General features: G+C 37.5%; 3 protein-coding genes and 1 long non-coding RNA gene across 7 annotated transcripts in view; 1 reads left to right on the top strand and 3 right to left on the bottom strand.

Moving 5' to 3' along the window:
- Positions 1-1,859: 1,859 nt before the first annotated feature.
- On the bottom strand, positions 1,860-22,890 carry PLA2G4F (phospholipase A2 group IVF). Of its 3 annotated transcripts, XM_019615518.3 has the most exons (20): positions 22,627-22,881; positions 19,119-19,191; positions 17,217-17,353; positions 16,322-16,450; positions 15,012-15,052; positions 14,380-14,422; positions 13,123-13,189; positions 12,694-12,863; positions 12,324-12,437; positions 11,819-11,856; positions 10,898-11,033; positions 10,062-10,198; positions 8,821-9,043; positions 8,154-8,268; positions 7,215-7,352; positions 5,441-5,548; positions 4,356-4,550; positions 3,865-4,031; positions 3,114-3,300; positions 1,860-2,926 (listed from the first exon to the last, which is right to left on the bottom strand). In XM_019615518.3, the coding sequence occupies exons 1-20, from the start codon at positions 22,735-22,737 to the stop codon at positions 2,697-2,699; spliced, it is 2,559 nt and encodes an 852-aa protein (XP_019471063.2). In that variant the 5' UTR covers positions 22,738-22,881; the 3' UTR covers positions 1,860-2,696. The 3 variants fall into 3 exon arrangements, with proteins under 3 accessions (XP_019471063.2, XP_085080962.1, XP_085080963.1); XM_085224836.1 differs by lacking the exon at positions 12,324-12,437 and having other exon boundaries at positions 22,627-22,882; XM_085224837.1 differs by lacking the exon at positions 1,860-2,926 and having other exon boundaries at positions 3,162-3,300; positions 3,865-4,041; positions 22,627-22,890.
- Positions 22,891-24,792: 1,902 nt separating this feature from the next.
- On the bottom strand, positions 24,793-48,765 carry VPS39 (VPS39 subunit of HOPS complex). Its single transcript, XM_010711297.3, has 25 exons — positions 48,529-48,765; positions 47,079-47,144; positions 45,748-45,812; positions 44,598-44,640; positions 43,461-43,555; positions 42,348-42,446; positions 41,590-41,682; positions 39,519-39,702; positions 38,920-39,040; positions 38,443-38,563; positions 37,482-37,611; positions 36,144-36,286; positions 35,223-35,366; positions 34,537-34,678; positions 34,258-34,344; positions 33,464-33,537; positions 32,835-32,933; positions 32,474-32,591; positions 31,884-32,012; positions 31,333-31,435; positions 30,421-30,466; positions 29,487-29,636; positions 29,200-29,334; positions 28,517-28,608; positions 24,793-27,287 (listed from the first exon to the last, which is right to left on the bottom strand). Exons 1-25 carry the CDS (start codon positions 48,599-48,601, stop codon positions 27,212-27,214), a joined length of 2,628 nt encoding a protein of 875 aa, XP_010709599.1. The 5' UTR covers positions 48,602-48,765; the 3' UTR covers positions 24,793-27,211.
- A 15-nt stretch (positions 48,766-48,780) lies between these two features.
- Positions 48,781-51,513, top strand: LOC146544290 (uncharacterized). The gene is made up of 2 exons (XR_014883512.1): positions 48,781-49,072; positions 49,154-51,513. It is a non-coding gene; the product is annotated as an uncharacterized LOC146544290 (long non-coding RNA).
- Positions 51,514-52,675: 1,162 nt separating this feature from the next.
- TMEM87A (transmembrane protein 87A) overlaps positions 52,676-71,522 on the bottom strand; it is a 21,463-nt gene continuing 2,616 nt past the window's right edge. The window contains exons 3-20 of one of the 2 annotated variants that reach the window (XM_085224846.1): positions 69,693-69,790; positions 68,745-68,861; positions 67,111-67,164; positions 66,968-67,024; positions 65,138-65,288; positions 64,337-64,398; positions 63,124-63,307; positions 62,199-62,298; positions 61,466-61,559; positions 60,164-60,236; positions 59,818-59,922; positions 57,970-58,028; positions 57,613-57,716; positions 57,186-57,259; positions 55,819-55,880; positions 55,195-55,250; positions 53,856-53,886; positions 52,676-53,020 (exon numbers count right to left, since the gene is read on the bottom strand). In XM_085224846.1, the coding sequence (XP_085080972.1) occupies positions 52,979-53,020; positions 53,856-53,886; positions 55,195-55,250; positions 55,819-55,880; positions 57,186-57,259; positions 57,613-57,716; positions 57,970-58,028; positions 59,818-59,922; positions 60,164-60,236; positions 61,466-61,559; positions 62,199-62,298; positions 63,124-63,307; positions 64,337-64,398; positions 65,138-65,288; positions 66,968-67,024; positions 67,111-67,164; positions 68,745-68,861; positions 69,693-69,790 (1,523 nt within the window). In that variant the 3' untranslated portion in view covers positions 52,676-52,978. Of the gene's footprint in view, positions 53,021-53,855; positions 53,887-55,194; positions 55,251-55,818; positions 55,881-57,185; positions 57,260-57,612; positions 57,717-57,969; positions 58,029-59,817; positions 59,923-60,163; positions 60,237-60,798; positions 60,875-61,465; positions 61,560-62,198; positions 62,299-63,123; positions 63,308-64,336; positions 64,399-65,137; positions 65,289-66,967; positions 67,025-67,110; positions 67,165-68,744; positions 68,862-69,692; positions 69,791-71,522 lie in introns of both variants that reach the window. The other variant, XM_085224845.1, reaches the window with a different exon arrangement.

Here is a 71,522-nt window from a genome sequence, read left to right on the forward strand (position 1 = left end):
AGGCCTTGCCTTATGATATTTTGTTATTATAAATACAGCAGGTTGGAGAGTGGGTGGAGAGTCATTGCAGTGTCATGTAAAAGGCACTGTCTCCCTTTAATGCATTAAAAAATGTGCTGCATATGAAAAAGCATGTAGATATCTGCAAGTGCTGTAGCTCAGACTGTATAAGCCAATCACTTTCAGGATGCAAAGAATTCCTTACCACCAAAACACCAGTGGTCATTGTCTCAACTAGGGGACTGGTGCTATGAAAAGGAACAATAAATAGAAGCAAAGTTTGATACCATTGCCGATGCTCCCCTCCCAGATGCCATATTTAGGAAATCTAGCTAGAAACTAGTCTCAGAAAAAAAAAAAAAAGAAGTTGTTGATATATCTTCATGCAATAAAGAGTGTTAGAATAACAAACATTTTTATGCAACTTTGCTGAGCTCTGCCACTGTTTCATCAGAATAGTCAGGTTAGAAGTGAAGGAAGATTTTGGATATAATCCATATAAATACTGGAATGGGTAAATAGACATTTTCAAGTGCACTAATCTGCTCCTTAGACCACAAGAACTTTGCCTCCTCACCGCAGTGCTTTAATTGTATCTTCAGGCTAAGGAGGGAGCAGCACAGGGCTACACATGATCACATTCCGTAGAGCAGGAAGTAAGCTTAACAACACAACCAAGAATTGCAAAAGACTGGGGCAAAGATATTCACATATAAGTAGTATGTTAATTCACTCAGTTCAAATCAAAGCCCAAAAACTTTTAAACCAGTTCTAAAAAAAAAAAAAAAAAAAATTATAGAAATTTTGCTGTGGGGACAACAAAATGAAGCGATTGTGATCTAAGTGTGAGTCAGTTCAGCTCACTAGCACAACTTCCAGTGATTCTTCACCTTCCCAATTCTGTCACCTCCAATTTCTCAGTGGAAGTTTCTGGCATTTTTAAGACTGAAGAATGCATGTAGTGCTGCGAGTGTACTGACCTGTCCGTGGACAATTCTACCACAACACACAGTTGCAAAAGAGGTGGCTATTTACACATCAAGGTAGCAAATTAAAATGAACTGTCAAGACCTCACATCTTTTCAAAACAGAAGCACTGCTACTTATTGAACTTACTGAGAAGCTGTACCTTAAAAGACTCTTTTGTACATGGCTAGCAAATTTGAGCAGATCCAGTTTTGCAGATGACATTCCATCTTCCCACCTATATCCTTCTATAGAAATACTCACATCCCCACAGCATCAAATCCTCTCCTATTAGGAAAGAACCTCAAAAGCAAGGAAGTGCAAGTAATCAAGCCATGAATTCAGATTCACATCAGAACAAAAACCAGCTCAGGAAACTCCAATCCCACTACAAATTCAAAGGTATGGCATGAGGTTTAAAAGCAGCTGAGACAAGAACACTTGAAAATCCTGTGTGGAAAGATATATAAAACATCACCAAACGTATATTGAAAATGTCCAAGTCCTACAAAGCAGATAGGTTACTGGCATCAATAATTTTTTAAAAAGAGCAATTTCAACTGCTGTTTCTTTTAGTTCAGCTTAAGGAAGCAAGTTTTAAGGACTTTTCCTTCCAGATATCAATCAAGTTTGACTGCCCAAATGAAGTCACTGCTCAAAACATCTAAAAATTAAGACCTAAAGAGAAGACGTACAAGAGAAGCTTTATAATGAACTGATGTCTTTTACTGCTGTGCAGCACCACAGCCAGAAATGGACTGGTGCTTTCCAACTCCATCAGTTCTAATGAAGTAATAAAAGAAACTCTGCAATATGTCATTATTTTGACATTCTGCTTACTCTTTAAAATAAATATTTATCAAGTACTAATAAGAATAATTGTGAAAAGCATGTTATAAAAAGTGAACTTTATTAAAAGAGGAACACATATAAAAAAGAAATCAAGAATCATATCTGTTCATAAGCCTTGATATCATTTTGCTTTCTGCAAAGGGAATTCCACTCTTCAGCATAGCACCACCTGATGTTATTTTATTTATTAACATTTATAAAGCAGTCCTACCTTGACCAACAATATTTCTATAGAATGAAAACACGAATTGTTTCCCTGAGCAAAGGTATATCTGAATTGCAAGCACAAGTATGAAAGCATAAAGAAAAAAAAAGTCTAATTCAGACTCTTCCTAAGAGCCTTCCTTCCTATGTTTTCAAATACATAGGCATCAGTCAGTAGCAAGTTGAAACAAGTTGAAAGCAAAAGGACACTTTTTCTCCCTTAGTGCATGGTTACAATGAGAGAAATTCAAGGCCAGATGATGTAAATGATTACACTACGGAGGTTCAAAAAGCAAGAAACGTATGGAAGAAATCTGTGTTTCTTCATACAGCTTTGACAAAAAAAAAAAAATCCTTCATCCACAAAACAGTGGAATTTTGAAGATTATTTCCAGATGCTTGCACTATTTGCCTAGATTTCTCTAGTCATCAGCCACTGTTAGATGAGGAACTGGGCTAAGTAACTACTCTTCACCACATAAACATATCTCTATTTCCTGTTTAACATAGCAACATGCTCTGTTGCTCTGTACTACAACATTCTCTCTCAGGTTTTTCCAAGAGCATGGCACCTGGAATGAAATTTCAATGTTGCATTCTCTACTCTCTTCTCAGAAAGAGAGTTTCTAGTTTGAACACCACAGCCCGTCTTTCTTCTCAGTGATGGAAGCTGTTCATGTGTTGGCTGTATTGATGACATTCTTCAGTTTTCTCCTTTGCAGAGCCAAGTTCAGGGTTTTGAAGAGAGTGTCGCTACTGTTTAGAACATTGTAGCGATTCACTTCCACTAACCTGCTGAAATCATACGGCTCAAAGGTGAAATTTAGCGTACGGTAAGGAGAATCTTTTGTCTCAATTACAAAGTCACCAAAGGATTTCTCATCTTCTGACTCACGTTTAACTCCTGCAGCAAGAAAAAAAAACAATGTCAGCCGTAATAGGCTTGTGTTTTTATGTGAGGAGAATATCACAGTTTATTTCTCACAGTTGAACCACAATTCTTTCCCTAAAGAAAGAAACACTTTCTTCCTCAGGGATTTCAGCTCCTTCATGATCCAAAGTCTTTGGAAGCTGAAGTCAAAGCTCCTTACCTGGACTTTTGTATTTCTGGAAGGTGTCATTCACCAATGGGAAGTGGAGCACAATGGGAGCCTTTGGATTATCATCATCCACAAACACATAGCATTCTTTGGGCTTCTTCTCATCTTCCTCACTCACTTTGATTTTTGGAAAAGGTATTTCCCGCTCCTCACAATATTGCTGAGTCAGCTCTAAAACCTGTTGTCAAAAACAAGTGTCATTCTGATAGAATACCAGCCAACCACTGTATCTGTAACTAGAATCTTCAAAGAGAGAGGCTCTTTCACAAAACAAGTGACAGAAATCCACCTTAAGACTGCACAAATCAACTTCTCTGGCTGGTGATACAGAAGTACAGAACTAAAAAGTGTTACCAAACATCAACAGTTTGCTGAAACTTTTTATGTTCTACTACTCTAAGTGTACATAACTTCTCTGCACTTAAAAATTAAACACCTGTATGTACAGGAAAACTCACTTGCATGAAGAAAGTCACCAACTGCAACAAGGATCTTATGAAGTAAACAAATACTCTTATTCTAGGTAACATGATAAGCTTCTGAATGGAATCATTCAGTTGTCATTTCCAATCTCCTCGTGATATTGAGAGTAAAAAGCATGGTACAACAATGTTTTAAAGTGGTGAGGATTCATTTTAATGCAGTCTTTCATCAGTGTTTGCATTCAACATCAACTGGTCTGCTATCATCCTGAACATGATTCTGCACTCTCATCTTCCTGTAATAGTGCTGTGTCTCTTACCTCAAATGGAGCTTCCCAGGAAAAATTGAATGACAAAATAACATCCACATCCCTCTCTGGTTGAAGTACCAGTGGAAAGGGAGAGTTGATAGAAAAGCCACCATCCACTAAATACAAGTTCTCCTCCATGGGGCTCAGCTGGTTGGGAAACGCATCCAGATGAGTGCCTGTAAGACACTCCAAGTAACAAAAGTAACTATAATGCTTTGTTACACACTGCTGACTACAAGCAACATAAATCATGCTAGGGTTGTAAGAAAAAAAAAAAAACAAAACATTATAACATGTACTGAGATTGGTCATAAAAATCTGATAATGAGCTTGCTTCGTCAGAGTATACACAGTGGATCAAATCTCTGCTTTGACATAAAAAGGGGTAAATTCCTTGACTGCAGTGGGACAAAGTCAATCTTTCTTACATTCTGTAACATTGCCTGTTACAGAACATTAACATAATATTTTACATTCCAGACATATACAGGTTCATTTACCTCTCCAAACCACAAATTCCTTGATTTTAACATAATCTTTATGAAGATATAATCCATGCATGAAGTTGAAGGTCTCTCCACATGTGACCCGGGACTTGAAGAAATCCTGGAAGATTTGCAACAGCGGGCCCCCAGGTACAATCAAGCGAGTCTTCAGCCGTGTTGGATCTCGGAAATGAAATCTTCTGCAGTCATCTACAGAAGTCACAAAGAATACAGAATACATAGCAAATCTCACACAGCTCCATCATTTCAATCAGACCTCTTTTCTACAAAGTTTAACCAATTGTCCTAAGGCTGACTTTGTCCTTTAATTAAAAAGCATTGTAATTAAATTTCAATCAGCTGTATTTTCTATAGTTGGATGTTTACTCACCGTATTTAAAGGGAATTACACAAATCATTGTCCATTTTAATTTCAAATCCACACAAAAACTCTTGTTGCAAGTGACAACCACTTCTGTCTCGTAAGACAACAACAGTCATCACTTCAGTCACATTTATAGTTACAGAAGCAAAACAATTGCAAAGAGGAAAAAAATCTCTCCTGCCACTATTCAGTATGGAGTTATAAAAACACACCTGAACATCTCTCAGCTTTTAATAAGTTTCCTTCACACTACTAGGGAGTTATTGTACAAACGGAGAACAAAAATGTACAACCAGCTTACTCAATGTTAGTAAATATATACATATATAAATAAATCAAGCTAAGAAGTGAACTGAAAACTTATTTTTCACCTCTTCACCTCTGTTGTATCTGTATAGCTTTTGTCTTTCTCTTCTCATGATTAAGACCCCCTGAATTGCAAAACATGCTCAAGATATCTCCCAGAACTAGAGAAAGTTTATAGTTAAGGTCATGTTAAAAAAAAAATTAAAATTAAAAATAGAAAAAAAAAATACAAAATAAAAAAACTACCATTAATCTCCATATGTGATAGTACAGATTAATACACAGAACAAAAGGAAATGCTAGTCTTCAAAACAACATGTAGTACATTTTTGAGTCACATTACTTTTTAAAGTCACTCCAAAACCAGGAATCTTCAGAAAAATCCAACAATTTTAAAGAGTGTTCTTACCTATGACTTTGATAACATCTTTGAACGGATCTAGAAAGCTCAGTCCTATACCAACCACTTTCAAGCAGATATCATCTAAGCTTGCAGCAAAGGCACTGCCCCACATTCCTGCATGAGAAATGAATAATACTTCAATAATTAAACGTTTTTTTTTTTTTTTTTTTCTGGTGCAAAAAGGCTTGTACCTCAACTGCTACCTGTCATGCAGAGGGCTGCCATTTGACCCCCACTATTCTGTAAATACAGAAACTTCCATGAAAGAGAAGCTCTTATATGAGAAAAGATGCAAAGAGAATGAAAAGATCTAAAGAAGTTTTTGATATTAGGATCAACAGCAGATTGGGTAGAGAGATTGTGGGGAGCTATAAGAGACTTAGTGCATAGTTTCCTATGCAAAACTACTGAGAGAGATCACCAATATATCCAGAGCAGACACCAAGCAAGACTGAATTGGCAAAGAAGTTCTGTGTATCAGCAACATGAGAATGTCTGATTGAAGCAGCAGCTTTAAGAAAGCTTTAAAAGCTTTCCAGGGCCTAAAGATCTTTTGAACCAAAAGAAGAATTCCATCTTCAAGCTACTACTATTGTGTTCCAAAGTTATGGAAAGAAAATACTTCTGGCACATTAGCTTTACTTCTTTTATTTCTTTTTTTTTTTTCAGATGTTTTTTTTTTCCCAACTCAGACAAAAACACGATATAAAAAATTCACAATCTTCATGTTCCTGACTGATTCCAATAAAATAATATCTTTGTGTATAGATTGTCACTGCCTGCCTGTAGACATTTTCAAGGAGGATGCTTCAAACAGGGTATAGTCTTTCAATGCAAAGCCTGTAAGGACATCTATGATCACAAAGGGGAGTTGGAGAGCCCAGCCTAACACCAAGACCTATAGAATCAAATTCACTAACAGCAGCATTTCTGATTCTGATTTTGCCTCATCTCCTGCACTGAACTTTTAAAGGGCATGTCATGATTGAATTGATTTGTTACTCAGGCACACCCAGGCACTAGTTTTAGGAAGATAGCACCACAACACTCACAGGCAAGTATGCAGTAAGTGTCAAGAAACTCTGAGTGTTTTTCCAAGGGCAACATTGGAAAAGAGCATCATGTCAAATGAAGATACTTGGAAGCACAGGATAATTCACTTCAACTTTGAGGAAAGCAGTAGCCCTCCATGACATGACCAACCACACCATGCCCTGCCTCGATTTTCATCTACAGTAGTTTATTCCCACAATAATTTCATTTTATCTGTGGGAAAGGATCTCTACTTACCACGTACATCCTGTTTAGCAACATGTTTGTTCTCAGTTTATCACCAAACATTAAACTAACACTCTGAATACTTCATCCTGTTCAGGTTCTGAAAAGTATTCTACCCAAGCAAACTTAAGACGTATTTTTAATAACACGGAATATAAAGTTGACAGAATGCAAACAATTTTCTGTCAAACAGGTATCAGCCATTAAAAAAAGTAGGTAAGGAATAGAAATGAAGTTAATGGAATGAAGTAGCATATTACAGCAGAGAACAGTAGCTCCTACAAGTATGACTATAAAAGCAATGAGATACCATTGGCTTTTTAAAGAATCTGTTTACACACGTAGGAATGTATATGACTATAATACTATAAAACAGTGCCTAAACCTGTGGAGCAGAACTTGACATTTTTTTCCCCTCTTCAGATTCTGGGATCTGAAGAGATCAAAATTTAAAAGTTGATGAGTCCTAAAAGTTGTTTTATTCACTGCTGTAAGTTCATACCTTGTAGAAAACAAATTCTAGGCTCTGGATGTTTCTGGATGAGCCTTCCCATGAAGAACTCACTGTCAAAGTCTTCCGTTCGGACAAAAGCCCCATATTTGCGAAATCCAACTTCATAGGGAGTAAACTCACACCATTCTAAGAACGAGCCAACAGATCAATGAGGACTTGCTCACCTCAGAGTAAGCTTACATGTAAACACTTTACTGCTGAAGTTAACATTCACACGAGGAGGGGGAGGGGGCAGAAGGGAATCTACGTCTTTTACCATCACTGTGGATTTCCCTGTCACTCTTTCCAGGGAGCCTCTATTTTAGATAAATATCATTAATATAAACTCTTGTCCAGGCTTTCATTGATTAAATACAACCTCCTTTCTTCCTGGCTTCCAGGAAAAAAAAAAAAAAAGAAAAAAAAAATATTTCACTCTATCCTGACTTTGTTACTGCAGAAGTATCCTGCCTATTTCGACTCTTAAACCTTTTTCATCACATCTAAGGGAAGATAGTTCACTTTTCTCAGCTCTGCTGCTGCTAGTGAGCTCTGCTCACTACTTACCGTCAACTTTTAAAGTACTAATTTCACATTTCTGATGACTCTGTGTTAGGCTTCCTGAGTTGTCTGCACATTGAAATGACCCTCATGCTTGAAAGCCTTCCATAAATATTTACCAGTGAAATTTACTGTCCTTCAAGTTCTGCTTTAAAATTTTTCTTCATGGTATATACATTTCTCTCCAGAACAAAAGAATAACAATGGAGAAATAAAAGATCAATAGTGGTATGCAGGTGTACACAGGCACTGGTGTCTTTGTCTCTTTACATCTACACATGCTTGCTGCCTCATATTTAAAAGTTGTAAGTGACTAGGACTGGAGCTGCACAGCTGAATTGAATTTATGGACTTCAGCAAGCCAAAATAAAGCTGCCACGTTCATACCTGCAAAGTCACCACTGCTAATATTCGGTCTCACATTGACAGCTGCATAGATAGGGTAAGGGTTCTGGGCCCATTTCACTGCTTCTTGCTGATCAGACAGCTTTGATGGATCTTCCTGGTTACAAGCAAGGAAGAAGAAACATGCTAAGTAAGATAAATTCTGTCCTCACACTTAAATAATTTGAAGCTGTTTCTTAGCATCAAACAATACTGCGAATTCAAAGTCCCCTTTCCTCCTTCCATCTGTGCACATGGTTAGGTTTTGACAGAATAATTAGAACGTCACGTGTTATTAACAAGCTAATTACTCCTCTGATTTCAGTTAGTATAATAAATATTGCATAGTGATACAGAACCAACATCAACATTCTTTCAGGCTTACCGTGTCGAATACAAAAGCTATTAATTTAACAAGTTATTCCAAACACATACTCCATTTTTCTATAGTGCTAATCTTTAAAGCTACAAAATCCTTTACCAAGAAAAGTGCTAGAAAAACTAAGGCAGACAGAAGCAAGAACTCCTTATGTTTATTCTACAGTACTGCCTATTCCAGATCAGCCTACAAAGCTGGAGAGTATCTAGTTTCTTGACACTTAATATACAGGTCTGCAAAGGTCCCAACTAGAAGACAAGCAGTAGTGCACATCCAAACAAACTCTTTTACCTTCTGTTGTAAGAAATACTCCACAATAAGGCCCCACAAGTCTGTGAAGGAAGCTTTCCGTCCACTACTCTCCATTGCACTCAACTCCTGGAAATAGTATTTCAGTCGTTCTGGGGAAAATGCCCCTCCTTTGCTGCTGGACACAGCCCTCTGAGCTCTGCTAATTGCATCTTGAAGGTCCTTCTGTGACCAATTAGGGTCTTGATATAATGTTGATAAACACCTGAAAATATTTACATTAAATATCATTGGTAAAAATGGCCATTACGTAAACAAATAATTTTAGCTAGATATTATATTACTGCTGTGAGTAATACTTACTCCTGGGCTTGAGAAGTTAAGCTAAAAGATAAAAGATCATCAAGAGACAGAAATAATGGATCTTCATGCTTTAAAACATGCTGAAAACCCTGACAGCTAGCAGACAGCAACTGAGGCCATAAACTTTATCAGATTTAGTTATCTGCTAATCAAGCACACAAACCAGTTTCTCATTTTAATGGGACCTATGTTCTGTTTCACAGTCTGGCTTTGAATCAAAAGGCACAGACCAGATCACGAGTGCAAGGATATCATATAAATCAGAGTTAATGCACAAAGCTCTAAAGGGAATATTTTATTGTCAGGTTGCACAAAGCACTGTAAGGGAGGATTATATTGTCAGGTTGCACAACTCCTCAGCGAAATCATTTCATGAAAACAAAGTGTACTGATACAAAGGATTATTTCACTCTGTACTCTAAGAACTGAATTACTGAAACATTCTAACCATCTCTGACACCTCAGCATACTGCTCCAGACTACTACAGCCAGCACTATTCCAGGACTCAGATGCATATACCATTTTGGAAAATAGCAACATAGCTGTCTGCACAAATGTGTTTCCAGACTTGAAACATCTTTGTTATCTTGCTGGCGACAGCAAACAAATAGAGAAATCTTTTGAAATCAAGCTTCTGAGAGACTACCAGCAGCTTTATCAAGGTAAAAAGTTCAAATATTCAATTGTCATGCTTGCAAAAGCAGTAGATTTATAAATATAGCCAATATCCAGATGGGTCAAAAGCAGTAATAGATTTTAGAATGACTTTAAGATTGATATTAAAACTCTCAGGTGAGATCTGATGAAATATTTAACTTCATTGTATACAGATGGCAAAGATACAGTTCTGGACTCATTTATTGCATGAACACTAACATATTCAACTAACTTTCTGGAATCAGCACTGCACACAACTTACCAAGTAGAGCCAGAAATCCCACTCAGATACATCGCAGCATCCAGAAGGCCCAGCTGCTGAAGGCCAGCTAGGCTGCCATAGAATGATGTCAGTGCTCTCATCCCACCTCCAGACCCCAGTACTGCTACAACTGGAACCTGCAGCCACCAAACACAGGAGTCAATCACAGGCTTTTGAATTGCCAGCAAATCACCAGTTAAACAGAACTAACCCTGTGTAAGAAACATAATATCTACTTACATTAATTTCAGGTTTGATTTCAATCAGCACTTTCTCTATTTTGTAATTTAAATATATTGTTTACTATAAAAGACAGCAGCAATTCCAGCCAACAGTGACTTACTGAAGTTGTTATGTATATTACTGCACATTCACTTGCATGCCACAGAATACACACATTAGAATAATAATTTTAAAAAAAGGGCACTGTTTCTCATAGGAGCACCTAAAGTTCACAGGACAATGCATCAGGTTATCTAGAAATAGCACCATCATTAAATAAGCAATTTGGAAGCGGCTCTGCTGTGCCAAGATTAAATTATGCCACTCTGAAACTGACTTTCCCATGAGAATCCAGAGCTCAAAGTCCAAGACACAAGAGCTCAGCTAAAGGAAGTACACACACTCAGAAATTTCAAGTTTTTGTTTGTCAAAAGCAGAGACGTCCTTCAGAATTTCAGAAATAAAAGATTTGAGACTTCACAACTGAAATGTTGCAGGGATCTCTCATGGTAAGTGTAAGCCACACGTTGTTTACAGGCGAAGAATCCTACATGCCTTACTAACTACCAGCCAAACACAAAGGATTTTTATTAGTTTCCCACTGTGCTCAATACCTCATCTCTCTGGGGGGACTGCTTTAAGTTAAGAGTCTTCTTCAGTGCTTCAGAAACTCTTTTTTTTCTTTTGTCCACAAATTCTCTTTCCTCTTTACAGAGGTCAAAACCCAGTCGTACATCTAGATCCCAAGAGCTAAAATAGAAATTAAAAAAAAACAAACAAAAAAACACAAAGTTTTCAAAGGTTTGTAATTTCCAAGGAAAAGTGATTTCTGAAAGTATATTCTAAGTGATGATCTGAATCACTGGCTTAAACTATTAGATGACTATCACATGAAATGTTTCTGTAATATGTAAGACTAGCTATTTTTAACAAGATTATTTGGAATTAAAAATGAAACGTCTCTCTGGTGCACTTCTTCCTTAATGTCCAATTACAGTATTTGTGTCAAGCAATCACAGCCTAAGCTTTGGGAATTTCACAGAAAGGAAGAAAAAATTCTCAGTGTTTGAATGAAGATTATATAAGGGGCAACTGAGATCATGGCATTAACATGAAGGAAGACAGAGATTGTAATTTTAAAACAAATGTCTGGACACCCTGCACCCATCCAAGCTCTTCACACTCTGAGCTATCCTCTCCTATTTGTCAGTAGAGCACCATGTATATTCTGGGAATTATCTGCAGCTATCAAAGTTAAATAATATTTAAAACATCAGCTAACCATGTTTCATGTGTTTAAGTTAGAAAACAGAAAAGTTTGCCCCAGTTTCAGCAGGGTTGAAGCCAGTGTCTGAGAAAGTACCTTCAAAAAGAATAATCACAGATTGCAAAAGAAAAACAACCAAGATTTTTTCTTTAATCTGTCCCAGGAGACACATTGAGACAGTGGCACTTCCCAGAGCAGCAGGCACAGTCCTTCTCCGCAAGAATAAAGCTCTTTCCTCATTTTAGATATCACTGAAGTTCCCACTCACCTCTCTACAGCTTTCAAACTTATATCCAAATTTTCTTCCTGTAAAAACGGAACAAATTTTCTGCAATTGATAACAACTTCATAGGTGGTACTACTAACTATAAGTTATTACATCAGCATTGCCACCAGATACTAGCAGGAACATCACTCTCACCCACAAAACTACATGTGGAACATTTTTATCTTCAGTCCATTTCAGACATTTTCAGTAATCTCCACAGCAAACAAACATTTTCACTCTGCTCTTTGAGCAGATTCATTTCTTCTACGAGCTTCTTGCTTTTCTCCTCCTCTGATATTTCAGTCATTTCCATTGACTTGTTTTTGCGAGACCCCATCATGAAAATATATTTTTAAAAGAGCTTCACTGAGCTTGCTATATCATTCTTGAGCTACAAGAAAACAGCAATCCTAAGAATCACATTCAATTAACTTTCAAAACGCCTATAGGATAAAGGCAACATCTGAAATAAGTTAAATATATATAAATAAATCATTCACATTACCTCTCCCAGAGGAACAACTTTATCAACTTTTTTTCCAATAGGGAGGGAATTAAGTGGCACAGTCCCCTGTCCTAGAATCGTAGAGTGCTTTTCAACATCAGGGTTCATTCCATCCTAATAAAAAACAAAATGCCTTTTGAGCTCCATAAAAATTGTTAACAGTATGACTGCTTTTGACATCTGCACATACCCAAAAAATACATCTAAAACTGACATCCCTTGACACCTGAAGATCCCTGGCCTTCTTATGATGAAATTGAGGATATTGAATCTGTATTTAAAGGCTTTTTCATGGACTGGAGATGCTGTTTCAGGGTGAATTTACTTAAAAGCGTGTATAAACTTTGTAGCAGTCAGCACAGCTGCTTACCTGTAGGAAAGATATGGTTTGTTCCAGTTCCACTTGTAGTTCTGGATGCATTTCTTTGTCCACGTGAAAGACAAAGGAGGTTCCACATTCCTCCTCATCGTCCAAACTCCAAGGAATACACAACTGCTTCTGATATGCCCCTGGAACAGACAGCTTGACCTCACAGTTACCTGTGTGTTAAAATAACAAGTTTAGATTGCAGAATCTATTTATTTAAATCTTCCAAATTAAACGTAGTTGAGACTCAAGTCTCCCTCACAAGACACCCAATGGAAGCAACACAATATTACTCAGCTTTTATTTTCAATACTAAATTAACTTAAAAAGTCAATTTTGTAATCAGTAAGTAAGAACGCACTATACAGACAGTATCAAGAGTTCTCTCTCTCCCATAGAAGAAACATCTTTAAATCCTGCAGGCAATCATACCTTGCTGTTTCTCTTTCGTTTTTCCCTCTTTGTTGAGGGTGCCTTGGAGCGACAAACAAGGATGAACCTACAAAAAGAAGAAACCAGCCCTGATTACAAGGTCTGAGTTCACTTTCTAGTTGAAGCTTAATCCATCTACTATAGGTAGGAACCAGATTTACAAATGCAATATATCAAAAAAAGACATTAGGGATTACACTAGTTTTCCAAAGAAAAAGCAAGTATAGTTTCAACAGAAACAGATTATTTGTTCATTTCAGAACCAAAAGCATTCTTCCTCTTCCAGTTTTTTTGTTTCCTTATTATTATGTTGTACTATTGTTTTTGTTTTCCGCAACCTGCACTTCATATGTACAAGTTCACTTTTTCTTTCTCCTCCTCTTTTTTTTTTTTAAATGCACATGTGAGTATGTACTCAGAATCTGTTCAGGTCCTAGAAATAAATTCATAAATTCAGCCATGACTTTCTGTACTAGATGATCCACATCCTCAAGAAACTTAGTCTCTCACACCAATCAGTCATCAGCTTCCCTTCTACAACAACCAATGAGATATTTAGTATCTCATGGGCATAGCTGCTCACAAAGACAGGAAGTTCCTCCACAGCTTGAACAAAGGACTGATTTGCTGAGGTAAGTATGAATATAAGGGGCTCCTTACCGTGAACTGTTCTGCAGAATTTTACTACTACAAACCAGCATTTTTTTTTCCTGAAAAATGGTTAAAAACTCTTTATTTTAAAAATAACAAAATATTCCTTTTTTTTCTTTATTAAAAAAAAAGAAAAATCATCATTTGAGTCTCTTTCCTTTGGGGAAAAGAGAAGTATTTTTAATGTATAATATACTTTTTTTTTTTTTAAGCTTATTTTCCCCAAGAGAACAGAAAAATATCACAAAGCTTATCACCTACTTAAAAATGGCACTGAAAAAAAATCCTAGAAATGTTAAGGAGGAAGACTATATCCAGCCAGCATCTAGAAAACTCAGGATTATCCACAAGATTCAACAGCCTTCCAAAAACACCTTTACATATTTTAAATAGTCTCACTGGGGAGGAAAACAAAACAAAAAAGCCCCACGAATTGGTTTGAAGTTTCAAAAACTGAAACATGAAACTCAAAACCAGAGGGAAGTGCTGGAGAGAACATGAGTTAGTTGAATGCAAGGTTTCAATTCTAAACAATTCTTTTACTACTAAATACTTACCATCAGGTATAAGTCTCAGTACATATATAACTGACTTCTGTGTACTCACCACAAGTACTCCATTGGTCAATACCTCTGTAGGAGCATCTGAGCTGTGAAAGGAAGAGATTTAATGCAAATAAGTTTCGGTTTTAGTTTGCATTATCTTACGTTTCAAATTACCTGTCTAAATAAAAAGTAGGAAAAGAAGGTCCTTGGATGCAAGAGATCTAAGCAAACTAGATTGACACTATTTTCTGTGACAGAGCAATACAAGAAATTACTGAAGGAGAAAATCCTCTGCCACTATATGCATGTTATTATTTGAAAACCTAAAGATAAGCTGAGATTAGATAGACTGCCACACATCTAACCTTACAATATAAACACCTGTATACTTTAAGAATGCAAACTTTTCAATCCTAACTGATTTTCATGGGAAAAAAAAAGTTGAAGTACCTTCCTTTGCAGTGCTGCTATTCCCATAAAATCAATTTTTGTTTTATTTCCTCTTTGGTTTCCACAAATTTTGGCGGCTGAACTTTTAGGACATTTGCTGTCAGCCACTGGTGATTAGCTTAAGCACCACAGAGAAGTACTGTGCATTAGCTTTTATATGGACAAGTCTATGCTGCACACAAAAAGCAAAAGAAATCACCTCTCAAGAGTACAGGTTCATTTAGCTCTTCAGGTAAGACTCACCATTTCTCCAAATAGAACTCTACGTCCAATTCTTCGTTATCCTTTAAAAATAGAAGCGTGACCCTTAAACTTGAATACAACTAAGACAAGCTTTCAGATTTTTTTTGCTTTTACAGATAATACCTTTTTTGTTCTTGCTGCTCTTTTAAACATACTTCTCTTCCCAGGCTTTTCTTATATTAAACATAGATGTGTGATCATGAGATAAAAGAGTTTTGGCTCTCAGATCCATTACTCCAATCAAAAACCACGCATCCAGCTCAAGTATACTGCAGTTCTGCCTCTAAAAACAGCATCCTCAGGAGACTTTGACTCAGCAATATGCACTAAAGGATTAATCAAGATCAACCTTAAAATAACTGAGTAGAAGCCAATTTGAGCAATTCTCTTTCACTGAAGTTCCTGCTTCCAGTTCCACAATTACTGATCAAGTTTACCTTTTAATCATTCAGTAAATAGTGGGAACAAGGGTTTTAGTAAGATGCCTGTGATCACAAATCAGAGGGCCTGTGACAACCTCTCAATGATGAGGGGGTTGGAACTAGATAATCTTTAAGGCTTGTTCCAACTGAAGCCATTGTCTGATTCTAACTGACTCACTGTCCTGCTAACTGTATACTAGTCTACTTCTGATTGTACCAACAGCACTGAAGCCAGATTTTTCAAGAAACCTGTGATCTAAGCCTATTATAGGAATGTGTTTGAAGCAGTTTCAAAAGAGTTCAGGTTGGTGACACGACTTTAGTTACGTGAAACAAGCTGTCTTATTGCAAGGTCATAAACAAGATCATAAGGACTGAGAGCAGCTGATAGGCACCAACCTCATCCCTATGAAGTAGAAATTAAATGTAATTGTATGTAATCCTGTATATAAGCTTTTCAGTTACCAAACACAGAAGTAACCTTTGAAACAATAAACTTTACTGCAAACTGACGATGATCAAACAAATAAGGTAGCCTGCAGTTCACAAAAGGATTGCTGTAAATTCAGTTCATTTTAAGCCTAGCTTCTGCCCCTTATGCATGTTAAGAAACAGCCAAAACCTGTTTCAACATCTTCTGTAAAACAGCACCCATCCCAAGTTTTGTGTAGTAGCTGGGCACCACAAAGACTGTGGAACACCCAATTTTTTATTTTTATTTTTAAAAAAAATAGTAAGATAGTAAGACCATTTATAATACCATCATCTGTCAATATATTTTCTCCTTCTGATTTCTACAACAGATAGATAAACAAGCATGCACTGCCTCACCTCAGTAAAGTGAACAGCAGCTATTCAGAGCTGACTGGGGAAGAGCTGAGGACTAACCTTTGGGTTCAACTTGAAAGTGCGCAGCAGGGGCTGACCCGGCTTCATGCCTCCTACATCAAAGACAATGGAAGTGAGTTCGTCACTGACTAGGACATCCTTGTCGTAGAGGGTCAATTCCAGAATGTTCTAAAACCAAACAGAAACAAACAGCCTCAAGTGAAGACAGAGAGCCATTTCCATGAACTTCAGTAGCTGTAAACAATAGACATTTTATGCATTAATCAGTACCCCATCCGTTTGCCTTCTCTGAAGGGAATTCACCACTTCCAGCAGAACTTACAGAATAACTAAGCACAAAGCTTCTACTTGGCAGTCATGCTAAAACCAATACTTCAAAAAACTATTTCCTTCCCTCTGTCACTAGAGTCTACTTTGAGAATAAGTGCTGACAATCTGGAAGCTTTGTTCAGCTCAGACAGCAGAAGTACTGCCTATACTAAGATTTTTGCTTTTTCTGATCACAGGAATTCATTCCTAGACTTAACTAAATGAAATAAGTGACAGAGTGATTTGACTTGGAGTCCTAAACAATAGTCAGTGTAAGGTGAGCAGAGCTACAAGAAGGCAACAACTACAGTGTGAAAGTAGAAACAACCCTCGAAAAGTTGCATTATCAGGAAATTTCCCTCAGCTTTCTCAGTCACTGTCCTAACTTTCCTTTCTTGAGTTTTATCACAAAGTATTACGGCAAATTCTAGCTGCTATTTGCAAAAGATGGTGGTTACCACTAGGCAGATATTACAGCTTTTGGTACCACTGAAGAAAACCATCACCTTATGTCTCCCTCTCCTTTTGAGAGTAACGAAGATCCCTTGGTTTTGAATGAAGTATTAAAGCAAGCCAACACACAACTACAGATGGTTCAACCAGCTCCACCAAGTACGTTCCTTACCTTGACAGCACTGTGGATTCGATACTGGAACGTTTCATTCCACTCTGGGTTATCAGAGTTGTCAACAACCTGAGTTCGGGAGACATGGGGAGATGCAGTGGGCAGTTTCAGTTCCACGTAGCAGTCTGCCTTCGACACTAGAGCAGAGGGTTCAGAAATGCAACAAAGTTATGTTACTCAAACATGCCCTTTCCCATGAGCTCCTCTCTTTCTAGATTGCATTGTGTCACAAAAAAAAAAAACGTGCAAAATCAATATGGGGCTTGTAGTGTAAATGCCTTGAAGCTTACAGCTCTGAACAGCAGTAAATTGAATGTTAAATGTATTTCTCTTCCTGGTTCATCCAAACTACAAAGATTTAATTTATTTTCAGAAAAGGAGTGTTGATACCAGAAACAAAGCAAAATCATTTCCTTGCTGTTACAATCCTGTTAATTTAATACGACTATTAAAAACTTCCTTCTGTTAATTTGCCCTGAATTTACTCTATGAAATATAACTTTACATGTAATATAATACATTGTATTATTATATAATTTTTCAAGCCTTGCTTTGCACCAAGAATCCAGTAGTGGTACTACATCAAGGAACTATGCAGCTATAATAGGAGTTATATAACTCCTTTTCAGCTATTTCATTTTCTGAGCTTTCTACAACTCCTACCAGGCTACATTATTTGTCTAGTTTCAGTCACATAACAGCATTCTTTTGAAGAACCACTGAAAGATTGAGGTTGAGAGGGATCTTTGAAGTCATCTTTTCCATCCTCTGCTCAAGCAGGGACTCTTATATAAGAAGATTGCCTAAGACCATCTTCAGTGTTGAATACCGCAAAGGATGGAGATTTCAAAGGCTCTCTGTATAACCTGTGTCAGTGTTCAGTCACTCTCAGTTAAAAAAAAAAAAAAAAAGCTTTTTCTTGTGTTCAGATGGAACACGTGTTTGCTTGTGCCCATTGCCTCTTTGTCCTGACTCTGGGAACCACTGAAAAGAATCCTGCTCCATCTTCCCATCTTCCTAACACTCTCCTTTCAAATACTTGTACAAAACGATAAGACCACCCTGAGCCTTCTCTGCCAGCTCTCTCAGACTCTCATGAGAAAGATGCTCCAATCCATCAGTTTTAGTAGCCCTTCAATAGACTTCAACATTATCATCTCTCTCATAGCAGACAGTGCAGCACTGGACCGAACGCTTCAGTGTGGCTTTACCAGTACTGAGCACAGCAGCAGGATCATGCTCTTGACCTGCTGGCACCTGCTAACACAGCTAAGGATACCACTAGCCCTCTTAGTGGCAAGGGCACGATGCTGACACCTGTTCAACTTGGCACCCACCAGGACTCCCAGATCTTTTCCTGCCAACTGCTTTCCAGCCAGCTGACTCCCAAAACATATTTGTGGTTGCCATTTAGAAGAATGACAGAATGATGCAAACAAAATAAACAGACAAATGAAAGAAAACAATACTAACAAATTCTAGCTTCCAATTTTTTTTTTATTATTTTTTTATTTTTTAAGTACGAATTGCTTTTTCCAGGTGCAGGAAGACAGTTCAGCAGTGGAAAGGGTAACATTTCTCATAACCGGAGTGCTGACCTCAGACAAAGAACGCTGAGTAGACCACAACAGTTCGTGTAAAAAAAAAAAAAAAAAAAAAAGCAGGAAGCAAAACGTTACCAGGACTCACCTGATTTTGTTCCACAAAGCAACAGTGTTAATCTGTATCTTGGCCTCAGATTAAGCCTTTAAAATATAGCTAAGGCTTTACAATAGAAACCTTTGTGTAGATGCCAAGGCAATACAATGTGTATGTAAAAAGAACCCATAACAATAATACCTGTGTTACAGATGACTGATGAACAAAGAATCTGTTTTCTTAATATCTTTACCAGATACTCACACAGATCTGTACCCTTGATGTTTCTTGCTCTGAGGACTTTTACTGTTAGGTTGTAGTAAGGGTGCTTCTCCCACTGAAAAGACAGGAAGAACATGAGTCAGCATGTACCTCGATCACAATATCTGCTCTGTAACCACACTAATGACAATTTAGAGAAAAGGACCAGAAGAGTCAAACAAAACAAACTATATATTCCCCACATTGAGTCAGTAATTAAGTATTTTTAGTGTCCTGGAGGAAGGCTATAGGAGGCTAGAAGGAAATTCAATTCCCTTTCAGCATGGTAATGAGCAATGTCTTAAGGTAACTCCCCACACATTTCAGAAAATAAGTCTCTGATTTAGGGTTTCCTCTAATTATAGGTCAATTTTTATTTACTTCATTAGCTCATTCCTACCAAAGGATAAAACGAAACTGGAGCTCCTCAAGTAATTTTAATAATGACTTGACTAGTTTGTTAAGAGGGCTTGCCAAGGATACATGCATGCTTGAGTAATAGCAGACGTAGCAAGAATCTTAATAGCATTGTTTGAGTATGTAGAAAGCACATGTTAACAATAAGAAAGAAAAAGACACCTCTTTATAGAAACAAACTTCATGGCAGCTTGAGCAAGAAAGAACAAATCTCAAATTCCTATTCATTCGGAATTGTTACTGGTATCAACACTTTTAAAAGTGCATGTTACTTCATCAGCACTGATCAAAATGTAATCCTTGTTCAGGAAAGCATTCATATGGCTATTTTTGGCAGGTAATATTAGTTTCTAAGTGACTAGATGTGAGGAAGAATATAAACCTGACTAAATCCTAGAAGATCATGAAAAAGTAGGTGAATGGCAGGGGAAGATGAGAGAAAATGGCTTGAAAGGATATGGTGCAGAGATTGGACAAAAGCAATAGCATAAGGTTCATAAACAGAATGACATGAATTATGACATTCAATTACAATATGAACCCCGTCATAGCAACAGCCAGCTAAAGAAATCTTTTCTATTCTTAAAAGATTTTCCACAAGTGGTCACTAGGTCTGCACTTACCTTTTCTACAGGATTAACTTGAGACCACAGAGTTTTATTTCAGAAAAACTAAGCATTCATTGACAACTATAATCACTAGCATCTTTGCTTACAACAAAATGCTACAGAGTGCAAAATGTTATATAAAAATGTTAGCCTTTGGTATCACTGATTAGACTATAAAAATAAATAATGAACCTCCAACTGTTAAGCTGTTCTTAAATGTTCTCCAACTAATAAATGGAATTGTACTGTACTTGTTAGGCAGCTGCATACTTGTGCACTTTCCCTTATTTCTTACCACCTTAAGATATTTGGTAGTTTTTGCAAAACAGGGTTTGAGCAATACAGAAAATCCAAGACCTACTTACTACACTGGACTTCTTTTTACTAAGTGACATCCACTAAGAGCACCACAAGTAAAAGTTACATGTATAGCCTAAGATTCTTCATAGCCAAGTGCCAAATAAAACTTAATAACATAATTTGAGCTTATTTGCCTATTACCATTACCATGAGAGAGCTTTCATTTGCAGCATCTACGTTCAAGATGTTGCCTTCCCCCATTTCCGTCTGGCAGTAAGATGTGACTTCACTTCTAATTTTATCCCAAGTTCTGCTCCTCAGATGCTTTTTCTTTATTTTTAAGCCTTTCCTAATCACATTTATTTATTCCTAACCACAGAACAGTTTCTCAGGCAAAGTCTGCTCTCCTTTCTGCCTCCTCAAGCTACAGAATGGCTACAGCAAGGAATACAAGATGCCATAAGTTACTCTCACTGATTTCCTATAGGGTGCCACAACTCTTCAAGGTTATTGAGAGGCAAAGCTACATGATCACATTGCTGTCAAAGCAATCTTCCCTAACGTAGTTTATCACCTTCAATTCAAATGTTACAAATACTAAATAGCACAGAACTCCACAAAGATAGAACATGGCTTGTTTTACTGCACACCATCTGTCAACATAGTCACAAGTTCAGAAGTCCCTTCCAAAGGTCTCTAACAACCATTTATTTGTAGCCAGCAATGACATCACTGAGGATACAATTCCCTCACCCGGATCATAATTTAAAGGCATATAATGCAGCAGATATCTTCCTGCTCTCCCAAAGCTCTGCTATCAGTATGCTAGAGCCTCCTATTTCACCTTTTATAATTATTTTTTTTTAGCCACGGCGTAGCAATGCTGTAACATATCGTGAGATGAGCTTACAGAGCAATGAAGCATGAGTATTAGATAAGATCAATCCAAACAAATCTAGGAAAAGATAGGCAAGAAATGTATGTAGAAATTCAATGACAACTACAATTTTGTCTACATCGGTGTAGATAAGAATGCTCCTATGTACGTGACACATGCAAGCAGTCAATTTCTAATTTACAGTTTAATGATTTTTCAAAACCACCCCTTCTTCAGAGCTCAGTAGCATCTCCCGTAGCAAAAAACTTGAGATTCTTATCTCTGAAGGTACAAGACTGAATTCTCACTCTTAACCACTGTCTGTACTCATCACCTCAACTGAAGATGCTGATGCAGCAGCAAGGGACTGTAAAACAGGTTATCTTAGGTACAGGGCACACAAGTATTCTATGCTGAACTCTGTAAGATTTCTTAAAGAGATTTGATTATACTGAATTCTCCAAAGCCAAATGCTGATCTACTTCCCTCCTCATTGCTCACTATTAAATAGTTAATACTTTTTTTTTTTTTTTTAAACTTACCAGCCAATATAACTTTGCTATTTTATAACTAAATAAATAACACACCTCAAGTCAGCAACAATCATTTTTCATCACAAAGCAAATGATAGAGCACAGTGCCCTACAGACAGGGAATCATCTTATTACATTCAGTGGTCACCTCAATTTTAAGTTCCAGATTTATAGTAGGAGAGGCAGACAACATGATGACAGATTAGACTGTTAGGGCAAAGACTCCTTCTCGAACAGCTGAGTGCAATTCAAAACTGAGGTTATTAGGCATTCCATCTTATACAATAGAATGATAAGTAAAAATCAGTTGAAGGACAAACACATTGTAACCACTTATCTAATGTGGTTGTACTGCATTATGAATGGATGGTTTAAGTCATCAATAATCCTTGTCTACCTCAGAGTATAAAGCCTGGTGAGATAAGGTGGACAATAAAAAGGAAGGAAAAGGCAATCAAGGATATTTCACAAGAAAACACATAAGAACCCTTTTATCTCTACTGATGAGAAGTCTACACGCTGGAGTTCCCCCCTGTGAAGTATCACCACGTGTTCCCCTGAACCTGAGGAACCAAGAGATCAATGCCTGCATTGTTTCACTCAGAACACAGACTTAGTAAAAAAAATTTGGAATCTACACTACCAAAACTTTCCCTCAGTTATAAATATTCTGTTTGACCACTACAGGAGTAGTTTCATACATATGCAGTAGCAATAAGTCATTGCTAAACAGATCAGCTAAGGAATACTAAAGGCAGCGCTACAACTTGTCTTACCTGACAGCGATAAAATCCACTCTCCTTTCTCTCCTTTCTTTGGAAAAGTACAGCTGCCAGAAAAGGCAGCACTCTGGGTGGAACTGAGCCCCGCAGCACCCCATGGAACATGGAAAAAAATGGCCTGTTGTCTCAAAAGAAAACCTGGCCAAAAAAAAAAAAATGCGGAACCCCCAGACGTCTGGCTGCGAATAGCTGCTTACTATAGGCTTAGTCTGAAGTTTCACACAGACTGGGCTTCATTCCAGCTGTGAAGCAGAGGTGTGGCCTCCACTTGTCAAACAGCCCAGTTCTAAGCGTCACTGGAAGGTTTTTCAAATACTGGTGAAAGATAGCAGCGAAGCAGCACTGGTCATGGAAGCTCTGGCTAGGAAAAAGCATTGCTATGATAAGGCTGCAACCTCAAAACTCCCATTCCAGGTTTTCTTTTGGAGTTCCAGTGATCTTATTTAGACCTGTGCTGGAATTTGGAAAGAGTTTGAAAACATCCACGATCAAAGAATATTTTCAAATAGAAATTCCAGTCTTGCAAGCCTTGAATTTATCATTGATTGTAGCTGTTCAGAGACATTTCAGAAAGCCCTGAATGGAGGCACTGTGATTTGGTCTGCCTTTAAATGCATCAATAGATGAACAATAATCCAACACCACATCTAATCCTGCACAGTGTGAGCAGTCTGTGCAAGTCACTCCTTTATTCTCCTTTCCTCACAGCACTGTCCTCATTCTTCCACCAAAGTTTCTTGAAACGTTGTACAACGGATTAGGTGCCGGATCTATTGTGCTTTCAGAAATATCTTAGTGGCAACGAATGGAAATGATGAGGTTTTTAAAACAGCTGCACCTTATCTGCAGGCTTTCACTAAACTGAAGCACGAGACAAGAAACTTACATGCTTCAATAGTTAGATAGTAGTATCAGACGTATGAAAGCCAGCAGTGCAGCATGTCACCAACGCAGACAAACACGAGAATGTGACACACTACGAGCAAGATCCCATTAATCACTTCCTGTTGTTAGTGTCAGTCACTGGATTAGAATTTAAGAAAATTAATTAAGCATAGGCAATGGTACTTGAAGCACAAACAAGTCAGTACTAGTCAGTGAATTCACAGGCAAAAAAGCAAATATAATACCAGTGCAGAACAGCCAGGATTGCTTTGAACTCTCATGACGTATTAAGTGCTATGTAAACACATCTGAAAAAGTGCTTTCTTTACATTTCACCTTACCATCACACTGAAAGTTAAGAGGCCCATTCTGTTTTATTTATTAAAAAAAAGCAGAATCATAAGCATCATGACTGTGAAAAACAGGAAAACTGAGGCAACATGTACTATTTTGAGTGCCCAACTGCATCTAAGTCAGGCTTACCTGCCTTTTCCTGAAGTTCTCTGCTGTCTTCCAATGAAATCTCGCCACAGGAATCTAATGTTTATAGAAATTCTCTCTCAAGAAAGTCTAAAAGCTTTTAAAAACATATATAAGAACTGTTTCATAGTCATGGATCCATGCATTAACTGTTTGTGAATAGTTTTAGCTATAGAGACGCTGTTGACAGCCACCTTAATTTCCAAAGAACTGCTTACTTCGGTCCACTCCTATGAAACTAAGAAAGCAAACAGGAAAATAACATCAAAACACAAAATGAGAAAGACGGCCTCACATATGAGAACTTCATTTCTAGGGGGATTAGTACCAGCATAGTATCGGTAGTATCATTAGCACCATTAGTACCAGCAGTCAAGACAGATGTGTATCTACATTTCAGTTAATTTTCTGTCAGCAGGTATGAACCAAATAACATACACCACTAACTATATTATATAGTACTTAAAATACGCATAAATATTGAAGATGAGCCCTTTATCAAGACTCCAAAGGATGCTCTCAGTGTTTTTTTGTTGATTGTTCGTTCTTTATTTGTTGCTGTTTCCCCCACTCCAGTTCAACTATCTGTGAGGGAGACAAAGACTTCACCTCAGAGCCAGTATCCCCCATTTCTGTAGAATGGGAAAATGAGCACGTATGTTCTATTTCCAATGCTTCAGTAGTCTGACCTAAAAAAGTCAAGCAACTGCAAATATTTCCTGAATTCAGCACAGTGTTGTTCAATCACCTTCCCCCTGAAACAGCATATCACCACTCAAAAAACCACATCAATGATTTTAGTATTCTCTAGTAAATATGTATTTAATTGTATAAGACTTTCAAAAACATTATTCAAAGGATACAAAAGTGTTTTTAGTAGTATTTTGAGAACATTCACAAACATACTAACATATTATAAATCCAAAGCAGAAGTTGAGAAGCAGTAACAACTCTCAGGTGACATGGCCTTATCTGAATTACACATTAAAGCAGAATTGATGCTGAGAGCCCCTGCATTAAATCTGACTTTAAGAAGAAAGCAAAGATTATTAAAATAAACTGAGTAGCACAGAAAGCTTAACTGCACAATGACTGAAACACACACTGGTTCACAATATTTATTACAATCTATTGCTTTAGACAAACCTGCTGTATGGTTAAGTAAATCCAAGCCACACTGTAAGAACCAACCAAAAAAAAAAGAAAATACAGCACAAATCACTTCTTTGTAAAGGCTATGCAACAAAGATGAACAGAGGCACAACCTTAACCATGAAAGTAAGAGCACAATGAAGTTCCTCATATCCAAATACCACTCTCCAGGTAGTAGACAATGAAAGTAAATAAAAATCATACTAATAGTATTAAATCTAAGATAGATAAAAATCAGAGCAATATTGTCATGTTTGTATATAAAGAATACAGGGCCTGATAAATACCCTTCTTTCAATCTCAATGATCTGTAAACACAACTCTCCCAAACTATCTTCCCTCTATATCTGAACTAGTATATAAAGACCTATACAGAATGTGCAAATTGAATATAAGTACTTTAGACTCTTTTCTTCAAATAGAAGAAATACGAGGTTAAAAACACTAATACCACAGATTCCCTCTTTCCAGACTCTACAGAAAGACATTAGTAGCAATACCACCCAAGATATCCAAGCACAAAAGTAGCAAACACTGGACCATGAAATTCATAGGAATGCACAGTATATAAACAATAAATAGAAACACGTGGAAAAGGAAAACAGTTACCAAAGGAAACCATAAACAGTGGTAAATTAAAGTGAATTAGAACTCCTGACAGTTTACTGCAGACCTGTTCCTAAAAAACACATCCATGTAACAATGGCTTAACCAGACCTACAAAGTTAGCTGAGATTTAGTTACACCTTAGACAGAAAGGCTTTATTACTCAATCATTAAGATGTAACATCTGATAGTTACATATCATGAACAATATTATCTAATCATTACAAATTTATAAGTGTTGCTGGAGTCAATTTGGAGACAAAGATCAAGTCAATTAAGTTATGTGCTACTTCTTCCTTTTCAATACTGCTGCTCACATTCTTTCTGCACCAATCACACATTTCAGTATTTCCAGTATCAATGTGCAATAGATTACAGTTTACGGAAAAATAAGTTAGACAAAGAGATTACAGCCTACAAGGAGTATGATACAACCCAGTTTTTGCAATTTAGACCTCTGGCCCAAGAGTAACTTAGGAACAGTACCAGCCTGCACAGAACGCAGTTGTTCCAAAGCATTTGAAAAAGAGAGATGTTGAAATAGTCTAGATTTTACTCCAGTGCTGGGAAGTGAAACAGTGACCAAAGAGCTTTATATACATAACATCTTAAGTGTAGTCAAGAAGTTCAAGCAATAATTGTAGTTCAATCCCTCAAAAAGTTGCTTTCCAGGGTGTTCTTTGCTTTTTGTATGAATACAGATGTGAACTTCTTAGAACAGTCTCTGAGCTTCCAGTCATGCTAAGAGTGACCAAAGTCAGCCAACAGCGCACAAATTAATTCAATTTACAGTTCTCAAAAAAAAAAAAAAAAGCAGCTCTTCAGTGATGCATCTGCTGTTTGCCTGACTACCCCCCGTGCAAATTCTTTTTATCTGAAAGTCAGGTGATAACACTGAACATCAATAACCAAATTCCTTTGGCCAACATTTAAATATTCCCATTACTGTGATGAAAATAAAACTATTTTCTACATCTCGAATAGGCATAGAAGCCTTCTTTATGCCATACATCCAGTGATCTACATGCGATGGTGATACAGCTGCAATGACTCAAAATACATTTTCTTTTTTGAATGACTATTTACATACAAGGCCAAATTACAACATTGTTACCCCAAGGAGGACTTGCTGTAAAAGTTGACTTGTGAACAGCTTACAATTGTCTGACGATTCATTTCACAAGTTGGAGTGCATTACAAAGCTTATGGCTGATCAGTTTTTATTCTTCATCTGAGTACTGAGAGGTTCAACATAGTTGTCAGCATTATAATGACAAGATTAAGTCATTTTCTAATAAATCAATATGACCACAGAGGTACAGTCTGTCCTTAGATACAAATGACTTCTACTTAGTGAGAACCTAGAAACAAGCCTCAGTAATCTCAGAAGCATCAACTTTTTAAGCCATCACTTCTGAACTTCATAGGAGTGTTGGGATTATTGAATAAGTCCAGGTCAGGTATCCAACGTGTTGACTTCTTTGGAGCAGAAATAATGCACAACTATTGCGTTAGGGTATCGGGCAAATGCACTGTGAAGAGAGAGAACACAAAAAGATCAATTTTTTTGAAACGCAGCAAATACAGTTTTCTCTGTTGGAACAAGAACAGACAAGTGTCAAAATCAGAAAAAGGTGCTTACACATAACTGACTCCTTCCTATTGAGATTTCACCCTGAATATGCTGTTGATAAAATCAGACAGAAGTGTTCTATGGATTTTGAGAGTATCGTTAAAAAAAAAAAACACAACCTATTTTTATTTTTATAGGCACACTTTTCTTAGAAATCACTGGTACCATTTTGTAGCTGATTTTGGTTTTAAGTTTCGTTCTAGTTTTTGGGAGATCATGTGGTGACTTACTGACATGATAGCCCTTCAAATCTGTACTGAAATTCACAGCATTAGAAAAGCCCTAGACAACCAAACCAACATCATATATGCAAACTTTAATTCTGATGTTACAAGCTATACACCAATAAGAAACTTGAAAATGCAAAGCATTAATATAGCCAAACTCATGTTCATTAAAATATTTTGGAAAAGAAAAAGAACTATTTCCTGTAATTGTGAATGCTAATGATATTTTGGAACAGTTCACATCAACAAGATAAACAGTTAATGATCATACAGCATTCCACTGGAGTTTCAACTAGGAAAAAAAAAAAGCCCATAACATTCTATACCAACCCATCATTACTTACTAGGAATAGCAGAAGAAAAGTTAGTGGAATCTAAGCATCAAGTGAAACAGTTCTACTTTTACATGTAGTAAGATCGCTACACTTCAAAACATAAGTTAGACAGGGAATCACAAAGCCATTAGATATAGAGCTATTCCACACACATCTTAGTTTGAGATACTTTACATTGTTCTCCTTAAATTGCAGCTAAGAAGCAGCTATTAGGCAGCGTTCTTATAAAAACAGTCTCAGTATCTGATATGATTTTCTGCCATCCAGAGTAGTAAAGTAAGATGTCTTGAGAATTTCTGATGGCATTTTATTCCATTTTGTTGAAAGCAAGATTAAAAATCTTGCAATAAACTTCACTGATTTTGATGCTCCCTTAACCTCTCTGTTGAATGACATACTTTCTTTTTCAAACACTTTTCAGATTTCTCCTTCATACTTCTGTGTTCTATGTATATATACACACACACACACACAAACATATAACAAACATACATGTATACACACATTTTAAGATTTGATTCACATTTAATTTTGTTTCCCAAACTTTAAAGCATGTGATCTCTCACCTGTTGCCTATCTTCTTTTTACATACAGTGCACACCTTCTCCTCTGTAATAATGCACTTTACTTGCTGATGCAAGATTCGCTCCTCCTGAACCTACGGGACAGTAAATAAACTTGCTTAAAGAGCAATACCATGCTACAGTTCCTTTTTAGACTGGTGAAACTGAAAATTATCAGAACATTCAATTTTCAGTGACATCAGCAACATTGCACAAAATTCAATATTATGCAAAATAAGGACTTGGTCTTGTGTAGAGTAGAGCAGGTGGTACTGAAGACCCAACATCAGCATTACAGGTATTCCAGGATTTTATTTTGAATTAGTTTGAACCACAGACTAAAGCATTCCACCCATAAAGAGCAATTCAGCTGACTACTGAAGTGCATCATCTGATTTAGTTTTCTTGGAAGAAATCCAGTCCACGCTCTCCAAGACCATCCTGCAATGCACCCCAGGGCACAGCAAGTCCAAAGACTCACAAAGGCACAAGCTCCACCCAAATTAAAATGACTGCACTTGCCATCATACCTGAAAAGGGGACATTCAAACTATCTGGTGCATATTTACTAATTTCAGATGAACCACAACGCCATCCAGAGGAAACACATCACATATAAGGAACAGTTGATTGAAATACCGAACATTAGTTTTACAACACAATTCCACTGGGTTATGGGTATTTACCCTCAGAAACTCAGCATGGAGAAGATTCTTGAGTACTTGATTGAATCTTTTCTTCTGGGCATTTTCTTCAAGGACTTTCTCTAGGAAGATTCGAATCTCACTAATCTGTGTATTTGCTGGAAGAAGGTTTATTGCCTAAAGCAAAATATATCTAGTTAGGAAAAATTACAGCAAATAGAGAACAAAATAGAAGTTCACTCACATTCAGTGTAGCATCCTGCACACACACCTGCTCCACTAGGTTCTGCCAACAGTACAAACTTAAAGTACGTACAAGTCTTTCCTACCTTCGTGGTATCCAGTTTGCTGTGATGCAACTCCAACACCTGCAGAGCAGCCTGCAGATTGGCTTGAGGCTCCAGCACTTCCATCTTGATTGGTCCCAAGCAATGAACACTAGGTGGGGAGAGATACATCCGGAGCAGAGATAGATAGACCTGTTACCCAAAAGGAAAGCCGCTGAAATCATCACACTCATGAACTTATGAAGCAAGAGTACTAATGAAGTACTATTTATTTATTTATTTTGCCATTCAAAATTCTAAGAGTCATTTAAGCAGCTTTTTTCTTAAAACCACGGGAAAAAAATGCGTAAGTGATGTTCAAAGACTTTTAAGACTTACATTCTATGTTAAGATTTTTCTATAAAAGTAGTATCTTTTAATCATGCCTCCTTCATTTATCTTATATAACTCATCTTTAGAAAACAACAATTTTATTTTTATCATTAACATTTTTGTAAATCTAAGTGGAACAAGAATGCATCTAAATTATTCATCTAAATTGCATCAAGAATTTATCTACAGAATATATGCTCAACTCAAATAATGCAGTAGCATTCGCAAAACAAAAAAATAAAGTAAGTTTGAGCTTGTAATTCCTAAATCCCAAGAGGTTATACATAGGTTCCTGTTCACCTCACACAAAATCCAAAGTCTATACAAAGCAAAAAGTTTACACTCCCTACCATGGCACAAGCAGTCTACATATGCATCCAACCTGTTAATTTTATATTTTTGTTGTCCCTTTTTTCTGTGCTTCAAGAAAAAAAATATTAAAAAATAAGTTTTATTACTTATATACATTAAATATATATTTTATATGCAGCCCAAGACAATTCCTCTTCACTCACTGTGGCCCAGGCAAGCCAAAAGGTTAAGTATTCAGGGTCTAAAAACATCCTTACAGAAAAAGAAAGTCTGCAAAGATGGAGCTACTTACATCTTTGTTGCCATCTTTGTTTCTGTCGTAATGTTTATGGCAGTAGCTAGAACAGAGAAGAATCAAGTGAAATGCATGGACAGATTTGGAACCCAGAAACTTATTCCAGAGAAATTACCATCTAAAAGCTCAGTTGCTGAGGCAGGTGACCATATATCCAATTCCGATCAATTGGATCAGGACATGCAGCACTGGTTACAAATGCTGAGAAAAGGGAGGTTTTGTGCATGTCTTCCACTTCCAATCAACTTACAAAACTTTCACATTGAAACTGAATTTAATACCTTGATTTCATAAATAAAAAATGAAAGGAAGGGGGCGGAGTGGAGACGTTATTGTATTTGAATCACAAGGAAAAGATGTCTCTGCTACGCATTTCATGAAACTAACTTCAAAAGAAGCTGGATTGAACAGGTCTCACTTTTCAGACATTCCTGCCAGTACTGGTTGATTCTATTTTCTCATAAGTACTTTAGATTCACTGAGATGGTTTCCTGGCACAATGGATCCAGAAAAAAAACCAACACATTTTTGCTACAGGGCTGTGCTAAATGAAGGAACTTAACTTGCACCTGGACTAGTGAATCTCTGTGATAACAGAAGGCAAGCAAAACAACATCCACAAGCTCACAAACTAAAAGAAACCAGTGGAAAGTAACCAGTGAAAGCCACATCTGACAAGAGGGAAACAAAGAACTCATTTAACGTGAATAATATTGCTAAGAAGTGCAATAACAGAAGAATGTGAAAAGGCACTCCACAAGGGGATTACGTCATTACCTGTAATCAACAGATAACTTGAAGATCCCAAAACTCAAGGAAACAAGGACACAAGATTCTGAAACCATATAGCACTCATGCTCTACATACAGCAATAATTCACTACAAAAATCTATAAAAAAAAATCCTTACTTTTCAGCCATGTTGGTGTCTTTTAGAATATGAACATAAATAAACAGAGCTTGCTCATGCTTCCCCATACGACCCAAGAGCAGAGCACGTTCTTCTAGAAGGCCTAGTGGTAGGATGAACGATTAGTCAATAGCTACACTTAAAAATGACAACATAAGGTCCATTACTAACCAGATTAACAGAAAAAAGAATAAAATGCAGTTTAAACATTATATATTAAAGTTATACTAAGTCTACTATAAAGTAGAGATAGTAATACTACTAAATTCTCAAGTAACTTCAGGATATAACAAACTATTGAGGAATTCAAGTTCATCTAAAGGTTCAGCTAAATACTTAATACTTAGGAGATGTCACAAGGTCTTAAGGCAGCATTTAAATGAGTCCTGTGGGACTGAGAAAAACAGTTCTGCCAGCATACATACATTGAATACACACACAGTGACTCTAGCCATCTTCTCTGCTTTTAGTTGCTATGATTCTTAATAACTGAGAAGGTTCTGTTGAAAATAGAAGAAAGGTTTAGTTTAGGCTAAAAAAACTGAACTCACCATCAAAGGGAAAGTCACTGATTAGTCGACTAGGTTCATAACAGCTAGACTTCTCCAAAAAAAGGAGGAGTTTTTTCCGGTAATCCCCTAAATCTCCTCCTTCCTCCCCAGCAGGCACTGGAGATTTATCTGTATGAAAGAAAGAATATCAGTTACCATATTACAACTATTTCATGACACTACTCCACAGAAGAGGAAAAAAATAAAATTAGGATAAACCACATTCTAATGAAACAGTTACATTTGTAATAGTTGGGTGCACCTGACAAATAATTTCAGACAATAATTACTGTCTGATCAGACAGTATATGGTTAATCACAACCCACCTCTGTCCTTAACACAATAAAGTGAGCAGTATCTGTCATTTCTTTTAGCCATGAGCAAAGTTGTAACTTGGTCACTTAAGATTTCCAAGGTAGCAAGAAACTAGACTCACCTACAAACCAACAATTTCTATTGTTCCCTTTCTTTCATCGTTTAGGCTATCTTCTCCTGATCAATATGAGGAGTAAAGGTTTAAAGCAATACACTGTGAAAGTTCCGCTGTGCTGTCTCAGCCCCCCCAGCCCCAGAAAAGGCTAAAACATACCTGCAGGGAAAGAGTTGAGATATTCTTTCATTAAGCCCTGCACCTTCTCACAGTACAGCTGGATCAGACAGTTGTGAAAGTCTGCACCAGTTTCTTCCCAGATGTGAATGATGTGTTCCTGTGAACACAAGTTCTGATTCAGTTAAAGATACTTACTCTGGAAAGTAATTTGCTAAAAGCAAGCAACAACTCCATACTTCATGGTTACTTTTACCAAGCTTGACCTCAGGATTTTATTTCCTTTGCACAAGTTACAGCAAAGCTAGCATTCTCTGAGACACTACCATGTACACTTTGAGAAATGAAGGCTTACATGTAACGTGTACTAAACATAATGCAGTAACAAATATTGAGTTCTTACCAGATAAGGAACAGCCAAACTTTTAAAATTTTCAATCAAAAAACTGAGCACTTTGTCTCGTGGCAATGCTTCCACTTCAGGGAGGTCTTCTGTAAATATCTGTAAAATGAAATTTTATTCACAGAATATTTTTAAAGTGCTGCAATGTATTTTCTCTGAGGCAATGAAGTTCAGCATATCATTATGTAAGCCTGAAGAGTAAGCACAAGCAGTATTAAAAAAAAAATCCAAGCAGCTTATTTAGACATCCAGAAGATATCTCACATCTGAATAGATCACCAAATTTCCACTTCTGTCAGCACATATCTTTTACAGTACCCAACACCTCTCAAATACAGAAGTCAAAGAAAATTAAGAAGAGGAAATTAACATTTAAATATTCAATCATGCTCTCATACAATAATGTTACACTAAACTCAGGGGTTCTTAGCCACTTATTATAAAACAAGATATTCCAAGAATGAAAAAAAAAAAAAAAAGACTGATAAACTGTCTTGATCTACTGTCTACTGCTAAGCTTTCTGTTACAATGCTGAACGCAGACAATATCAGACACTACATTGGATTTAATGTTACTACATGCATTCTTACACCATATGCTGCACTAAGAATCTCAGTGGCAAACTTACCTTCAGTCCATCTTCAGGATAATCTCTTAGCACCCAGACAGAATAGGAAAATACCAAATGCAAATTCTCTGCGCCTAGAACACAGGAGGTGGCAGTGCTCAGCACCAGATCCTAAAGATCTACCTACTCACAACACAAGCAGATGCTTTCAGAGATACCCAAGTTTCAGTGATAGTAAAATTCTTTTTGTTGTGCATTTAGAATTAAATAATATATCATATGGGAAGAGACTATTCTCAACAACAACAAAACCAAAAAAGGTCTTAAGTAAAGATGAATAGCCAAGCTAAGTAATCTCCTACTACAACGTTATATAACCAGCAACTAGAACTGTTAGGTCATAACCTAGATTAATCTAGACACAGGTTATAATTTAGATTTATCTATGCACAGAAAACAAAAGCTTCATATAAGACTCTTCATTTTGGGAAAGACACTACAAAGCCCAGCAACCAGTAGCTAGACTTTCCACTGGAAAGCCTATCCCAGAAGTAAGACTTCCCTTTCATCAGTGATGACAAACCATTACCAGAATAAAATACAAAATAATATGGTGTATTTTCTTACAGTTGAATTTTTTTTTTTTTTTTTAAGTCAGAAATAAGGAATGTTTACCAATAAGATTCTCAAGTTTAAACAGGACACTTCTGAGATGTAATTCTTAAAGTCTGCACCACATAAGGAAGCAGACTAGATTGTGCTTTAGCTTGATAGTATCTATGAAGTTTCTGAACGATTGAATAACTAAAACCTGGAAAGAGCAACACTTCCACAGAAACAATGTAGCCATTTACCCAAATGCTGCAGATACTGTACTGTCCTCTCATGACCCTTCAAAGGCGAGTTGGCTTTCTTTGACTGATCCACCAGCACCTGTAATGCTTTCAGACAAACAAAAAGGTTAATTCCTTTACAAGCATAACTATCATTCCAATTTCAGCCACATCAAGCTACTTGAGAGCAAAAAAAAAAAAAAAAGCTTTGCTGTAAACAACATGCAGGCAATAATGACACAAGATTAAGAGCGTATCCTCCTACCCCTTCCCCTCTCCACCTCCCAACCTTACACCTACCTTTCTCATGCAGACCTTTTTTCTCATACAATATTATGAGCTCACTGTATTTGTGAGCCTTCTTCAGTACGTGTTCACTCTCCTCAATGTGGCAGTGATTGTTCTCCAGACGTAGCAGTGGTGCCACAAGTGCTACATTTGTCTGCAAGCAAAAAGAAAGCAATCAAACATATTTCTAACATGTTCTTCCTAAACTTACAGTGCACAAAGTGAGCTGAAACAGAGAAATAGCCCAAGAAGCAAGAGCTTAACATTCTATATTAAGCCTCATCTTCCTTAAGAAGTTCCATTCTGTAATTCATTAGGAGAGAAGGAAAACAGTACAAAGCTATTCCCCTTCCAGAAAAGAGGTCTGCTTTGAAAAGCATTAGTGACAACAAAGATCACATTGCTGTATTTAACAGTAAAGGCAACACAATAAGCAATGGTTAAAATGTCAAAACAAATAAGCAAGACAATGTTCACTTCACTGAGGCTCCTACAAGTACTTTCTTTCATGAAACTGCCTCCTGATAAATGAGAAAACTAGCTGAGACCAAAGCCTCTCACATCATTTCTAACCAAAAGTGAGACAGTTGTTCGAGAATTTGACATAACCCCTTAATCCTGCTCAATTTTTTCACCCTGATATTGCAACAGAATTTGCATTTTAATAGGAATAACCTCTAAGTCAGGTGGAAACTCACATGGAGGTAACACTTTAACAGAGTGGTATCAATGATTTGTAACAGCTTCTTTTTGGATTTGATTGTGGGTGTTCCTTCCATGAGGGGTGAGGTACTAGATTGATGGTCAGAATCATTTAGCTTCTTCACCAGCTGACTCCTTTTCTGAAGGACATCAAATGAAAATTTAACATGGATAAGCCACGAATTTCTCAATCCCACCCCAGAAAATATATCCCACCAAACAAAACAAAACAAAAAAAACTAAACAAGTAACTTATTTAATCAATTGGTTCCTTAAGAATTTTTACTATTTCCAACTGTTCAACGTACCATCTTTTCAACCACATTAAGGTATATAAATTTGTTTTGTAGTTTTGCAAGTGTAGTTTTGCAAGATGCCTGAAATATATAGTTAACCTGAGCAAAGACATTTTTGAGAAATCAGGAGACATTTAAAACATTTGGAGAACAACCTACATTTTGAACCACAAGGCACAAAAACATTCTCCTAAACACACAAGTTCCCAGTTAGTCTAGTAAGAATAACAGCAGAACAATTCAGAGTCCAGCTGCACAAAAATAAAGAGGTCAGAAAGATCTTTTATCCACTACCTCCTGTTCAACTTTACTGTGCATGCTTTAGACCAATTTCCTGAATAGAGTGCCCTTCATAATAGTCACCAAACAAAAACAAAAGGTCAAGAGCCCAAGACCTCTTCAGAAAGCTACTGAAAATAAAATACCAGACTCAAATTCAGATCTGAGTTCAGGAGTAAATTTTATCCAGATCTCAGAGAAATCATATGACCATGAAGACAGTCTAGTAAGGCTAGCCTAACAGAGCTGGAGTAGACATACTGGTTCCTGCAAAAATCTGCCCAACAGAAGATGTTGCATCTTGAATAACCCTGCTCTAAAAACAGACATAGGAGTACTCACTTGCGTTAGGTAGTCTATCAGAGCTAAATGTGCCTTCTCCAGCTCTGCCCCAGAGAGCCCTGGCAAGGGGTTGGGATACTGTAACTGTTTCCTGTAATCTGTTGGCAGTAGGTCAGGATACAGACCCATCACGTGAGTGGGATCTAAGCAAAAAATAACTAGTATTAGTAATCATAACATATAATGTTGCCAACTCTTTAAATGTAACGTAGCTTTAATGTAAAGTTAACTTTAAACATAAAGTTAGCTTTCCAATGGAGCTGCCTCATCAACTTGTGTGTCCACTAGATTTCAGGTAACTGAAATTGTTTACCATGAGGAGAAAAAAAAAAAAAAAAAAACACAAAAGCTAGAATAAGGCAAAATCAGCAAGAAAAAGACTGTTTTAAAGTCCAAGCAGAAGTTTCAACCTGTGCTCTTGTCACACGCAGAGGGCAATCCATCACTATCATCCTTCTACTGTTCTACTTGCAGAATCCTGACACTGACAACTTTGACAGTAGGACAGGATTTCTAGGAACAAGTAATGTTTCCAGGAAAAAAAGAAAATTACCAGGTTTTTGAAACATGAACTGAATATAGTATTATTCATATTAACACACCTCTGTTTTCATGGAGTTTAAATAAATTCCAAATTTCCATCCTCTAATTAAAGTTCAAAATATTTCAAGTTCAAGTAGCTTTCAAAAGTAAATATAATGCTAGACATCATCAAGGAAATTTCTAAGTTCAAATGCATAAGGGATGTGCTGTCTGTCAACAATGAAAGAATCTCAGTCTTAAGCAGTATTTTATGATGCAGACCAGTCTTCAGGCAATCTTCCAAGTATCTTAAAACAAATCTTAAAACAAACCTGAAGAATATCAGAGACTATTTTAGCTTCCAAAACCACCAAAAAGCTTCCTGGCCTCAGTAGCTTAGCCCTTAAAGCAAAAACAAGGTTTAGGGTCCTCAGTTCAATCAGAGGACAAGAATGTAGCAGATCTACAGAAGCTTCTTATTTCCAACTCCAAGCTAAAAGTAGACTTTTTACATGTGCAGAAATCTCCAGCCTCCAAAATCTGCATGTATGCTACACACACTGCAAGAACAGGCTACAATACAAATATACTCCGCACAAAGGGCAATTTCATGATTTAAATTAACTTCAGATAGTTTGAGTAGAGCACAGTAACTATAAGAGGCTAAACAGTTGCCTAGACTATTTGCTATTCACAAGGAGAGTGGTCAGCACAAGACAATATTATTTTAAAAAGGAAACCAAAACATACAATGATCTGTAAGCTTCATTTCATTTCTCCCAAGCCAGCTATCTTAAGGTCAACTTAAGCATTTACCTGTACCAAGCTTGGCAAAAACTTGCATTGACTCATCAAAGCGCTTCTGACAGAAGAGGTTGAAGGCAAAGAGGTTCTTTATGTGATGAATTTGTTGTCGCTTCTCACTATCCGAATCATCTTTCATTTCCTACACACAAATTGAAAAACATTAAAAAATTTGGGGCAGCACAAAATGAGAAGAAAACGCTTTAGACAAATTACCGGACTAACATTACAGAATCACAGAATATAGTGTAGAAAGAACACGAAATCCAAAAGCCTGCTATGCTCAAAAAAGGATACTCTTCTTAAGTGAAGACCTCCAATATTAATTCTTATGTGCTACGTTAACTGAGACACTGAGATAGCCTGGAAGGTTTGAAAGCCACCTCTGGCTAACAATACAACAGAAAGTATGTTTACAGTCGTTTGCTATTTCCTTTAGTTTTTTCCCCCAAGTTCACAATCATACACACAATTTATTTATTTTAGCGTAACTCCAGGGAAGTCTTCAGAAATCAGAAAATCCTAAAACGGTATAGGCAATGGAATGAAATACACTGCCTCAGCATCTCTAAGAAATGACTATGTAACATACAGGGCTATTACAAAAATTCCTGGCCATTGATAAAACAAAATACACAAAGCTAAGCAACACTGTTTACAATTGGTCCAAAGGCTTTAAAGTCCAACTGACCAAGTCTGTAAGAAGGTTAACTAATTAAACACCTAAGAGAGGTAACTCATATGCAAGATGACACCACAAAATCTAAAACAACTACATCAACATAGAAAACTGGCAGCATAACTCTAAAACTTACATTAAAAAAATATATATAATTTGAGAGTGTGTGCAAAGTAGGAAGTAAGGAGGTTAAGCTCTTCAGCCTAGCTGCAGTCAAGCAGTAGACAAACATTCTTTTGCGTACTTTTGTACAAGAAAATTCTACTGCAAACCTAAAGGATTTGGAGTACTTACAGCCAACTGCAAAGCCAACTCAAACTGCTTATCCTGCAGAAGTTGCTGGATCTGTGTGGCTATGGACACAGGGATGAGTCGCCAAACAAAGTGATTACTTGCCACATATATAATATTTGTCCTGCAAAGAAGCCAAAAAGTTTAATTACCACATTCTAATGCTGAAAAAGAGTAACGCTCTACCAGAAACAATCTTGGCTAATTTATGCATTTATGACTCACATACAAAGGCAAATTAAGCAATACTGCAAAGCAGGAAGGGGCAGAAACATCTCCAGTGATCAGGAATTCCCAAAGATGCTCTATTCTTATAATTCACTCCTCAAGATATTGCACCCATTTTTCTGTTCATAAACAGCAACAAACTGTTTCAATGCTACTACTTAAGCCAGGAAAGTATGAAGAGCTCTTCTCCCAGTTTTTGAGCATGCTACCACACAGACAGCTCAACAAAAGCAATCATGTTCTACTCAGTACCCTCCAGAGGTGATGAAACGTGGTCTCTGCAGCTCAATACTCTGTACCAGCAGTCGGGGTTCAAATGTGCGGATCTCCACGTACCTTGGCAGAACAGCAATGATGTAGGGAGGCTGATGTTCTATTTGAGAAACAGGTGAAAATATAAGTTAATTGTTCTCTTGATTTTGTGTCATGAAAGAACAATTTTCCTTGAGGTTTGTCTCTGTTTTCTTATTAGCCACAGAAATCAATGCCCAGTGCTGACAGCAACTTGCTTACAGACAAGACTTTTTGTTCATCTTTCAATATACAGAATTTCTGCAGCACTCAAGTGCCCAGAAAAACTGCATCGTCTTCCATTTCAAATCTTCTTCCTTTAGAAGAAACAGGCAATATGCCTGTTTTCCAAGAAGAAAATAGGCGAGGAGTAAAGATGACAAAGAAACAAAAATAAACAAGCGGGACTCACTGCACTTGGAAAATAAAACTAAAAACACTCTAGAAGCCAGCTGTCACACTCCAAATCCAGCCAGCTTTTAAACACTGTGAAAATAACTATTCTATCATTTACAAAGGAGCAAAGAGGCAAACAAAAAAAAGTTACTGCTAATTCTCACCCATGGCTATTGGAATATCTGTCCAATTCAATGCACATTTCTGGGTGCAGACCCCTTCTTCATTGAGGACAACAGTTAGATCATCTTGGCCAACTGCAACTTTTCCATCTGCTACAGGTGCAACCAATGGTTCCAGTTGCTTCCCTGTTGGAAATAGTTCTTTGATGGATCCTTTTCCATCCACCTAGAATAAAGAAAATAGAAAGCTTATTGTTCCAAACAACATTTCAAAGATGTAAAAGAGAAAGTATCTGAAAGCAAGAAATACACTACCTAGTAGAGAGATTTATTTTCAACTCAGATTAATCACAATTACGACAAGTGTAACTTAAAATTGCAGAAAGAATTTTCTGCATATTAACGTTTATTTAGATTATGATCATTTGGAAATAATTAATACTCGTGTCAGAAATGACATATTCCTGTTACCATGATGTAACATGATGGAATGCTCAGCAATGACAGCAGAACAGCAAGGTCCTAGGCTGCAGCAAGTGAGGGTTTGCTCAAACACAACACCCATGTGCACAGAAATAAAGGAAAGAAGTTGCTTACCTTCAGAAGGCCTCAGGTATGCAAGATACCCTTGCCTCCACTGCCAGCCCTTAAATGAGGTCTGGGCAGGGGTGGATCCTGGTTCCAACCCTTCTGGTTATTCAGGTGCATTGCATGCAGCTAAGCTTCTCTGGGTTGGCCCTGCCTTCCTACCTCAATCACTGGTTCAAGCCATGACTCAGTATTTCTGCTACACATGATAGTAGCTGAGTACATGTATCATACAGGCACATAAAATGCCCAATTATCTCTTGGTGTAACTGCAGGATTTCAGTTAGGTCAAAACTTTAACATGGTTTTATTCTAGCGTAAGTAATACTGTAACAAAGAAATAAACTAAAACTAAAGCAAACTCCCCAGTCTTTTTCCCTGCCTTAACCACTCACTGCTGTGGCCACAGATAATCCAGGTATCTGAACTCAAATGCATTCTCCAACAAAATAAATAAAAAAAATAAATTAATAAATTTAATAAACAAAATTAAAGTGATGTTTCATGAGTTGACCTAACAACACACTGTTGCCAAAACAGACAAGCTTATTCCCTCAGCTCCAACTACATCTTCCTGCTGCTTCCCTTGTGTTACAGTCAAGAACTCCTATAAACCATCAGCTAAACAGCAGAGAACAATTCCTTAAAAACATGAATATATCTTATGCATATTCAGTGAAATCAAGCTGCTCAGCAACAGGTTGGACAAGCACCAGAGCCAACACAAAGATGATAGCAAACCTCAACTCTGATTCCTTGAGCAGACACAGAAAGACTTGTACCACTAAAACAGTGGGAATCAGCAAGAAGGACACAGAAAAGGGCTGCTTCCACCAACAGCATCAATCTGAACTGGCCGTAAAATTACCGTGCAATTTTCCTGCCAACTACAGAACGGAGTTGCCATTCAATAAATAGATGTATGCAAATGAGGTACACCTCACCTTCATCTCATTTTCCTGTAATATCAGCAGAAACCAATTTTAAATGCAGAAAAGAGAATCAAGTATTGCTGTCAAATTAAGCATAAGCAGAAACTGTAATAGTAAGTGAATGGCAGTAAGTTAAGAGACTTTCAAACAGGAATTACTACTATTCAGCAAGAGAACAAAAAAAAAAACCAATCCCCAAAACAAACAAACAAAAAAATCACAAGGTTGCTCTTTCTCCCAAATCAGAACATACTCTTGGTCTTTCCATCATTTTGGAGTAAAGTTCTTTCTTGAAAATACTACATAAAATGCAAGCTGAGCTTACAAACTCTGCTGCCCAACTAAAACATAAGTTTTTGTGTTATCTTTTTCCTAAAGACCTTCATATACTAGTTCCAAGAGTGACAAAGAGAAGATCTCTTTGTGGCAAAACTTTGGCTATGTTTAGACTGCCCTTTCCGAAATCACATACAATAAGAATACCAAATAGTTTGTCATTGTTTGTCAGCTCAACTTGTGAACACAGGAGCATTCTACAGTCCCTACTGCTATTCATTTCTCCTTAAACACTAAATTTCAAAATCTGTCCTTACCCTTATCAAGTAATAGTCTCTCTTGAAGCCTACACAGATGGAGTTTTCACACCAGGCCATAGATTTGGGTACATCGGGTACACTGAAGTCACCCTGAGGAAAACAAGTCAAAATGACTGTTACAAGAGAAAAATCAAAATAGGAGTGTAACAGGAAGAACTGTTGTTATCAAGCTCCCTAGCAGACACACACCTGACTTCAGCTGGTCAAGAAAAGCAATGTTCAACTAAAAGGCCAGATTCGTGCACAGAAATAGGCAATGCTGTTGGTTGGTTGCACAACTTCCTAGAAGAGATAACTGAAAATTTCCAATTCTTACTTTTATCACTGTGGTATTCTCAAGTGCAGCGGGTTTGTTGTCAGCAACTACCTTCTAACTTAATGACATACTTGAAAAACTTCAGAATCAGGGAGGTTTTTTCAGGATCCACCTCCAGCGTTACTGCTACATACGCATTTATAAAAGCTGCATGCTAATACATTTCGCTTACTTACAAACATACTACAACAGGAATATTAAAATACTGAACACAGCCTATTCCTTAATTCATGAAACTATACTAATGCCACCAATTGTAGTTTAAACCCTGCATTTGCACCTTTATGTGCTGCTGCTTTGTTAAATCACTATAAAACCAACAGGATTTGGATATTCTAAATACTCTAAAAGTCAGCACTGCCTTTAGAAGGGATTGCATGAAAAAAGCAGTAAATAGAATTCCTACAGTCATGCTAGGCTATCAAAACAGTCAACTTACTTGTAGTTCATGGAACTCCCTGTCTTTCCAAAAATAAAGTTGTAGCTTCTTCCGCACTGCCACACACATTCTCAGCACCTCTTCTCCATTATCTGAATGCTGTAAAAAAGACAGGCCTAAACTCATCAATACTAACAGACAAAGAAGATAATACAAGGTCAAAAGAATCTTCAGCCTGAAGCAAAGCTATCTGAAGAGTAGCTTTGTTCATTCATGCCAGAATGGGAGTCTCTAAGCACAAAAACACAGAGTAGGTAAGTGGTGTAGCTGAAAATGAACTTTGGTTAGATGTCAGCATTTGTGACACAAGAGAAATACAAAAAATAGAGTGCTGAATACAGATACACACAGAAACAGAAGATAAGTAGAGAGCTGTCAGCCCAACTCTGAAGACCACGATAAACAGCTTAAGCTCTATGTAGTACAGGAAAAGAAATGAACAATGCAAAGAATGTGTTATGTTAATAACACTAAACATTAATGACTACCTTTCATATTACATCTCAATGGAAAAGTTTCCAGACAAAAAATACTAAGAAAGCTAAGTGCCTTACAAACATTAAGGAACTTTGAAGCGATGAGACGCACTTTAAAAGACATCACTAGTTTTTAACACTTAGGAAACACTCAATACTTACTAGAAAATACTTGAATACTAAGTGGGATGAAAAGTACAGATGATGAGCATTAAGCCATCTCTTCTGGTTACAGACCAGATTTCTGTACAATATGAGTAGGCTGAAAAACCTCAGATACAAAGGAGTCAATAAACCACAGCATACTAACAGATTATTGTTACACCTCATGGAACTATTTTATGGCCTGGACCTGCCATAACCATTATGGGACTCCTTGAACCAATGCAGTTTAACAGAAACAAAAATAGAATAAAACAAGCAATGGAAATGCTTGGTGATGCAATGCAAACAGAAAAGCCGCCCTCATAGTTACCACAGGAATGCCTTGAAGTTCAAGGTCACAATAAAACAGACAAGGTGATATATAACAAACAAACACAAAATTAACGAACCAAATCTACACAGCAACATTAAAACTTTCTTTTTAAAAAGAAGGGGAGTAAGGACACCCGTGCCATTGTGTTCCTCATCTTACCTGAAGGTCACAAGTAAAGAGAGATGCACCTTTTGCCTTGGAAACTGTAGTGATTTGTTGAAACGTCAACAGGTCATGGACATAAATGTTATTTTCTGTTTTAAACAAAATTCCAATTATTTTTCAATGTTTAACACATTGAGTTCACCATTAATTCATACAAATTATTGCAGTTTATGGTTGCATAAAAAGAAGAACTTGTTAGAGAAAATAAGACTGTAAGAAAGGAAATCTTCTCCCAAAAACTGAAAAGTAAGCGCTGATGCACAGAAATACAAGAGTACGCATGCAGAAAAGAAGACTAACACCAGATCTGGTAAAAATCACATGAAGGAACTGAGAATAGGTGCTAAACAAGCAGAGGAAGTGGGAGTGAAAGAGACAGCAAACAGGCTAGACCAGGGCAAGCTTGTGATGGAATACTGTATGAACAAAGACCATTTTGAACTGGCTCCTGAAATTAGTGAGAAGTGAACAGTTTCAAGCAGAGGGTGCTGTGGTCAAATTTTTGTACGCACGAGGACGCAGGCAGCCGAAATCTATGCATGCTGGAGTTGGGAGAGCCGGGACTTGGAGATCATAGAAAAGGGAGTAGCAACATAAGCAAAAACAGACATAGGAAGATCATAAGGTTAAACGGAAGCCTGAAACAAGCAAATTCAGATCTTCCACAACAGGGTAAAAGACTGCCATCTGCATATAAGCTGTGTTTGATGCCACATAGCAGTGGTAAGTTTTTCATGCATCAAACAAGTTTGTACAACAGAAATTTTAGACTATTCTACAGTCTGCATACATACATATTATATGTACGTATCTATGTGAATGCACATAGGCCTCTATGTATATAAATTGTAGATGCATACACACACACTTCAACACGTGCACGTTTTTTCTATGTTTAGTCATGAAACTTAGCATTAACATTTTTGTTCTTCAAGTTGGCTTACAACAAGCAAAGCTGATTCCCGTTCTTAGCTGCACAATGCTTCCTTCGCCAGATGAAAAAGCCTAAATTCTAGAAGACAACTTTTCAGCAACTCAAGCACTATGCACATGTGGAAGGTACACCACAGGCAAGCCAAGTAACTGCACCAGGAAGACTTCATTAAGTATTAAAATATTTTCCTTACTTACCTAACAGACTGACCAGAATTTTAAACTGAGAAACAACATGAATCTGAAAGAAAGAATTCTATCATTGATTTCATCCATGAACGAAAAACAATTGGTATGCTACAGAAAAGACACTGAGGTGCTGGAGCAGGTCCAAAGAAGGACAACACAACTTGTGAAGGGCTTGGAGAATATGCCCTATGAGGAGAGACTGAAGGACCTGGGGCTGTTTAGTCTGGGGAAAAGGAAGCTGAAGGGAGACCTTATTGCTCGCTTTCTATATCTGAAAGGTGCTTACAGCGAGAGCGGGGCTGGTCTCTTCTCACTGGTGACAGGACAAGGGGAAATGGCCTCAAGTTGCACCAGGGTAAGTTTTGGTTGGATATCAGAAAAAACTTATTTACAGAAAGGGTTGTTAAGCACTGGAATAGGCTTCCCAGGGAGGTGGTTGAGTCACCATCCCTGAATGTGTTTAAAAACCGTTTGGATGTGGTGCTCAGGGACATGATTTAGCAGAGGGTTATTAGTTAGGGTAGTATGGTTAGGTCGTGGTTGGACTTGATGATCTTTAAGGTCTTTTCCAACCTAAGCAATTCTACGACTCTAGTACAGGCGTACCTCTAAACAACATGCACAAGGGATACCAAAAGAGGCTGCATAATCTTTTTGACATAGATGCTTTCCTGCGCATAACCAATGAACCAAAGTTTTTCCCCCACTAAAAATAATCATATGACTGCATGATTATTTATCAGTAGATAATCGGTTACTTTAATTCTAAATTCCAGGTAATGTGAATTATATTCACATTGCTACAGTTTATCCAGAGGCAAATTATATCAATCTGTTGGTGTCTTACCGTTGCTATAACAACTATTTTGTCAGAGCAGTTGAGCATTTACTGCAAATAACAGCATTTCCATAAATGTCAGAAATAAGCTTGTATATCCCAATGCTTAGCTTTCTGCTTCAGTGAATACACCAAACTCACCTGCTGATATGGGAAAATAGCGGGCAAGAACACCTGACTGTGCTGCCCCTAGAAAAATCTATTATAGACTCATAGAAATTTTTAAAATTTAGCAGAGATTCAAGAAGTACAGTAAGATTGCACTTCTTGTCTGAACACAAGGGATATGATTCCGCATGCCAAGAAAATGTTATTTCCTACCTGCTGAATCTTTTTTGAGAAGTTCTTGTTGGATTTCTCTAGTGTCACTTCAAATCTATTGCAACCTATCAGAAAGATTTGAGAGAGCATATAAACTGAAGTTGCCTTTAAATTTATGGCAGAATAAATTTTACACTAAATAGACCACAAAGAACTATGAAAGCAAAATCAGATGCTTAACAATAAATGCATCAGAAGGCCTTGTACATCATCAGGTAAGAATTCAAATAACACTATTTGTACTTGTCTGATAACTTCATCAGTAGTTACATTTTTACCTTGCTGGGATTTCAGATAACAAGATTTAAGCATCTTGAAACCCAAACATACAAAGATATCCATAAAGAATTTATCAACACCAATCAAGTATCAAAAACTTAAACTGCTAAGGAACACATCACTGCAAAGTAGACAAGGAATAAACACTACACCACAAGGGTTTAAAAGGAGTTTTAGGGATAAAGACTTACAGACACTTTCTGATGACATAACCTCTCCTGGCACTGATGCAAAAAAGGGGGAGAAATTTACCAGGTGAGATAAGACACTAGCAACTCAAGACTAGCATGCTCCAATTGGAACAGACGTCCTATAAGTTTCAGAAAAAGCAAGCTGAATTCAGTCTCAATCAGATACAAACAAGTATCTTTCCAAGAGTTGATAATCCTGGATAGAAACATTTGGATTTTTTTTCTCCTTTGCTGTCCCATGCTATACTGCATTACTGCATTCAATAATTATCAGCTATATATAGAAACCCAAAATATAAATCTATCCAGTGAAAATCAATTAAATTTCAAACAGAACAGCATTCTCTGTGGCATCTCCAGAATAGCCTATGAGCAATTATAACTAAGAGGTAGAGAGAAATGTAGAAACATGAGAAAGTAGAAATAGCGAAGTTCCTTTCCTCCCAACCCCTGATGTTGATGAGCCCACCGAATAAACTTGCTCTTTCATTCATCTAGTAATCCAACCTTTCATTAGCAGATGACAAGCAAACCTGCAGCAATAAGCTCACTGCACTGCTTTTGTGCAAGTTTATGCACAATGAGTGCATTCAGAAATTACACTTTCTGCAAAAGAAAGATCTGACAACCTTCTATAAAACACACTCTAACACAAACAACAGGCTGATACTACTACCTATCCTCCTTAAATACCTGATAAACAGTGTGTATAGTTCTACTAAAGATCTCACACATTCTTTAAACTCTAAGTAGGGAAAATCATCAATCACATGTATTTGTGTTAACATCACAACAACATCTGACATGAAAGAAAAAAAATAATATGATCAAATTCTTGTGTCATTCTTACAGTCAACTTACCTACGTCCTTCTTGATCCTGTAAAGAAGAAGATGCCCTTGTTTGGTACCAACAAGGAGCCATTCCTCTAAAAGGAGTAAGGAGAAAATAATCAGTTCTGGCAAAGACTGCCCTATCCAATTAAGCTGCATTTATCCTGACACCTATAAGCTTGGTTCAAAAGCCAAAGAGGACTTTATATGGCAACCATAGGCATGTTTCCCTGCAGTGCTCTTGTGCAAGTGCTAGACTGCAGCACTAGTTACCACATGATGGCCATAAACCAAACAGTAAAACAAAAGCAACAGCCAAGACATCAAACCCTGCTTACTGGTACAATAGTAGATAAACAAGCAGTTACATCTTTTTCAATCAAGGGTGCCAATAAGCTATTACTCAGGCATCACTATCTGCCAGGGACAAACACTGCTATATAATAGGGGGAAAAAAAATGAAAAGGAGAAGTTCTGTGTTTTAAAATAAAGTCATGCTTTTTATAAGAACTTCCCAAAATTATCAGCTGTGCCTGAACCAATCCTTGTGGCATCCTTGCTTAAGTGGCATTTGAAGTGCTTAGACAACCAGCAGTCACTTAAGATTCATAAAAGAGAAACATTTTATATATGAACTCTGCAGCAAAGTTTCAGAGTGTTCCAAACTACAGCACTTAAAGCAATCAAAAGGCATAGCATCTTTACCAGGTCACAAAATCTGACTGAAAAGCTTCCTCTTTGCTGAGGATCACATAGGAAAAACATACGCAGGGATATTTCTTCCTACTGCTGGTACTTCCTCATTACTTAAGATACTTGAATTTATATACATTCTCATTCTCCTGCAACCCTTCCTTCCATTGCTTGACTTTACCCAACCATTTCATCTGAGGCCTGTGGGTTTGGGCTCCCTTATACTCTGGCAAAGTAAATACTTTCATAGTGACAAAGATTAAAATCTCAACAAAGAAACAAACAATTTTCACATCTCTTTTGCTATATAATTCTACCACATACAGGTCATTGCCTAACTATAGTGCTATTAGTGAGGTTATGGTAAACAGATTAAAGGCTCTCAATTCCACAGCATCTGAAGGGGTTGTAATAGCAGCTTTGTCCCACAGCAGCACAGCACAGAACGGCCCAAGCAGCCACAACAGCCTTCCCAACGCACCCGATCAAGCGGCGCAACCCTTTCACCGTGCATACCCCAAAATACCACCTATACACTTATATAACACTAACACAAGCAAGCAGGCTCTAACGTTAAGGCTAGAATGCCCCGCTAGCGTTAAGGATAGGAACCAGCCAGCACTCAGGGAACCGCTCTCAGCGCTGAAGCGGCCGAGCTCCGGGCCCGCACCGCAGACGCCCCGCAGCCGGGCAGCTCGCAGCCAGCGGCCCCGAGGGCTACCGACGAGGACGAAGGGGGACTGCCAAGCAAGGCGGGGATGCGCGAACGCAGCTCCGGCGGCTCACCCCAGGCCGCCAGGCAGTCGATCTGCAGCGGCAGCTTCTCCAGGATCGGCACGTGCTCGAAGGCGTCGTGCATGGCGGCGGCTCCGTCGAGCACTGGCGGCAGAAGCGCCCGCCGGCCGGGAGCTGAGCGGGCAGGGACCCCGCGCCGCAGAAATAACAGCAGCCCCACCGGCCCGCAGCTCCCCGCCCTTCCCGGCAGCCCCCGCCGCCGCTTCCGCGCCGAAGCCCCACCCTCCTGCCCACCCCGGCGAGGGCGGGCCCAGCCCCAGCGGCAAGGCGGGTCGGGGGGCGGGCGGAGGTGGTTCTGCGGTGCGGCCGCGCGCCGGGTCACTGGATTGGCCTGAGTGTGTGGCGGTGAGCTGCGCAGCTGCGTGCAGCTAGGGAAGGACGCTGAGGCGAAGATAGTAATTGCGGCTTCTCAGTAAAACGCTAATAGCACAGGCGTCTGATTGCCATTCTCTAACACGGAATCGGAGCGAATAGGAAAGACAAAAATTGAGGAACCTGAGAAAACCAGACAAGAACGGGAAAGTATCTCCTGCAAGTGAGTAACTGTTTTCAGAGCTCCTAAATTTTATTTTTTCTCCAGCACGATGACATCCACAAATTGCTTTGTTCCTGTTAGACGACTGATACATTCCTTCAGGATGAGCTAGGTCAACAAAGTTCAGTCTTCATGAAGAAATCTTCACTTGTTTTCTCATCCCTTCCTGAAGAGGAGACAGCTGCATTTACTCTGCTGTAACGTCTAAACTGTCTAAACCCAGCAAGAAAGAAGCACACAGTACTGAGTTCTCCGAGCATCTTCGCTGAGACTGTTGTGGGAGAAGATGGGAATGAAGATGCTTTATGGTGGTAGATTGAAGCAGAGGAATGGAAAAACATAAGTGAGGTCCCTTACAGCGAGGCAGTCTTACATCCATCCAGCTGCTTTCCTGCCCAGGGATGAGACTTGAAGCGTGAAACCATGTTAAGTTGCATCCTCTTTGCAAAGGGAAATGTGCCTTGGGTACGTCAGGTCCCCTTGTCCTAACTATGATTATTACTACAGCAGGAGGAATGTGGCACTGTGTAGTGAAAGGAAATGTGAGTTTCAGTAATAATAGGTAATAATAACTCAACATGCAAGTGGCTGCAACCCATCTCTACCAAAGTACAATCTATGTGCAAGGCACTGGCCTCATCAGACTTTGAAGAGTAGCATACTTTCTTTTTTTTTTTTTTTCCAGTATACAATGCCATAGAGGAAATAGAATGATAAAAAAAAGTCCATAAACACACCCCTATGCCTGTAGTCTAACACAAACATACCCTGTCTTACCCTGGGTCTTATGATCTTAATTCACATTGTGCCTGTTAAGCTGTTAAATTTTTTTGCCACATCATACGATCTTAGTCTCTGCTTCAGAGTTTCTGGCAAGATCATCTTACCACCTTAAGAAAAAGCTGGTCACCATCATCATCTTTCTCACTACCATTACTGTTTTCAGTCTTCTGTGTAGCATGAAAATGCTATAAGTTGTATCAATAGTATCATAGCCAGTCTTCAAAAATGAAAAATATCCACACAGACCACAAAGGCAAAAATCTCACTGAAAAAAAAAACACCTCCCTCCATGTTTAAATTGCTGCCATTCTGCATTCTCAGTTGCCAACAGCTTGGTGAAGATAATATTTGAAGTCAGTTTCTCCATACCATTCTAGTAACTAAAAACATCTGTACATATGAGGCCTAAGAATAGTGATTTTTCCTTCTGTTCACTTGCTCAAGTCTTCAGAGTAGATTGTACAGTCAGCGTTACAGTATGTTTCAAAAGAATATATTTTACTTCAGTTTTTCCTGTCTACATCATTAAAGTTAACAATTCTGCAGGATTTCTGGCTTTATCCATTTATACTTTGGGAACAAATCTCTGAAAAAAGTTCTCCTTAAGACCACAAACAAGTCACAGCATGAGCCTGCTGTGTGTGCGGACACAGATGTAACCTCCAAGGATATGTAAGTTCTGCCAAACAGATGAGCTACCTAGGAAAGCAATAATCTACAACCAGGATGTTTAATGTAATAAGCCATCTGTGGAGTTCAGAGCAACTCCCAGTATTGTGGAAAATACTAACAGTGGACAGAAAGGAAGAAGGCAGAAGACAGGCCAAACCTAATGTAATTGTAGGCTTAAAGTATCAGAAAACTGATGTTATTTATTTCATTTTTTAGGTTATTAATCTAGGACTGGCATGAGGGAAACTTCAGATCTTTCACTTCTGTTCAGAAATGTGTGAGTTGCCCTGTTAGCTTTTCAATAAGTTGATAAGCCAAGCTTAATGAGAAATGTTTTAAAAAGCCTAATGGGAAAAAAAAACAACGAACACATTGTAAATATAATGCCACAGAGTTATGCAAGGGAGCTTTGTGAAGATGTTAATACTACTTGTTCACTCACATGAGAGAGAAAAGTGGAAGGAAACCATGCAAGCCTTTCTACTCTTTGCCTAGCTTTTATTAAATTGTATATACAAACTTCTTTTGTGCTTCCAATAGAGAACATATTTCCTTATTTGTCTCAAAAAAAAAAAAAAAATCCACCCCAAAACAATAGGACTTGGGAAAAAAAACATTAAATATTTCCATATAGCTTTATTTCACAAAATTTCTTCTCCCCCAAAGGGCATGGAGGTCATGTTTGTTTCATTTTTTAATCAATTAAGCATAGCAAATTAGAAGTTGAAGTGTTTTCTAATTAAAGACTCTACAGCATCTATCTGTGGCCTATAAGGGCTGGAAGAAGTATGTCACAACAAATCTTGCAAAAGCAGAGTCAAGTGTAATAGCCCCACCTTTTTTCTCTGCCCATCTGCTCGGGGTTTACTGCCTTCACAGCACAGCTGACAGAAGATGCAAGTGCACAGAAGGTGCACTTGCACCTCAGCTACTCTACTGTGAAGTGCCATGAGCCAGTATAAGTTGCTGATGATGATGAACAAGAGCTAAGCTATCAGACTTCACAGCTGAATGAAGTACAGGTGCACATTCACTTCTGCTGACACAGCTACGAGCTAAGAACAAGAAAAGCTAACTTCCTAAGCCAGTACCCACAGAGGTTTGTCTAGCAGCTCCCTAGAAGTCTAGCTGTGCTGACACTTACCTGGTTATCATCAGATGTAAAGAGTATGAATCCAAATTAAGAGCTTTTGTCATACAGTCTGTATTGGGCTTCCCCATGTAAGGTTTTGCATGCAAAGCCTCCACAACCAAGGACAGAGTATAAATAGAAAACTGTCAAAAAGCTCTTTTTCATTTGAAAAGGAGCAAAACAGACAAAAAAAAAACCCCATCAGTTGTATAGAAATTTTCTAGTTTGACTTAAACACTATGATCTTGGCTACAAGAATCAACTGGAACAGGAAAGCCCATCTTAAAATTGTTTACATGCGAGGCAATTCTAAACAGACACTGGAAATAAAAATATCCCAGCACTGTGTACACCATCGAGGCCTTGTGGTGCAGCAATGCCTACACCCTCTAGGAAGCAATACCATCTTCTCATATAAGAGTGTTGACTTCTTGGGGGGAGATTTGTAGGGAGGAGAGTTTTTTCTGAAATGTTTACTTAAATAGCTGCTTAACGTGAATAGTCAAGCAACTGCGGAACACTGAAGGTGTCTGGAGTTTGGTTGTTGTTGTTTTTTGGTATTTTGTTTCCTTTTGAATTAAACCATGCAACACATGGAAGGAAGGGACAAATAGTTTTTTCCAGGCAACCACCACATTGCCGGCAATGAGATGTGCCAAAATGCTAACAACAAGCGTTAGCTCTACGCAACTGTTACCTATAGGCCAATGGCATTTAAAATAGAAAATCTTTCTTACACAGTGTTATGAATAAAATTGCACTTGATTTAAAACTCTTATCACTGTAACTTTTCCAAATATCTCCTTTCTGATATCTTAATTTTCTTCATTAATGGGAGCTTCTCTCTAAAACCTTTCATTAATGTTGGACACAACATGACAGTATAAGCCCTTATCTACCAGAAAATGGGTCTGTTGTTTCTTCAGTGCTTATTTCCTGTTGTTCCCACCCTCCACCAAAAAAGGTAAAGGCAATTCACCTCTAAGTGTCAATTGTAACATTAAAATATAAACTCCTCAAGCAGACATTAGGAATTTTAGTTTCACAGATTAAATATTTGAAAAAAGTTACAGAAGGTGCTGGAATAGTACACATTTAAATTGCTTAAAAATCCAAACTTGCAGCAACTTTGCAATTTGAAAATTTCCAAAAGATTTATCAGTGTCCTTGTGAAGTTCTTTCACAGCAAGACGCCCTCGTGACAATAAAGTGTCAAACTTCCAAGACTGAGATCAAGAAACGAATCAGCAGGATGTACTTGCTCCACCAAGCAACTTTAAAAGAGATGTCTCCAATTCCAATAGCAAAAGCCTCCTCCTTCATTCCATTTTGGACCTTTCAAAGTGTGTAATCATTCTTTCCTGCAAAACAAGAAATTCCAATTCTATCATTTTCCCCAATAGATATAAATTACTCAGAAATAAGGTGATACGCGATGCATGTACACAATACAGACATGCATTTCAACACAACTTACAGAAGATATACCACTACTTTTAGAATGAAAAGATCACGTCATTCACACATGATTGATGCACAGGCCCACACCACAATTTTCACTGTTGTGAAATCAGCTCTCCCTAATTAGCTGACGGGTCATACTGTGCTTCTTCTCCACTCCTACTTCAAACATTTAAATTCTAGATATATTACAATGCTTTTCAAATTCACTACAAGTGTTAAAGTACTTAACAGTATCAGAATGCTAAGAATATCTTTGCAACAAAATGTTACAACAGTATTCATTACTCACAATGCTGATCAAAAATATTTTTCTCCAAACTACCTAACTAAATTGTTTTTCCACAGCATCACATCTCTCCCAAATCGTTTATCAAAGAGGAAGTGAAACCGAGTAGGAAACCTCAAAAAAATTGCATAGCTACACAGTCTGCAGCAGGAAGAGCTTATAATCCAAAAAACTATTGCTTTATGTTGAACTGTATTCTTCAAAACAGGTCCAATCATCCCTAAAATTACAAGCATTGCAGACAGCAAATCTTTAACTGTATATACTATAACTGCATTCTCAAAAGCTGTATCACGGTTCTGCTTCTTATTGTCCCCCTCATAGTATTTTACTACTGCACTGGCAAGATCAGAGACTAGTTCTAATAAGCCAAGTCCCTAGCAGCTGACTCGTGACTCTTTTGGTATGTCAGAAGACTGTTTTGTACTAAAGATATGTTCACTGACCTCATCTGAATCCAGAAGAGCTGGAAGAGCACTGCAGGGGATAAAAAAAAAAAATAGTTAAGAAAACTGAAGTGCCTACTAAGAGCACATATTGATAACTGTTTTCAGCCTGACCTCGTACCTTAAGCTTTTTAGGACAAAAGAAGAGCAATAACGAAACAGAGCCTTCAGTTAAATACATAAAAATTAAAGAAAAATACAAGGAGGAGGAAGAGCCAAAGTAGTAATCTCTCAATGACACCTTCACAGCTCTAACACAATTTTGTACTCTGCTTCTGACTTCTCATTATGAACTGAACAATTTTCACATTGCAAGGAAATAAGCTGTGTTCACAGCATCTTACCAGTCTGAGTCAACTACAAAAGAAGTGTTTTGTAAATACATAAACGGTGCTAAATCATACTTAAGACACTTAGGATATGGGACCATGCTGTAGAGAAGAAAAAAAGTCCTATAAAACCACACAAGTTACACTGGTATCGTAGCCTTTTTCAGCTACAACAGACCTTCCATTTATGTGTTGAGACCTCAACTCTTCACAACCCTGATCAACGTACTTTCAAGGACAGAAAACCCTGTTGCAGACCACGTCAGAGTGACTCTTTCTAGCTTATATCAGCCTAGTACTAAGGAAACCTGCAGTTTTTCAAATAGATAATTGCTTGACCCAGAAAAAAAAAAAAATGAATTCAATTGAGAAAATGTACTTTTTTCTCCTCTTAAAGCTTCAATTGATTTCTTGTCTTTAAATGTCTCCAACCAGAGCTTTGTTCTTAAATCTAAAGAGTCTGCCAAAATTTACCATTCAAATGCATGAATGCAAAGAATCCATGAACTTGCTATGAAAAATTTAGATACACACACTGATCTTCTTAGAATGTAAGAACTAACATTAAAGCAGAATACATATGGACTGTGTATACAGCTGACTAAATTGCATAAAAATGACTCAATATTCCAAAATGTACAGAAATAAATGAAATTACTCAGTGATTTACATCCAGAAAGATGTTCAGACAGAAATAGGGTGCTTGGCTGTTCTTTGCTCTCTGAATTTATTTTCTTAATTTTTAACTTCAGTGAAGTGCAAATAAATCAGTTTATGTTTTCACAGAGAGAGTGTTCTGAAAGTTAGCACGTGTTCAAGCAGCATAAATCGTAAGTCTGAGAAACTGTATAAGCATGTGGAAGACTGTTAAAAAAATCAGGAGCCAATTCCAGATTCATTTCAGCATCTGTTTATGTAAGGCAGCATGCAAGTTGTAGGAACAAAAAATATATTCGAGTGCTTACTGTCTGAGGAGCCCACTTTTATTGTGACTACAAAAAAATACTCACACATCAGTCACAGAAGAAGGAACATTCTCTTCTACCCACTTTAGGTCATCCTCCTGCTACAAGTACAGAAATTAAATGGAAAACAAGTCACTTTTCCCAAAATGGTATATTTTTCTTCACAGCCTACTTGAGAAAAACATTAAAAGTGATTTCTGAATTACAGAAAAAATATTCCACCAGGAAAAAGAAACCTATAAATTATTAACAACTTAAGATTCTGTAATAACTCCATAATTATTAAATGGTTACTAAGCAGTCAGTCACTCGTGACAGATTTACACTATACACATCACCCATAATGAATCACAAATCTCAAAATTAAAAAACTTTCTTAGCCTGACAAACTTGTTAGACTAATGTATTATTCTTTATCAGAATATAGCATTACACAGTTCTATTTATACTGGATCGTGCAAGCATTCCTAAAGAACAGACTGAATTCTAAAGTCTCCACAGACAGACTTCCTTTTCAGGAGCACTGTATACATATGAAGCTTTGACATACTCCCACTCTGAACCAAACCAGGAAACTCACATTTACAGGCTGATAGCTTTGCATATTGTGAACTACTGCTGGAAGGCAGACAAACAAAAGGTTCTCTCAGGTAAGGAGGACATACTTACAGCTTTGTTTGCTTTTACATTCCCATTTGGTTCTTGCTTTGTACTTCTCATTTTCATTCCCTCTGAAAACAAAAGGAGGGGAAAAAAAGACTGTGGTAACCAAGGTCCTGATAGGTGAAATACCTATTTGTCCTGAATTTTGCAATTTTATCTAGGAAATATCAATTTCTATTCTTTTTCTCTAAACCAGTGCAAGGATCAAATATGTGGCTGCTCAGAGCTGTGCAGTCTCTCTCTTTGGAGATCTTCAAAAGCTGTCTGTATGTGGCCCTGGACACCCTACTCTATTTGACCTATTCCCTTAGGCAGGCTGTTTGGACAGGATGATCACCACATGTCCCTTCCAGGCTCAGCCATTCTGTGATTTCTACAACTTCCCAAATTTATTTTACCTATTGACTGCTGACCAGCCTTGTTTAAGAGCTGAGAAGCAACATGCATTTCCCAGCCTGCCAGACAGCCAATACAGATGATTTGGCAAATGCACCCAGAAGATAATACATACTTTCTCAAACGACTCTGATATATCCCAGTAGCAGTGTGTATAACACCTATCCTTTTTACAATGCTTACAAATGCTTTTGCTTGAAGGACAACAAACATAGTACAGAGATTTCAAGCAGTTGGAGTGAGAGAAAGTTGCCACCTAGTGTTATAAAGCAGGACTGCTTCGACGCCCACCCATATGTTTACAGTGGACATTTCCCCCTTGTTCACTACAAACATGGAATAGTTTGAGACTAAAAGAAGGTCGACTTAAATTAGGCAGAAATTCTTTAGTGAGAGTGTGGTGAGGCACTCTCACTTTCAGAGAATTTGTGGCTCTCCCATCCCTGGAGGCATTGAAGGCCAGGTTAGACAGGGCACTGGGCGGCCTGATCTAGCAGGCATCAACTCTGCCTATGGCAGGGGTGTTGGAACTGGATGATCTTTAAGGTTCCGTCCAACCCAAGCCTTCTTATGGTTCTAGGATGATTTCTGCAGAGTTTAGAGAACAAATAATAAACTAGTATCATTCAAACAGATTGTAAAAGAACTGCAAACTAACCCACTGACTAACAACAATATCTAAGAGACCTCTGTCATCATAGCCAGATGCAAACAGGACTTCGCTCATATAAAAAAAAAAAATAGCCCAGTGGATATGGTAAAACAACCACAATAGCAGCAGTGTGCTCAATGTCATCTGAAAACACCAAATTGCAAATGCAAAATATAAAGCCACTGTTCTTCTGCAACAGGCAATTGCATCCTCCACTTCAACAGCAGTAACAAACTTTGTTTTCATTTCTTACCCCCCTGACAGAAAAACTTCTCTCCCCAGACATCTCCAACACAAATCAGGTGGAAAGAAATTTTGCCCTTACCAAAGCTTTCCTTTAACATTGGCTCCTTCTGCTCATCATCCTCCTCCTCTTCAGACAGTGGTGAGAAAGCAAACCTTTAGGAGGGAAAGAAAGATAACTTAGAGGAACATGTATTGCCACCTAATAGTTATTACTCCAACATTAACATTTATTCATTATTCTGGGTAGCATATTGTTTTGAAGACCTGTGTTCAACTATATAAACAAGAGTTCAAACAACTTCTTTTCAAATAAGTTCACCACCAGGAACAGACTGAATTTTAACTACGTGACTTCTCACACCTATTCCTGCATATGCTGCTTAGTATCCTACATTAGTATGCTATGGATCAGTATACTGCAACTAAAAATCACCCAACAGGGCTACTTTGGCTAAACGAGCACTCCCCAAAACAGTATTTTTAGAAAGAGATGAGAAAAGCTGAACCTTTGGTTGTTAGCAGAAGGTCTCCACAGAATCATTATGACAAAAAGGATCATTGAGAACAGTAAGCGCCAGATAGCATCATCCACCCATAGCTCCTGCCAATCCTGTCAATGAAAACAGAAGCACAAATAGAAGCTGTTAGGAAGAAAGCCCATGTTTTCAGCTCTTTCCAAAGATGCATTACAGATGTGTCAAAGAGGCTACTTCCTACAACAGTGACAATTTTACTGTGTGGATACTACTCTAGACATAATTCACATTAAAAAATCTGTTCCAGAATCCTCAATCTCTTAGACTGACAAATTTCAGCTTTTCAAAAGAGGCACCAACCATAGAAAGCATTCAATGTAAACTCACCGACTGACAGTCCACCAGCCTGAACTTCATGGTAGTCCAGATAATAAATACAATGGATGCTGCAAGATTAAAACAAACAAACTGCTTATTACTACAGAATGTGCTACTGTTTGTATATTGCTAACAGGATTGTGTTTCCCAACTGAAGGGTGAAGATTTAAATAGGGAAATTCTTGAGAAGTAAATTATTAGTTTCAGAAAACATGAGACTGACTTACTGACCTGATCCTATGAAGAAGTTTAGGCACAGCCGAAGACACAAGGCGTAAGTCAAGGATTTACTATTTAACCAAAATCCTCATCCCTATTTCACAGAATCACAGAATTGTAGGGGTTGGAAGGGACCTCTAGAGATCATCAAGTCCAACACCCCTGCCAAAGCAGGTTCCCTACACCAGGTCACACAGGTAGGCGTCCAGGCGAGACTTGAATATCTCCAGAGAAGGAGACTCCACAACCCCCTGGGCAGCCTGTTCCAGTGCTCCGTCACCCTCACCGTGAAGAAGTTCTTACGCACATTCGTGCGAAACTTCCTGTGCTGCAGCTTATGTCCGTTTCCCCTCGTCCTGTCTCCATGTACCACTGAAAAGAGACTGGCCTCACCGCTATGGCCGCCACACCTCAGATATTTATAAACCTGGATCAGGTCCCCTCTCAGTCGTCTTTTCTCAAGGCTAAACAGACCCAGTTCACTTAGCCTTTCTTCACAGGGGAGATGCTCCAGGCCCTTCACCATCTTTGTGGCCCTCCGCTGGACTCTTTCCAAGAGATCCCTGTCTTTTTTGTACTGGGGAGCCCAGAACTGGACACAGTACTCCAGATGAGGCCTTACCAGGGCAGAGTAGAGGGGGAGGATCACCTCCCTCAAACCTGCTGGACACGCTCTTTTTAATGCATCCCAGAATGCCATTGGCCTTTTTGGCCATGAGGGCACACTGCTGGCTCATGGCCAACCTGTCGTCCACCAGGACGCCCAGGTCCCTCTCTGCAGAGCTCCTCTCCATTTACTATTCTTATGTTCATTTCAACCTGCTTTCCATACAACGCTTTCATTATTGGTTGACAAACAAGCTACCTTGCAGTAACTGAACCATTTGATCTGCCTGAATACAAAAACATTCAGATCTTGACACATAAGACTCAAACTAAGCTCTCAACAGTTTTAGAGGTGACACCTCCCTCTACTAAGGAGACTGATGATGACAGAGAACCAGACGCTGCAAGGAACTTAATGAGAGCTAGCAATTAAATGAATGTGCTGTTTTGTTGTTTATGTAAAATAAATAAATAAAGATACACACACACTGGTTAGAAGCTTTCTTGTTCATTGTACGAATGTCGTTTCCAAATATGTGAGAGAAGCCAAGCACCTGGCAGCACTAAGATATGCTCCTGGAGTTCAGTTATCACTACTGTAGAGAGAATCTCAACTTTTAGTCTTTCAGAATACAGGTATGACACTGTGTTACAATCCTAAGAACACTGCTTTTTCAAGAGTCACTCTGATCCTCAGCTAATGAGGAATGAACACTAGAAAAATGATCTTAGCAATGCACAATCAGGAAAAAAAAAACCAAAAAACTAAGCCTTCCAAGCGCAGTTATTATTAAGAGGGACAAATGCACTCTGTTAGAGAAGCTTTTACTAACTTCCTGACTAACGATCCACTGCCACCAAAGCATCGATGTAACATTTGACAAACTACTAGAAACAGGTCAAGTGATAGAAATGATAAGTATTTTCGTTACATTTACAGAACTATTACTAACTTCAAAATCTGCTTTAGTGATCAAATCAGTGATCAAAACAACTAACACTCTTATTTGATTTATGTAATTTTCTGCTTACCTGCTACTGCCAAGATGAGTGTGTTGGTGAAGTGCCGATACAAAGAGAGTTTCACAACATTCCTTCGAAGTTTTAGTAGTTTCATTGTTTGAGTCAAGCTGATGAATATGTACAGAAAGTCAAGGAAAGCCTCTGAGAGAACAAGGAGGACACAAACTTAAGAGGACACAGGTTTTATGAACAACAGCCCCCACCCAGACACACGCCCACGAACGCAGCCCTCTAAGACATAGACGAGACTCACAGCAGAACAGAAAGTCATCCTATGGCAGCATTTTCAAACACTCCCTGAAAAAAAAAAAAATTTCAAAGAAAACACACCCCCCACCAAGTAAAATAGTGAAGGATATCCACCAGCACAGGGCAGTATCTAGGAAAGCCAGGGGAATAAAAGCCAAGGAGGCAAGATCATTCTGGGCCTGGAGACAAAGAGAGAGCCAGTAAGAACAAACTGAAAAGGAAACAAGGTGCAGGAGCAAGGAGTGTCAGGCTATGTTACGAGAAACCACAGACACTTCACCACAATGCTTCTGAGTTTTACTACAGAAACAAGTGTTTGAACAAGGTGTTCAACTCAATGCACAGAGGGGTTTATAAAGGACAAAAGCAAACTATAGCACACTGTCAGTTCCCAACTCTCTGTCAGCAAGGCAAGAAGTAGTTTTCCAGATTAAGTCAATTTAGCAGCATTAAAAAGAGCCTCTGTTAAGATTACTGCTGCAAAGATTTAGTCTGGCCACTTCTGTTATAGAAAGTCAGCAATCAGCTTGTTAGAAATACAGTAATTACATCCTCTACACTACTCATAGAAGAACTCAATGCTCACACGGGTTTGACTGAAAGTTGCAAAGGTTGCCTTTTGAATGTACAAGAAACTATGAAAGTCCTAAATAATAAAAGCAAGTCATTTTTTACTGCTTCTAAAGTATTAGACGAACAGTTCTGTAAACAAGCTTGTAACTTTCTACAGTTTATGAAAGGATATCCACAAAATAATACAGGCATCAATCATGGACAGGGCCAAGTTTGCTATCAGAGCCAGAGTGTCATAGAAAAACTGAAAAAGTATCAAATATATAACATGTTAAATAACTTGTCCCAAGATGCTAACAGTGAACAATAACAGAAATTTACACCCAAATACATACTTCTAGAATGAAGCAAGTAGCAGCACAACTCACTAACATTTTCTCAGGTACAGCCTCAAATATAAAACATTGGTTTGTTTACTGCTGGATTTGCTTGGTTTTGTTGTTGTTTTTACTTTTTTTTTAAACAAAAAAAAAAAAAAAAAAAAAAACCAAGAAAAAACAACATTCATAGCCAGATGAATCACCTTTAGGTCTGGAACTGGCCCTCCATCCTCAAATTTCTACCTGATGTAAAGTCACAACAGCATCTGGAACCCAGCTAATCACTAAATTATGAAAACTATTTTAAAATACACAATTACATCCAGATGCATAAAGCAGACAAGTTTAAAACAGTTATCAATAAACCACATCAACAGTTCCAGAGTTCAGCCGTTTGTCTTTTTTCCTTCTTTTGTGGATTCTTCTGGAGAATCTCTGGGATTCTCCCTTGGCACTTAATTTTAAGACAGCAGAATTTGTAGCATACAAGAAAAATTCAAGCAGCGGTTACTGACCCCTGTGACTCTAAGAACACCTTCCATGCCAGAAAATAATAGATAAAGGGCTCCAGCCATAACTACTTTGTGAAGAGTAACTCCAAGACGAGGCCTGTAAAAAAAACAAAGTGAAGTTAACCTTTAGTGCAGGAGAAGAATGTCACATCAACTTGAGTTTAGCACAAGGCAAGAGGCAAGCAAATAAAGGCTTCTTGTGACAAGTCACCCCTAGGTTTTTAGAATCGTTTTATTACTGTGCTCCTACGCTTACTTTTTTGTTTTGTTTTGTTTTGTTTGTTTGTTTTTTGTTTTTTGGCCTGATGTGGCTAAGGAAGAGATCAGTAAACTCGCTTGGCATTTTATTACCATTTGAAGAATTCCCAGGCCCCATCTTCTTTTTCAGTTCCCTCAACACACCCCAACTTGACAGAAGATCCCAATGCCACATGACGCTGTTTTACCACATAATACAGCTGGGAGCAGACAGATAAGTGGCAGAAGACGCCCAAAGCAGATCGTTGCTAGAGATTTATGAGCTCAGCAGTGACTCTCAGAACCCAACGCAACAGTAGTAAAAGCAAGGGGATGCAAAAAAGGAGCAATCTATATGTCAAAGGAGCAAAATATATGTCTCTTGACTAGTGAAGACTGGAGCTTTACACCACTTAACTCAAGCATCCATCTTTTAAGTTGCAAAGCGCAGGGAAATTAGTACTATCTTAAATTACTAGAAAAACAGATTTTTACTCACTTGACTATTCCATATCCCAGGCTGACTATGATGACCAGAGTTCGAGCCAGTGAACGTTTCACAGCGGAAAGCAGTTCTGCCAGTATTAGTGCTCCTTGAACTAACAAAAGCAAAGAAGAAGTTAGGTAGTAAAAAATAACTTGTATTTTATTGACTACTGTATATAATTGTCGTATAAGAGCAGACACTATTATTTTCAGCAAGTAGGCTATTAAAATTTATAATGCCTTTATTACCTATGTCTGGAGTAAGGTTTCAGAATACATAAAAATATATATATTATTTTGAGACTTAAGTGAAAATTAAGTCCCAGGAAAGTGGAGAGTAAAGATTCATAAATTTTTTTATTCACAATATTAGTCTGGACAATCTTCCAAACAGTGCTATGAACAAAACTTCCTGTACCTTGGATGTGACCAATCAAAAAAGTCATAATGAAGTTTTGCTTCATTTTATTTGTAGGATGGAAGCATATAACAGTGTCTCAAAGGGTTGTTTTGAGAGAGAGTTGCCTATGATGAGTTATCAGGCTATTGGCAATGGTGTCACAATAAACAGTTGAAAGTCTCTTCCCAAGGCTAACTGTAAGAGGTGAATTACAAGCTACACTTCAGAAGTCCTGTTTCAAACCTCAAGTGAGTTTTACAGTGAATACTTAAAGAATCTAGCATTCTATATTCCTGAAGCACTACATCAGAAGTTTTAGACACAGCATTTTAGTTTTAGAAGAGCATAGGCTGTCAAGAGATCGTAAAAAGAATTTACAGTATGTTAAAAGACATGCAGAAACTCTGTTCCATGTTCTTTGTTTTGAGGCAATCCTCAAATAATCATATAGTTAACATTCATCCATATCCCCAATTCAGTATGTGTTAGAATAATTAGTGCTGTGCTCATCAAAGTGCAGGTTGCAATTGTCACTTACCAGATTCCCCTGTATAGCGGATGTTCTGGAACTCTGCATAGAAAACTGCTTTCTCAAGCATCCCCAGGAAGATAACAGCACCAATCCAGAACTGGATCCTCAGGAGATCCCTCCAGTAACAGGCTGACCATGCAAGCCACAGAACTCCGAAGAATACGTACACAATACACATCACCATGAAAAACTATTATACAAAGAGAAGCAAGAAGTAGTGCTCTCAGATGAAAGAAAAATAAAAACTGAAGAATCATACATAAAAATTCAAACATTCTACTACAGAAAAAGCATGGAAGTTAGCTACACAATCCTTTAAAACTTCCACAAATTGAAAATGTATCTTAGAACAGTTTTCTGATCCTTACAGGTTTTCATGCCCAAGCACCCACACAGTTCAAATGTTAAGGATCTAAACATGCCGGTTCATATTCAGATATTCCATTACAGAAACAAGTAGACAGAGACCTTTTTCTGGACCTGCCACATGTGGATATTCACACCTATGAATTACAAGTCATCAGAATTGCTGGAAACTTCTTACTTATGCAGCAAGTAAAACACATTTCAGAAACACCATGAGGTTCTCCTATTTACAGGTTACTCGTCAATAAAGACAGGCTAGATATCTTACTTCTTATTGATCTCCAGCTAAAGTCTGCCTACACTAGATAAGTTCTTTTATTTTCTAAGCCTCCTTGACAGAAGCAGCTATTGATCAAGTCAGCAATCCCTTTGAACAAAAGGGGAATTTGCTCTTTGTAGTTCAATTATGCTTTCATATTAAGCAGTATTGAGGACCTCTCCACGGTGTGGAGGACAGCTGGTGGAAGAAGGAAGATGAGACTGTAAGAGAACAAAGCAATGACAAATAAAGCAGTAGCTGTAAACAAAACAATAGAATAGTGAATTTTCTAAGATATGAACTAAGGAAAAAAACAAGAGTGTCAGTAAAATTGCTCAGTCTAATGATACTGATACCTTCTGGAACTACAAAAAACTTACAGTCATCAAGTCAAACAATCCATAAACAGACATTAACAGCATATGCAAATATCTGAAATCTACATCTGTTTTCCCTATACTATATGCACTACAAGAAAAACTTCTCACGAATTAGTACTTCAAAGCCACAGGCTTTGTCACCCTTAAGCATTGAAAGAGAATATTTAGCAGAGATTCACCACTGACAACTTGATAGAAAAACTGTTTTACTTACAATCATCAGAGGATAGTCTGCAAGTGATAGATACTCATATGGTCCCTTGAGTTCTACTGTCACTGTCAAAAAACAATACAGTAACCAATTTAAGCAGGAAGCAAATGTAGGAAGCCAGGTTATAAGGTACTTAATTTTTACTGATTTTTACTCAAGCATAAAGAAATTCTACATCTTCACATGGAAGAAACCTTTAAATTTAACTTCACTTTGGAATCGAGTGCAAGACTCGTAACATATTCAACTAATTAAATTATATTAAACTAATTATAATTATATGCTTTGTGACCAAGTAGCTTGCAGATGCACTTCAAGTTACAGTACTTTGTGCTGTGGATTAATGTGGAACAGTAAAGATTGAAAACACATGTACTATTTTTTTAAGTGGATTTTACATCTTCTCTAAAATATGGATAACGATATTTTACCTATCAGTGTATGGATAATACAAAGGTCATAGCTGTCATTTTGAAATTATGTTCTACATGATTTGAGCTTATTGATGTAAATCCTTGCATTGGTCTGATCATTAAAAAAAAAACAAAAAACTCAAAATTGAATTGCTTGGGTATTTTCTCTACTTCCATCATAAAGCTGATAGACCAACAGCCTTAAGATCATCAAACCACTAGCAATCACATTATCTTAAGATGAGTTGTGGTACTATGTGAAGTCAAAGGTAGCAACTTACGAAAATGAACTATATATATATATATATATGAAATATATATAAAGAAGTACCTTAGAAACCAGTCAGAACGGTATACATAAGAAAGCAGTATCTGTTTTTAGCTGTCTTACTTGTAAAGAGCTTTTCTTTAGGATTTGAGGCAGGTGTGGTTCTCTCCGCTCTTTTAAGTTTGTTAGCAGAATCTTTTGGAGCTGTAACTCCAATTTGCACAATAAATATATATGGCCCATCTCTCCAAGTTTTAATAACAGCATTCATTGTCTGAAAATGAAATGTCTGCATGTAAATAACATATGAAAAACGAAATAGTATATGAAATAGACAAAACTACGCTCTCCATACATGGGTGCTATCTTCCATATAAAAAAAGTTCATCTGATCGTGGTCCTAAAGCTTGTTAACAAATATTTGATGTGTTGTTTTTTAAATTCATCTATGAGACATATCTAAACAGTCTGAAATTTGCCTAGTTTGAATCCAGAAGAATCATTAGAAGACTGAAGAGGTGATCAGAGCTTACTTAGAAATTGTATACTGTCTTATTGCAAGAGTGATCTCAAAGGTATTGCAAACATTTCAAAGAATTCAACAAAGCTGCTGTTCCTTGTTGTCAGTCTAGGAATACAGATTGTCAGCGATGCTTCTTGACTCCTGAAAGTAAGGACACCTGCATACGACTTGGCTCTCTGGCGAAGACTAAGTTTTACAGTGTAAGATAAAAGAGGTAGCTGAAGAGAATTTAAAAAATTCCTTATTAGTCATTTCCTCTGGAAACTACTACTGCCTCTGAAAGCTCTCATTCTTCTAAGAACCAAATATTGCTAGTAAACTAAGAGCAAGGAAGCTTGCCCAGATTAAGTATTTGAACCATAGGGAAATAAATACATAAAATCAGAGGGTTTTTTGTTTTGTTTTGTTTTGTTTTTGAGTTCCAGTGCACAAAACTTAGTTCCACAACTAGGCAATTCCAGCCATATAAAAAACTGCAATTGTTCATCAGAAACTTTGAGGTAAAAGCTAGGACTTTGTACACATATGCCGCTTACAAGACCAAAGTAGATCTAGCGCAAGAGTTTTAATAATGGCATCTCCAAGAGAACTTCAGTATTAAGTCCATGCTTTTCTTCCAAGAGTCCTCCTGACTACAAGATTTAAAGCAAACAGCATTTTATGCATCAAAAACGTTTATGCTAAAATAAGTTAAATTGAAGTTAAACTGCTTAGTTAAAAACATATCAAGCTTAAAATAAAATTGATTTTTCCTTTAAAATACATCAATCTTTTGCTGCACTGATTCCTTATTCCATAACCACACATTTACCTTCTAGCCAGATGGCCCTGTTAATAGAATAAGGAAGTGAAACTTTTTTTTTTTTTTTTTTTTTTTTGCATCCAGGAAATTCAGTGTGAAGTTATTTTGATAACTGTTCCTGGTTAAGACTTGAACATAACACATAATAAAAATGCTAACAGAAACTCAAAAGGCATCATTCACCTTGTTACATATAAGGTTTTAAAGTACTGACTAGGTCAAGATGAAAACAAATGTAATCTCTAAATATTAATGATCTCCTATAGCACTGATTACTTCATCTTAAGGCTGATTTTTTTTTTTAAATTATTCATACCATGATTTTGAATGATTAAAGTTCTATATTTCACATGAAAGAATCATTATAAATATAGTTTCGGCCAGTTCCTCCCCCAAACCCCAATCTAATTTCAGGCTAAAGCAAATGAAAGTCTCAGAAACTATCTCCCCCACTTCCATACCCACCTGTCCTTGCAAAACAAAACAAACGTATCACACAAACCATGCAACAAAACTGTACTACCCCTGTAAACACCACTAGATAATTTTTAGCTCTTTTTATAAAAAAATTACAAAAAAAGTCCTATACCACTGGATTCCAAATTGCATTTCAATTCAAAATACATACAGTTTTATCTGCCACCATCGTGCGATTTCCCCCACTCTCTGTCTTATCTTTCACGCCCTTAGAGAAAAACAGAAAATGGATAAATGGATATCAAAACTCTTTCTTTCACTTCTATGCTCATTCATTAGAAGGAAAAAATGTACCTCTTGTTTCTCAGGTGAGAGAGGCTCCGGATGAACAAATTCTTTATAGAAAATCTGTAAGAGTAAAAAAAAAACCAAAAAACAAAAAACAAGTACAGTATTTACAGGTACTGTGTGTTAACATGCCATCGCTACCAGAAAAGTTTTAAGAAAGGATTATCTGAAACAGCAGCAGCACTGGAGAGTTTTCATTTCTTTAATTAAATCAAGCAACTGTCCAGGGAATTTTGAGTACTTAGATTAGTATTTTGTCACTTGAGAATTGCTTCTCTCCTTCCCCTCTCATACAACAAGTCTGTATTTTTAGAGCTGGATCCGTAGACATGACAGCAGTGAAATTAATGTTACTTCCCAAATATGCATCTGTTAGCTCCCTCCATTACTAAATGGCACTTGCAAGGACAGACACAAGATTTTGGGATTTCTGCCTTGGTACGTTCAAAAAAAGCCCCCAGACAAATGTATGTCTATTATGCAGATAAGGATCCAGGATCTGCCAACTCTCTGAACTCGAAACCTAATTAAACTATTGCATCACAAGAAACAAAGTTGCAAACTAAAAAGGAGCCATTTATATCAAAGTTCAAAAATGAATACTCGGGAAGAATAGCTTCTGTTAAAATTTCAGTAGACCTTGCAAAGGAATGGGAGGAAAAATCACTTAAAGTTTTTAAAATTCCCAGCCTCATCAACATTCAGTTGCGATGCCTCTGTTCATATTACATAGATAAGCCCTCAACAGCTTTTCTATAAAACCACAGAAAAATAGAACAAACATTTCCAATATTAATAAACCTAAAAAGTAGGCAGTATATGTGTATTTAAAAACTCCTTTCAAGTCATCTTCACATATGAAAGGAGTTAAAGGTGTGCAAAACAGTGCAAAAAAAACCTTTTCAAGTCACCTTTAGGCAAGCCATTTTCTTCAGGGAAAAAAAAATAAACTAGATTCAATAGCTGGGAGACAACTCCCAGTATTTTCTATTCACACCCTCTTGTCTAAATCAGGAGTGGTTCAACAAAGACACAACAGAGCACAGTTTGCTTCAAATCCTTAAGTACACCATAAAAAAAAAGCAGACTGTTACATTGACACCACCATTAATGTGACTGCACAGCTTCTGGTGATATATAGCTGGCACAGAGCCTTTGTTTAAACATTACTTCACAAAGTTACACAGCATTATCTTTCTTGTTTTTCCCCATTTCATTCATTTCAACCACCATTTTGCTCTTTTTAACCAGTTATCCCAGTCCTCCACTGGGCCAAATTCAGCAGGAGATTCACTCTATTGCCAGAGATGCATGCTGTTATTCATCTAGCAGTGCACTTCCGTAACTCAGCTCTTAGTGCTAAATGAAATTCAGACCTCAAACAAAAAGAAGCACTCAATTTTAAAGTGTGGGTATTTTTTCTAAAGGTGGGCCACAAGTTGAACAGCAAGTCAGAAGTAAAGCAAAAATTCAAAAGTCATTGCTGCAGTTTGGTTGTCATAAACAGGCAAAAAAAAGAAAAAAAAAAAGTACTTTCCAACCCACAGCAATCCTCATGTGAGTGATCCTCATTTAGCAGGATCTAATGCCATCTGCCTGCTGTATGAGGGAATAGGGCAAACTAAAATTTCCATCCATACCTGGGGCTTGAACAGCTCGGAGCAATTTGAAAAGAGGAGAGAAGATGTGGCATAGTATCCTGACCAACCCGGATGCTCTTCAGACGTAGTCCCAAAATAACTTTCTGCCTGTTCTTCCTGCCAAGCAGAGAAGAGAATTTATATTAGCATTCATTATATCATATGTTTCATCTGAGTAGGCAGCTGCAAGACCTGGAAAGCACCAAAACTTCCCTCTGAATAAACTCCTGAGCAGAGTTTAATAGGCCATGCAGGACTCTTTTCCCTCCAGAAAGGATACTGATATACACAAACACACGCGAGATCTGAGTAAGAATTAATACTCTATTAAAAAAAAATCTTCTCCCACAGTGGTGGTGAAGCAACCAGCATGAACTTGAGTCTATATGAATAAACTCCACATTACTGTGAAGAGATTAAATACGTCAGTACTGTGCTAGGCTAGTAGTTACAACTGTTGTAGTTAAATATTTTAAGTAAACAAGGAAAATGTGTTACAAACAGTATAAACCACAGCTATGTTCTACCACATCTGAAATACACACTACACCTTTCATGTAAGTCACTACTTAGAATGTGCATGTGAAAAGAACACAATTAAGACTGAACATGAAAATATTTTTTCCTATTGGCTGTCATTAAGCACTTCTGTAAATGACATTCTTGTTTGACAGATAAACTCATACACTTCAGTTCCAAGTTGGTACACTTATTTCAACTTTTGAAGAATTCTGACAAATACATCCACTTTACCCCAAAAAGGTCATTAATCCCCAAAAGCTGAAGATTCATTTCTCTCCATCATCTTCTCAATGACGCAGAAGTTGGTTCTCTCTTTTAGGTCAACAGAGCAATGAGGATGTAAATAAGCAGTCTCTGATCTTCTCACCCTCAGACCTGCTCATACCAAAAAAAAATCAAATCCCACATTTTCCATACAGTTCTTACCCCAAAGTTGAAGACTTCATTGTAGCAATCAGAATATCTTAAGTACCACGTAACATTGTAACCTTGGGAAGGATCGCAAGACTTCTCATCACCTTCAACTAAAAAGACAACAGGTAAGGCATCTTTTCTGTGTAAATCCCCTCCTTCCATTCTGTGCCAAACTACTGTAATTGAGTTTAAACACAAAAAGTAAATGAACAGAAGAACATTACCTCAAATAATCCACTACTGTTCAGTGAAAAAAACAGAAGCATACAAAAAACAGACTTCAATTGTAACATCACATTAATTCCATTAAAGAGCTGAAGATCATTTGGAATTTTTTTGGTATTAAGACAACCAGGAATGTGCCAGCAATGACAAAAAGCAAGCAGGATGACAGCAGTGACTTCAAATGATCACAGTACATGAAATTATTTCCCTTTCCAACACATGTCTATAATTCTACATGTCAGTATACAGCAGGTTAGTACTATGGGCAATTTGCATAGATACTTTTAATATACCAATACTAGAACACAATAATATTATCACCAATACAATAGATGAAGAGGTAAAGCTTTGCAAGTCAATAACCATCCCCACATTAGCTCACTGTCAAAGCTGCAACGCTCCCTTTAGTCAAAATAGAATAATAGAAAAGTAATACTTTATTCCATCAAGAAAGATTTGTCATTCTTGTTTCTCAAATCTCATTCCCAAATTAAATCCTGGTGAAGAAAAATTGACATTCAGAAGATAAACTTCACACGTAGGCAAAACCAGCAGCGATTACTCAGTCTCAGAAGCCATATAAATGATTATAATTGGGTTCTGCCAGTCAACAGGTACCGAAACAAAATAAAAGACAGCACATTTCTTCTAGAGCCGTCACCACAATTTCACAATGAACATTATCTCAGGCTACATATCCACAAATTTGCTACACATGCAGAACTTTCAGTGAATGTTTCCTCTACTGACCATAGCCGATGAAAAAAAAAAAAAAAGATATTAAGAGACCCAGCCAAGAAATCCTAACTGACTAACCCAACTTTAAGCCACATGACTACTAAACCAAGCTTCTGTAGAGCTACACACAGCTAGTTCCTAATGCTGAAGACAGAGGGAAAAAAAAAAATTTTAAAAAAAGGAATGCAATCACTGAAAAGTAAGTTTCCGTATGACACGTTCTGGTATGCATGAAAACAAGGCATACATTCTCCTCACAGCTCTAGATGCTGCAGATGGCAAAACAAAGAAACTAAAAAGCAACAAACACTTACAATGGAGTGGGTATATGACAAGTTCTCAAGTGACAGATACCTTACTGATACAACTGATCAAGTGAGGAATACCTCAGAGCTGTGCTACTAACAAAGAAAATTATTCTTCAAATATTTTGAATGCCTTTTCCATCTATTTCAGAAGATCTGCATTCAGCAGCAACACCAAACAGGACAAGACCAGAATAATCTAAGCAATCATCACAGGAATGCTGGAAAGGAAATACTCCTACAGAACAGAAAAGTCACCCATAGCATTTACTGAATTCAGCAACAAGGAAATCAAAGTTCCTTTGCCCTCAAGCAAAACCAGCAACATTTAACTCAAATGTTAAGCTCTTTACATTCATTTATAGATGAAGTGGGATTTCCCACATGATTCTAGACAGGAAACCAGATGTCTTCACAAATAGCACTTAAGAAAATCAACGGATAAAATAAATTCATTACAGACAATGCTATACAACTGTGGCAGCTTTCTCAGTTAGAAGCAAAAAAGCAGAAAGTATTAGATGCCACCACACAGAACACATCACAAAAACAAAAACAAAAAACAAACAAACAA

This window comes from Meleagris gallopavo, chromosome 5 (assembly GCF_905368555.1).
Source record: "Meleagris gallopavo chromosome 5, MGAL_WU_HG_1.1, whole genome shotgun sequence".
In the NCBI taxonomy this organism is placed as follows: domain Eukaryota; kingdom Metazoa; phylum Chordata; class Aves; order Galliformes; family Phasianidae; genus Meleagris; species Meleagris gallopavo.

Coding starts and splice junctions, on each gene's coding strand:
- PLA2G4F (XM_019615518.3), bottom strand. CDS start 22,737: ATGTTCCATGGGGTGCTGCGGGGCTCAGTTCCACCCAGAGTGCTGCCT. Junction 16,451..17,216: donor GAATCCACAGTGCTGTCAAG/GTAAGGAACGTA, acceptor GTTTGGTTTTAG/AACATTCTGGAATTGACCCT. Junction 11,034..11,818: donor AGTTTGAAAGCTGTAGAGAG/GTGAGTGGGAAC, acceptor TTTCTATTTTAG/CTCTTGGGATCTAGATGTAC.
- VPS39 (XM_010711297.3), bottom strand. CDS start 48,601: ATGCACGACGCCTTCGAGCACGTGCCGATCCTGGAGAAGCTGCCGCTG. Junction 33,538..34,257: donor ACAGTATCTGCAGCATTTGG/GTAAATGGCTAC, acceptor CCTGTGTTCTAG/GCGCAGAGAATTTGCATTTG. Junction 28,609..29,199: donor TCCATGCTGAGTTTCTGAGG/GTAAATACCCAT, acceptor ACTGTCCCGTAG/GTTCAGGAGGAGCGAATCTT.